The 72,089-nt window shown below is 32.1% G+C and overlaps 2 protein-coding genes and 1 long non-coding RNA gene across 7 annotated transcripts; 1 reads left to right on the forward strand and 2 right to left on the reverse strand.

The window, feature by feature from the left end:
- Positions 1-2,446: 2,446 nt before the first annotated feature.
- Positions 2,447-26,747, reverse strand: LOC129938430 (very long-chain-fatty-acid--CoA ligase bubblegum). Of its 3 annotated transcripts, none has more exons than XM_056045988.1 (9): positions 26,565-26,747; positions 5,696-5,953; positions 5,284-5,629; positions 4,420-4,521; positions 3,948-4,351; positions 3,576-3,876; positions 3,231-3,521; positions 2,918-3,167; positions 2,447-2,857 (listed from the first exon to the last, which is right to left on the reverse strand). In XM_056045988.1, exons 2-9 carry the CDS (start codon positions 5,920-5,922, stop codon positions 2,787-2,789), a joined length of 1,992 nt encoding a protein of 663 aa, XP_055901963.1. In that variant the 5' UTR covers positions 5,923-5,953; positions 26,565-26,747; the 3' UTR covers positions 2,447-2,786. The 3 variants fall into 3 exon arrangements, with proteins under 3 accessions (XP_055901963.1, XP_055901964.1, XP_055901961.1); XM_056045989.1 differs by lacking the exon at positions 26,565-26,747 and adding an exon at positions 6,109-6,246; XM_056045986.1 differs by lacking the exon at positions 26,565-26,747 and adding an exon at positions 6,090-6,229.
- Positions 12,763-43,403, forward strand: LOC129938432 (uncharacterized). 3 transcript variants are annotated; one of them, XR_008780461.1, is made up of 4 exons: positions 12,763-12,852; positions 42,440-42,966; positions 43,034-43,202; positions 43,264-43,403. It is a non-coding gene; the product is annotated as an uncharacterized LOC129938432 (long non-coding RNA). The 3 variants fall into 3 exon arrangements; XR_008780460.1 differs by lacking the exon at positions 12,763-12,852 and adding an exon at positions 38,641-38,870; XR_008780462.1 differs by lacking the exon at positions 12,763-12,852 and adding an exon at positions 40,902-40,965.
- LOC129938431 (leucine-rich repeat-containing protein let-4-like) lies at positions 43,392-55,061 on the reverse strand. Its single transcript, XM_056045990.1, is given in 4 exon segments — positions 43,392-43,737; positions 45,142-45,747; positions 54,184-54,677; positions 54,680-55,061. Coding segments are annotated over 4 exon segments (1,683 nt in total). The 5' UTR covers positions 55,014-55,061; the 3' UTR covers positions 43,392-43,488.
- Between the last annotated feature and the right edge of the window lie 17,028 nt (positions 55,062-72,089).

Raw genomic sequence — 72,089 nt, forward strand, 5'->3', positions numbered from 1 at the left:
TCATACTTATTTGTGTATATATAAAAGTTTATTGTATAAATTTAACTTTGGGTTCAAACCGATTCTGACACCATGTCATGAATAAGTCGAGAGTTAAGCAAGAACTAAAACATATTTATTATGCAAATGACTTCAGTGTCTAATATTAATACTAATACTAATGTGTAGTAACATATTGGTATACTTATACATACTTATAGTCTAGGTACATATACCTAGGACGCTTAGTTTCCGAGATAATCGACTTCAAAGTTTTGAAAAAAAAAAAAATGTCCACAAAATGTACATTTTGATATATCGTTGAAAAGGTACTGATCTCTAGATTACGAATTTGCTATTTTCAATGCTCTAGGACGCTTAGTTTCCGAGATAGTCGACTTCAAAGTTTTAAAAAAAAAAATGTCCACAAAATGTACATTTTGATATATCGTTGAAAAGGTACTGATCTCTAGATTACGAATTTGCTATTTTCAATGCTCTAGGACGCTTAGTTTCCGAGATAGTCGACTTCAAAGTTTTGAAAAATTTTTTTTTAACAAAATGTGCATTATGATATATCGTTGAAAAGGTACTGATCTCTAGATTACGAATTTGCTATTTTCAATGCTCTAGAACGCTTAGTTTCCGAGATAATCGACTTCAAAGTCTGAAAAAAAATTCCACAAAATGTACATTTTGATATATCGTTGAAAAGGTACTGATCTTTAGATTACAAATTTGCTATTTTCAATGCTTTAGGACGCTTTGTTTTGAAAAAAAAAATCCACAAAATGAACATTATGATTAATATGAATTTGCATCTTTCAAAATAGGGATTAAAAACAAAATATTCTTTAGATTTGTACTAACCTGGTTAATGAACACTCTTATTTTATTTTGGAGATTTGTAGGTATACCAATAATATTTAGTCAAAACTGTTCAGCCAAGCAGACCAAGAATTTCGTTTTTAAAATCAAGGTAATTGGTAAGTGTTTCCAGGCTTACGGACCTTCGGGCAGGTGGGATGTTGTCAGGCCTGATCCAAGACGTTTGGAATTTGGAATATAAAGGTCTTCCGCTAGCATTACATGTACAGATCCGAAGTTCGTTGTCCTTACTTCGTTTGCGTGAGTTGTTAACGGTAAATCCGACGGTATCCGAGGCTAGTTTGTGCTTTGTAACTAAGGTATTTTGTACGTGGTCAGGAAGTCACCCCAATGGCACAACCCCCAACATTTCAAGTACGGAGAGCCGGATAAACCACTCCTTATTTCGTAGAAGCCATATAAGGTGCTCACTTAGTAGTTCAAACTTACTGGAACTGTAGATGCCACCATTGATTCCATCTCGGGAATTCGTCCGCTGCCGTCTGCCTTTGGAGACGTACCTTATTGGAAACACCTCACGTTTGCTGCCCCCAACAACTTTCTTCTGGGTTTGGAACCAAATTTTCAGTTGAAGTACTAGGCAACCGATGTTCACCGCGGGGAGGTGAGAGTAGGAGAGGTACATTTTGAGAAAAACACTGAACAATTTTGTCGTCATTTATACATCTCAGACAACTTTTAGGGTATAAAAATCAATATAAAAAAATTTAAAAACTTACATCTCCATCGATCTTATCTCCAATTCCGAGATTCATACCTAATTTTAGATTAAATGATTGGACTATACAGCTTGTCCTGATCTTGTTTTATACTGTCGAAATATAGTAGAAATATGTGAAAATGTGTTACACCTGTCTAAAAAAGAACTGATGTTTTTAATCTCCTTTCATTGATACAAGTGTCTCACTTAAAAAAAAAAAGTTTAAACGGTTTTAGCCGATTAAAATTTGAAATTTTTTGCACCCAAAACTAAACTAATTTTTTAAAGCTGAGCATACGTATGTACATATACAGTTAGAAAATGTACTTTTGTTGTTCAGTAATAATCAGATTTGAGATCAGATAAAACTCAAATTGGAAAATGATTCAACAAGAAATAGTGTTTTATGGCCTTGGAAAAATGTATTTCAGTTAAAAAATGACGACTTTCATGTATAAAAATAAATCATTTAAGAAATAAATGTCATTAATTTTTTTAATTTTTCATTCCATAATCGTTTTCGATAAAATCAAAGATGTAGGTAATAGGCAATTAATTTAACATACAATCAAGTAAATAATTGTGCTTATATTATATAAACGATGTAAACATGATTTAATGTTTCTAAATCTTTAAACGTGCGAGGAATTGACAAATCCTTCAAGAGTAATTCTTGTCATGAAAAAGTGCTTTCTTAACTTAGCCGTTCGGATTCGGCCTAAAATTGTAGGTCCCTTCCAATCCTGACAATAGTACTCGCAAACAGGAATGGTTGAGAGTAGTAAGTCACTAGGCCCTGGTTCCCAACAGGCTGTTGCGCCACCCAATTTATTTATTTTTATTTCAATCCTTAAACGCTATGAAAAAATGAGTAACAAATTAAACTATGTCGATAAATTTTATTTTATCATTTTGTAAATAAATACAAGTAGAAGCAATACAGTACTGTTAAGTATCATTGGTTTGTTTTTGGTAAGTATTTTATACAAAAATAAGTATTCTAAGTACAAATTCTAGGGCAAACTAATATATCTTAGACTTAAGTTTGCGCTTTTTTAGTAAGATTAATTCTTTGTCTAAATTGTATTTATTTCTTAACTCTTAACGAATAAAGCAAAATAAAATAATATGTAAATTAATATAACAAAAAAATAGGAAATTGAATTTCAACAATAAAGGGCAAAGAATCAGCCTGCATTCCTTTTAATTTGGTGTCTATTCAGTACAAGGATTCAATAAGATTCTCATACAATTTATTGACTACATTTCGTTTAACCTTAAGTGTTGGGCCTAAAACAACAAAATGTAATAATCATCGAAGTATTTAACAAATATTAAAAAGAAACCTACCTAATTCTCCTGTTGGAATGGAGAAATCATGTGGTAAGATAGCAAATTTTTGTACTTTTTGTGCATTCGAAATTGCCAATTTGTTGGCCCTTTTAATACCATCTTCAATAGCTTTAAACACTATGGGACATGGACCAGCATTAAGAATATCCGAAAGGTTTTTGTGTTTAACTCCAAGGGTAGCCATCCATTGCAAAGTTTCGTGGCTCAGTTCGTCTAATGGTCCTCCTGTATTTTTATCCATTTCAGTCTAGAATGAGCAGTTAAACTCGTTGTTAATTTCGGAATCAGCTTTATTTCAGGAAAAACTTACCTTCAAGCTCACCAAAATTGTGAGATATTTTCTTTGTTCACCAACAAGGAAGGCATTGCTAAGTGCAGGAACTTCTTTCTTAACAATGTTTTCGATGTGAACGGGAGGGATGTTTTCACCACCAGCAGTGATTATGATTTCCTTTGATCGACCAGTAATGTATACGTAGCCCTTGTCGTCCACGTAACCTACATCTCCCGAATGCAGCCAACCTTCATCGTCAAGACTTTCTTCTGTTTTTTCAGTGTTATTGATGTATCCCATGAAGACATGTCGTCCTCGAATGCAAATCTGTGTAGAAAAATAAATAAGAAAAATTTGACATCTAGTATCCTTCGCACTTACCTCTCCATGACCTTTCTCGTCCTTATTGATGATTTTAGTCTCACAGCCACCCAAAGTCTTACCAATCGAATCCAGTTGAGAACTATCGGGCAGACAAATGGAGTGACAACCCGAGCACTCTGACATTCCGAAGGCATCGAGAATCTTCAAGTCCAAACTGAGGAAATATGTTTTGGTTTCCGGTGACATCGGGGCGGCTGCACTGACCAAAGATAAGCATCGATCGAATCCTAATGCAACCTTAACTTTTGACATAATCAGTGACTTAGCGATTTTATATCGAAGACCCCCGGACCTTTTTCTTAATGATTTCAAAATCTCACATAAGTTTTTGCCATTTAAATGATTTTTTTCTTCAAAAGTGATTCTTACCCCCCTTCCTTCTCTTCCATATAATGCCTTAAGGTTACACCCTTAGCCCAACTGGCAAGCATGTTTTTGAAACTGCCATTCGCAGCTCCAACAGCAACCATACGTTCTTGAAATTTTTCAAAAACCCGAGGAACTCCCATGAACCTAGTTGGACGAGCATCTTGCAGAGTCTTGACAAGTGTACCTTTAAGAGCATCTTTATCGGCAAAATAAATCGTACCAGCAACTGTTAACATAATGTAGATGTCGATAGTTTGAGCTGCCACATGACTAAGTGGCAGATAGGAAACTATTACTTCACCGGCCATGACAATATTATGAAGGGACTTGATGATTGCTCGACAATCGTAAGATACATTATCATGATTTAACATGACACCTTTGGGCATACCAACTGTTCCAGACTGAAAAACAGGTACGGAGACTACGTTTTGTAACTGCTTTGGAAAAGGAAATAACAATTTTGACTTACAGTGTAGACAAGGGAGCAACATTGATTGATACAAATATTTTCTAGGCGAAGTTTGTACTCTTCTTCAACATCATCAATGGCCATGTCTTCGATTTCTGACCACTGCAATAGTAAAAAAGAAACGTTATCAATTTGAAATAGGATAAGGTTGTTTAAAAATGTAAACACTTTATTTAAACTAAGAAAAGTTTTTAATGAATTTTTAATGATGGAGTCAATACTTCATGTTTTGCTACAAATGAACATATATTGTTAAATAATGAAACCATTTTTTTTTTATTTTGAGGTTGCCAACACTTTCCTTACAAAAATATAGGCAAATTGCAAACTCATTTTGAAAACCTTTTTCATTGCTTTTTTTTCAAAGCAAAAATTACAAAATACACGACTTTAATTGGGTCAATTGAGTCCAAACTTGAAAAGCACACATACATATATCAATTTCTTTTAATACAATTTCGTCCCTTACTTTTTGTATGCCCAAAGATATGCAACCATTGAAAAAAAACAGTTTGTAAAACTAAATAAATTACTCACAATTTGAACTCATTCAACTTTCCAATATGCTTGTTAAAAACCTTGAAGTGCATACAAATAGAATTAAAACTTAAAATGTTTAACCACCGCCAAGGCAAAGAGAAAAATAAAAAAAGGCTTTGTAAACCAATATATCAACTCGTTGAACGGCATACTATCAACAACATTATCAAGAATTTCCGCCACTGATGTTGAAAATCCGTAGAATTTTGTTTAAATCCTTTTTGCCCGTTTTGCCCTTTATACCATCACAACCTCGCCTCAATGCACAAATATACTCTTGAACATACATATGTACATATATAAATTATTGATGCTATAACTCACCCTATAATATCCATCTTCCTTTTTCATGAAGGGCAAATAAGGTTCCTGGATTTGTATGGCTGCCTTTAATTTCGGCAGCTTATCCTTAATCTGATGAATCTTTTCCATTTGCTTTGAATCATCTACCACAACAATGTTCGCCCCCGAATCACTCAATACGTGCATAACTGCATCAGCTGAATTTGTCGTATAAATTCCGGCAACAATACCTCCAGCATGAACTGCACCCAATGCCGAATAGAACCATTCGGCACAATTGAAGGCTAAAATTCCCACAGAGTTATGTGGTTCTAGGCCTAGTTTAACGAAGGATTTTGCCACTTTATGAACTTTTTCTTCATACTGTCTGTATAAGGGATTAAATTGTTACAAAAGTGGGAAGTCAAAAATAACACGTTTTTGCTATACTTACTTGAAAGTTACGGTGGCATATTCTTTCTTCTGAGGTGTTTTGTACCGGATGGCTGGATGGTTTGGGTAGTTGTTGGCAGCGCGTTTCAATAGACTTGGTATGGAAATAGGCTCTTCGGCTCCTAAACCGTCCTTGGCAATACGCAATTTTACCGGCTGCGCAGGATCTGTGGTCTTGTAAACCTCCGAGGGTTTAACCCAATTCGGTCCTACTGATTCCGATGACATTGTTTACCAAATAATTAAGCAGCAGCAACAACTGTAAAATAAAAAGACAAAACTTTCGCTAATACTTCCGGTTTAAAAGGTTTGAGTTGAATAAAAGGTTCCCTTCGTACGGACAGAGGTTATAATACAAAAAAAACTGTAATGTATAACAACTTTAAAGTACACACCTTTACTTGTCAAACTTACAAACTTGCGTGTAATGCCAGACAGAGTGATATGTTATTTCTACAACCTTCTGCGGCACTGGTTGTTGAACAAGTGTCGTTCGTTAATTAATTCTGGAACGTTTCAATGTCCAAGCTACGATATAGGACTTTAAACTATCAGCTTATTGTTAAGTGTTCAGCATTGATAAGTTATAATCTTGATAAAGCCAAAGAGAGAATAATATTTTGTATTATTTCACGCTTTCCGGTATTATGCCTGAAGATTAAGCAGACAGCGTAAGTTGTTAAAAAATTGGTCTAGTAACATAAGAAGACTGAACTTTTGAGGTAGTTAATTTATATTAGTTTGTTAGTAATATTAATTGAGTTTTCAATGCGATGAATAGTATCTTTTTTCTAAATTTCTGTATAATCTGATTATTATCTTTGTATTTAATTTTAAGACAATTTTTGATAAGGAATATTATATCTGATGGTTGGGTTTCCTGATTGCATAGGAAATTTTAGCACGATTACAGTTTTCGAAAAAATACAAAATTGAACAATTATATATTAAAAAAATAAATACAATTATAAACCATAGTTTTGTTGTTGATAAGGGTAGAGCTTATCGCATTTATTTTTTTGTTCCTCAGTTTTTTTCCCCTTGAAAAAGTTGATGAGATTTAAAATGTACGTTTTGTTTTCTTTAATAACAGGTAACCGTAGAAAAAAGCGATTAATTTTGTACATAGATTAGATGACATATAAATTATGTCTTAACATTTTTCACAAAATTTGACTATTTCAAAAAAAAAAGTTCGATAATTGTATGAAGATTGTCAAATTTTATCAAGTTTTAAATAATATTATTTTATTTCCGTACTAAGACTTAATTCACAAATGACCTCCATGAAAATAGTAATTGATATATACATATATATTGGTATTAAGCAGTTGTGCAATAAATATGTTTTCCCTAAAAAAATAAAAATGTTCGTCTTTTTAAAAATATCTTTGTGGTGTCGGTTTGCAGAGAAAAACTAAATAACGCCACATAAATAGCTATTTGGGATGATTTTATGAAACTTACAGAATATAAAAGTTTCTGAAATGTATAGGATCAGGTATGATTTTTAACACAGATATAATCTTCAAATACAACAATAATTATGTCGTAACAAACAACAATTTTTATGTAATAAATTCAAGAGACAATCGGTCTCTCGTAAATTACAATGTTGAGTGACCAAAAAGTAGTCAGTCTACATAAATATTAAAGATCAGCGCGTGAGGCAATTAGTATAAAGATAATATTTCGTCTGGCCTCACGCTACTAAGGGAGTTGGGTGGAATATGAGTTGTGCGAGAGGTATGGATAAAAAAAATAAAAGAAAAAATAGTATATGGAAAATGATAAAGGCATCATTTATTTATGTTAAATGTGTAATGATAATATATGGTTAGGTGTTTTTAATTAACATGCTCCCCCTCTGAGGGATCTAATCACTCCAAAATTCTGTGTCTATTTCGAAGCGAGAAGCGGTTCTTCTATGAAGAGGTAAAACATGATAAATCCGACTGTTGCAATGAAAAATATAAATCTTATGCCATAGTGATGATAATCATGTACATGGTCTTAAAAATTCTATCAACCCACTTCCACTTAGGGCTAAGCTCCTTTTAGTTCCCTCACATACAGGTAAACCAACCATCAAGAGCGAATATCCAACTATCGGAACCTCTGGACTTATCCATTGATAGTGAAGATGAAGAATAGATTTTGTTAAGAAACAATGATTTTTAGCACTGCTTGAATCGTTCAGTAATGGAACTGCAACACTTTTATCACTGTCTCGATGGATCATTGTTGGTAATTGTTAATTACAAATATAATTTTTAACCAAATGGCAGGCCAGTATTTGATTTTCTGTTAACCCAAAGTTTATATTACCAAAGTATATGGCCACCTCTTTGAAAGAGAATCCTAAAAAATGTTGGAATTTTGTAAACTCAAAGAAAAAATCAGATGGCTTTCCAGTAACTTCACTTACAAGAACCTTTCGTTAGATAAAACTTTTGATAGCTGTAACGCTTTCGCAACGAATTTCCGTGAGTCATTTGTTAATAGCCCTCAAGATGATGTTGATGAAGTATATTTTCATAATCTTCACACTTTTCCGCAAACTAGCTGTAGTCACATACCTATGCTACAGAGTACGGTCCTTGATCTTTTATCTGCGTTGAATGATGACTGCTCAGCCGGTCCTGATGGTATTCCCCAGATAGTACCAAAAAGTGTAGTAATGCTTTAGTTGAACCCCTTACGTTTTTATTCAAACTTTCTCTAAAAACAGGCAAATTTCCCAGTATATGGAAGAAGTCATTTCTAACACCAATTTTCAAGAAAGGTAACAAGTCGGATATATGCAACTACATGCCCATTGCAAAGCTTTCTTGTGTTCCTAAAGTATTTGAACAAGTTGTTTGTGAAAGCGTAGCATATTTTAGTAAAAATATCATTTGCGAACAGCAACATGGTTTTGTGAAAAAAAGATCAACCGTTACTAATCTCCTCACATTCTACTTTTTCAAAGGGGTCCAATCGAGTTAAGTAAAAATTTCGTTTTTGTTAGTTGGTAGCTTTCCAACATCCAGCAAAATAACAAAATATTGATATATGCTTAAGTCTTTTGATATTTTTATTTTTTATTTTAAATTTTCAAATAAAATGTCTCGTAACTTAATTTACTCAATCAGTTTGTTTATTTTTGACGTTTAAAAGATTTAGAAACAGCTTAAAATAGTTTCCGTCTTGTTTATTTTTAGACTCCACTAAGCTGACGTTTAATTTAGCAAAGACAAAATCAGAACTTATCAAGGAACTATGAATATGACCCTATGTCTTCGGTCTAAAGGTTTGGAACGCATTCAAAACCATTAATTCTGATATTTTCATGGTAAGTAAACTGTAAAAATAGAAACATCTCATTTTTTTAGTACGTTTACATAAAATAGTACCAAAAAAGAAAAAAATACACTTGATATTTAAAATAAAAAATAACTTAAAATACTGCCAATCACTAGGATGAGGCCACATATTTTTCAACCGATTTTCGGTCCGATACCTGTTGGAATTTGTTTAACCCGGAAAATTTTACTACCTGAGAGTAGGTACATATTTTCTTAAAACAAAGTGATAATTGTATAATAGGGTTAATTAGAAAAGACCATTGGAATTTCCCTACATTAATGAATGAGCTACCTAATAAGGATATAAAAAAGTGAGTCACTAGGATGAGGCCATTGCGAATATTTCGTTGTAGAAGTTCAGATACGCAATTTTTTTTTCAAAATTTGTGTTACAATATCTAAGAACGTTTAACAAATAACTATTTTTATTAAATTTCAACTACAAATGGGTTCCGAAAAGACGTTGACAGTAGCAGAAAGAGGACAAATCGAGGCTTTCAAGGAAATGGGACTCTCAAGCCGAGAAATAGCAAGGAAGCTGAACAGAAATAAGACAGTTGTAAACAACTATCTTGCTGATCCTCAAAACTATGGAAAAAACCAAAAAGGACGCACAGCCCAAGCAACAACATCCCGAGAAAAGCGGTTAATTTTACGTATTGCTTCAAATTCTACTCAATCAGCTACTAAAATAAGGTCCAAAAGCGGAGTATCAGCCAGTATTTTGACAGTCCGAAGGATAATAAGAAAAGATGGTACTATCCAGAGAAGAAAACTCAAAAAGAAACCTGTTCTAAAGCAAGTACACAAGGAGCTGCAAATGAACTTTGCAACAGAACATGTCTCTTGGAGCAGTCAATGGAAACGCGTCGTCTTTTCGGATGAAAAAAAGCTTAGCCTTGATGGCCCCGATGGTTACAACTTTTATTTTCATGATTTAAGAAAAGAGGAACTAATTTTGGGAAGACATCACAGCCGTACATCAGGTGTTATGGTGTGGGGCGCTATCACCTACTATGGCAAAATCGAATTGGAGTTTCTTTCTCTAACAATGAACGGAAACAGCTACAAATACTTGTTTGAACGCTCATTTCCGAAGATGAAAAATATTTTTGGACCTCTGCCTTAGATTTTCCAACAAGACAATGCCCCCATCCACACTTCCAGGGTTGTCAAAAGCTGGATTTTATTAGAAAACGTAGAGCTTTTGCCATGGCCACCCTATTCACCGGACTTGAACATAATCGAAAACGTATGGGCATGGCTATCTCGAAAATTTTATGAAGGCGGTAGACAATTTGAAGACAAGGACTCCTTAATTGAAGCTATCCGTGATGCCTGGGACGAGATTTCACTTGACTATTTAAAAAAAACTTTATGATTCCATTCCAAACCGTCTAATAGAGGTCATATCGAAAAATGGGGGGCATACTCATTATTAATTGAGAAAAACTTAATAAATAAATGTTTGAAAACCAAAAACTGTAAACATTTCTTTCATTTTTTTGATATTTTATAAGATTTTTCATGTGGCCTCATCCAAGTGACGCACTTTTTCATACTGTTTTTAAGTAGCTCCTTAATTAATGTGGGGAAATTCCAACAGTTTTTTCTATTTAACCCCTTAATTTTATTATTTTTTTTTTAAAGAAAATATCTACCTACTCAAATGTAGTAAATTTTTATTGGTACGAAATCTCCAGCAGGTATAAAGAACGAAAATCGGTTGAAAAATATGTGGCCTCATCCTAGTGATTGGCAGTATATATATTTTGAAACCCCCTCCGAAATCATTTTCTGCGTTCGCCCTGCCTAGACCCATTGACCAAGAAAGTATGCTCATCTATGTATACATTTTATACAAATTTGCAATCGATTTTGTGTTACTGTCATACTTACATATATGTATGTATATTATAATCAGATGTATTAACTTACAATGATTTTTTCGATACCGTAATAAAATAATTATTCGACCTTATTATTGTGACTATCCAAAATAATAATCTCTAATCTAATTAAAGCTCTATAACATCTGTAATTCTAATATATCGGAAAGTTAAAGTCCTAGAGAGTTTAAAAATAAATTATTCTTGTTGAACGGTATGTGAAACTTTAAGTTTTGTGAAAAAAAAACTTTAAAGTATAGCAGCAAAACGTAACTGATACCACAGAATTCCCATGGAAAGAAGTTGTGGTTTTTTTAAGTTAGGAACTCCAATTAAATTATTACACATTATGACGTAATACCAAATTGGTTTGAATTAAAAAAAAATCAAATAACGATTTATATTGCGAACAAGAAATAATATTACTTCCAAAATAATTTTTACGCATCAAAGAATAACGTTTTTGTCAGTTGGATCGGAACGGATCGGATTGACAATTTTTTTACAATAAGTAAAAACCATAAAAAATACTAATAAAAGTTGATTTTTTATTTGAATATTTCTCCAACAATTATAGATGTTGGCTTTAAACTAATTGTATTTTATAAAAAAAATATAATTTTGTAAATCTTTTAGATAAATTATGCAATTGATAGATATTTTTATAACAAGATACAAATCTGGAGAAAATACTACACCAAATTGATAGAAGCTCATTTTCGAATCGAATATCTCAAATATGAAAATAGATATCGTTATATCCATTTTGAATTTTAAATTAAATTTTTGTTTTGAACAGAGTTTAAGTGCTTCATTGTGCACACCCGAAAACTTGAAAAAGCTGTTTTTTAATCATCTTATGTATGATGCATAAAATTCACTTACATTTGTATGAACAACTTAGTGAGTAATCATTATCTATTTGAATGAGAAAGGATATTTCACAAATCAGGCTTTTCCTTCCACGGAAATGTAGTCCCCACAACCAGAACCTGCTTTAAAGAGATAACCAACTTTTCATGGAAATTTTGATATATTGAAGTAATATGAAGTAATTTTGAATTCTTTTTATTAAATTATTACTCATGTTATGTCACATTAAATTAAAATTAGAATTGATCAGTCAATATTACTTAAACTTCTTTGTTTTTGTAAGGTCTTTTGGAACAGCCATACTTTGCATATATTTACAAAGCACTTGGAAAATTAAAAAAAAAAAAATATTTCATACCATTTCACTACACTACCATAACGGAAGAAAAATGTTGTATAGTGAATCTCTTACTTAATCATACTAAAATTTTGTTCTTTAATAGAAATGTAAACTTTTGATGAATTCTCTTAAAAACGAAGAGTATTTTCTCTTATATCCATATCGTAGATGTTATTGATCGATTCTCCTAATCAAACATAATTACCCCGATACGAGTACAAGTAAACTGAAAGCAGACCTGAATTAATAAAAATAAAGAAAGTTGTATAAAGTAAATTTTATATTTAAACGATATCTTGAATTCATTTAAACATTATTACTTCATATAGGCCAATCTCCCTCATTACGCAGACAGTTTAAAAGAGTTCTCAATCATAAAAATGTTGTTCTTTTTATTTATAAAACAACCAGCAAAACAAAAATACATGTTTTAAAGGCGGCTAGTGGTGACCGACGCGTTGGCGTGTGGCGTTACTAATGTGTAATATAAACGTCTATATTACATTTAAAGACGTGCAGTTCAATTGATAAAAATACAAGCAGCTATACAGCGTGTGTGTGTCATTGTCTGTGAGTGACCTTGCGTTAATCAAGACAGAAAAGAAAAAAGTGCGATGATATTAATTACTGTCCAACGAATTTAAAGTTCGTTTTAATAATAATCGTGTCTAATTGTGAAATGTATACCCAGGTCCTACTTCCTAAAAAAGTAAATAAATTTTGTTTCCCTCTTTCTTAACGTTTCTCATGATCACTTTTGCTTCACATTAATTAAATTTGTTTTCAAAAATATTTTAAAGCTAAAATTATTTCGAAAATAACTCTTAGATCGGATTAAGAGATTCATTAAAATTAATGAAAGTTTAAAGGAGAACACATTGTAAATTATGTATGTATGTAGATAGATTACATATATTATGAGAAAAAGATATTTTTAATCTTTGTTTTAGAACTGTTCCAAACTAAAAGCTAGTTGCAGTTGAGAGCAAACCATACATTCAAAAATAAAATACACGACTGGGTCGCACAAACTTGCTCATGTATATTGAAAGATTCTGTTTAAAAACATTTTCTGTATTTTAGGATTAAGGACTGTAGCTGCAAAAAAAAGTTGTTTCAAAGATACCATTTGATTTTTCATAAAACCTTAATATTTAAACATTTTTATTTGAGTTAGAGCATTTTTTTATTTTTGAATTTGAGTTTTTCGACTTCTCTATCATCGTAATCTCATGTTTGATTAAAATCTTGACACAGACATGAAAATTATGAAAACAAGAAAAAATTTAATTCGCAGATAGATAGGACATCAAATAAAGGAGGCGTTATTAAAGCCGTCTACAGGAAACCATATCTGTATTCATAAATTCTTGATTTAAATTAGTTAAATAAGGAAAATATTAATCACATCAAAAGTTAAGGGGTGATTGTACATTTCCATGCTTTTGACTAAAAATCTGATACTCACAAATTAAACCCAGGTGTGCCACATCGTTTTTTGGTTCCTACACTCTTCCATATCTTTATAAATCGGGTTTAATTTTAATCTTGAGACCTATTTGATTGTTTTGCTTCAGCTTCTGTCTTCAGACAGTTTTGAATTGTTTTCAGATTCATATACCTACTTTTCATTTGTGTGTGGACTTCCAAAAGCAGTGTTTTACATAGATAGATTGTTAATTGTAGCTGGATTATTATACATCTTATCATTAAACATACAATTTACAGAGACTTGGTATTAAGCTACCTTAGTGCTGCAAAATTTATAAAAATGTTTTTAAATATCATTAGGTTAGGTTAGGTTATAGTGGCTGTCCAAGATGGAAACGGACAAACTTAGGCCAGTTTAATGGCCCATTGTGATACCACATGAATCTTGAGGCTTCCTCCTAAGCTCAATGGAACCAGCTTGAGTCCCTTACGAAACGTGAGAGGCTGATTATACCGATATGATTTAGATCGTTTAGATCGATAAAGAAAAATTCTCCTAGGTAATTCTTGCGTTTTCGAGCTAGAGCAGAGCATGTGCAGAGAAGATGAAGAACCGTTTCTTCCTCTTCCTCGTCCATACAGCTTCTGCAAAAGTCATTTGAGAATACGCCTAGTCCCGTGGCGTGCTTTCCTATTAGACAGTGTCCGGTTATGACACCTTTTATAGAGCTTATATGCGATCTGCTTAGAGAGAGCAAGCACCTTGAACGTTTTATATCCAGTGTTGGCCAGATGTTTTTTGTGGCTTGACACGTGGAGATGTTGTTCCACCTGGTGCCTGCCCTCCTCGCAGCGTCTTGCATTAGCAACAGTTTACAAGTAGCGATTGGTATGCCAGTACTTGCCAAACGTGGTAGGATGGGCTGTACTGTACAGTTCCTGTCGAGTTCATCTGCCTTGCAGTTACCTGGAATGTCTCTATGGCCCGGCATCCAGCAAAGGTGAATATAAAACTGTTGCGCCATCTCCATTAGAGATGATCGACAGTTATGGACTGTTATAGAGTTTGTAGAGACAGAGTCCAGAGATTTGATAGCAGCCTGGCTGTCAGAGAAAATACGGTTAGCAGATGTTGATATCACGTTTTCTTTGAGCCAGGACAAGACTTCCTTAATCGCCAAAAGTTCCGCCTGGAACTCGCTACAATGATTGGGAGGGCAGAATGAGAGACTTAATTTCAGTCATTCAGAGTACACACCTCCACCAACCCCTTCTTTGGTTTTTGAGCCATCTGTGTAAAAATGGATTGACTCATCCTCCAAGAATGTCCTATCCTCCCAAAAAGATCTGGTAGGTATAGAAATCTGGAAGTTTCTGTCGAATTGTAGTTGGGGGATGGTGTAGTCTGTGTGCTTTGGAATTGATTCTAAGTACCTTAGAATTACCGAGTGGCCAATGTTGTTGTTAGTCCACTGCGACGAAGCATTGAGGCGAATAGTAGAGCTTTTAGCTATTTGTTTGCTAAATATGTCAAGAGGTGTAAGGTAGAGCAAGGTGTCCAGTGCTGCAGACGGGGTCGTGCGAAGCGATCCGCTAATACATAGGCAGGTTGGACTTTATTATTCCTTATCCCTGTTTATACCTTTCTCTAAAGCATTCCACTATACTGCTACACCGTACGTTAAAATCGGTCTGATTACCGATGTGTATAGCCAATGCGTGATTCTGGGTTGTAAACCCCATTTATTACCAATAGCTTTTTTGCAAGAAAAAAAAAAAGAGAGCTACAGTAGCTTTTTTGACTCTTTCCTGTACGTTGCGTTTCCAATTTAGTTTTTTGTCTAAGACAAGACCTAGGTATTTAGCCTCGTCTGAGAATTTTAATTGGATTCCTTTAACATAAGGAGGGTTGACAAATGGAATTTTGTATCTCCTCGAAAACAAGACCAGATCGGTTTTGTGTGGGTTAACACACCGATCAGCCCAAAGTATTAGTCTGTCCAAGGCATTTTGTAAGAGTTCTTTTAGGATATTAAGATGCTTTCCTGAAACTGCTATAGCAACGTCGTCCGCATAGGCTATCACTCTGAAACCTTCCGCATCCAGACAAGTTAGGATTTCATTCACCACTAGGTTCCAGAGGAGAGGGGATAGAACACCACCTTGCGGTGTCCCTCTAACGAGTCGTCTGCTAGAAGAGTTGCCCAGTTTTGAGTTAATTATTCTGCTTGCAAGCATTAAATGAATTAACTCCCGAAGCGAACTCTACATTTAGAGATGTCAGTGCAGATGTGATTGCAGATGTGTCCACGTTGTTAAAGGCACCTTCGATGTCAAGGAAATCAACCATAGTGAACTCTTTATGATGGAGGGAATATTCAATGGTGCACACTAAAGTGTGTAACGCTGTTTCCACCGATTTACCTTTACAGTAGGCATGTTGAGACAAAGACAGAAGTCTTGTATAGATACGTGCCCTTAAATGGATATCAATCAATCTTTCCAAGGTCTTAAGAAGGAATGATGATAGACTTATAGGTCGTAGATCTTTAGGATTGACTTGGGAGCATTTACCTATTTAGGTATAAAAACAACTTTAACTTCTCTCCATGCCGTAGGAACATGGACCAGGTAAAGACAGCTGGTAAAAATTGCCTCAAGGATTGCACTGTGGTTCCACCGAAGGCCAAAATTATAAAAAAATTGCTGGAGCGATTATTACATTAAACGGTTAAAATGAGCTGAGAACATTCCAAGTAAAAACCGTTACATTTTTAACTTCAGGATAATCAAATTGCAAACACATGGCATTTGAGTTTTAGTGCTCTAAGAGTAATTGCGACTGCATTTGTTTAATTATTTTTTTTTTTATCTGTGCGTTATTTTTTTTTGTAATGGCTATATTGGTGGAAGGCAAGATATTTTTTATTTATTTTGTATGATTCATTTTTCGGCTAAGCATAAGAGTTAATAAATTGGGTCTAAATAAAATAGAAATAAAAATAAAAGACCTTAATATTGTTCGTTTTAAACTTTTAACAAATACGCTCCGTTACGCCCCCACAAAGTTGTATATTAGCAGAAAGGTAATTTCATGTACTTTTTAATTCACGTTGACTTAGCTGCGATTACTTGCGAATTCACGTTTAATTAAATTTTGAGCACCTAAAGCCTCATTTTTTGTATTTCAGGGCATTTAACTAAAGTCTCATTTACAAGAATGTTTGTGCTTCAGCATTGGTAAAATGCTAATCGAACCGAAAGAAATAAGTCCCATTCAATATTAGATATCATTTTCAAGTCCTTACATGACATTCCAAATGCAGATTATAAAGTATTGGAAACTTTCACCTGTATTTTCTAATATGATTTTATTCGGGAAATAGGGGTTTGAGAGCTTTTTAGAATAAAATTCCGATGATGACAGTAACATCCTTTCTAGAAAAATCCACGCCCTTCATCCACTCGATATTGTAGGCCGATTCGTTTCAGATTTGCAAAGAAAACTAAAGAGTTTTCTTTGCAAGAAGAATCTTATATTAAAAACCGAATTTCGAATTTAAATCCATTTATTTTTGAAGAAGAGAACATTCAGGTTAGAATAACATATTCCTTACTGCTCACTATGGTAGTTGGAAAAAATATTCTTGAGCGATGTCACACAATACTGATCACCTTATCTTCTGGATTCGATATTAACTGCGAACAATTTAAAATATTCGCATTGGAAACAGCCAGACTCATTATTCAAGAATATGGATGGTACAATCTCCCTAGTTCAGTTCACAAAGTCTTGATTCATGGATCGGACATAATCAATCATGCTCTTTTACTAGTAGGATAACTATCTGAAGAGGCTGCAAAGGCTACAAATAAAAACTTCAAACTTTTTCGTCGAGATCATACAAGAAAAATGTCAAGAAAAGTTTGCAATACAGATCTTTTTCATCAGCTTGTTTCGAATTCCGATCCTTTAATTACAAGTTTTCGGAAATTATGAAATAAACAAAATTATGCTTTTTCAGACCAAGTGATTTCTTTGCTTAAAATTTAAGACACATCCTGTTTATGCAAACTTCCTAACTTAAAAGTTAAAATATTGAAATGGCCGTAATTTTATAAATAATTTTTGAAAAATATTTACTTTTTGTATTATTATGTATACAAAAATCTTGTCGAATTAAAACTAATTTAAGAAAAAAAGTTAATTTGAATACTTGTACCTAAAGTTGTTTCTGCGTTTAACTAACAGGTTAAGGAAAACTTAATGCCATTCATGTACAAAATAACTCATGCATCCTATATTAAACCAATCTTCAGCCTTTTACCGAACGTATCTCAAAGTCATGACGAGATAGTTTAAAACTGATTGTAGATTCGAAATCAGGGAGCTCAAAACATTTTAGGACCAATAGTTTTTAGATTTTATCCAGTGTGTTAGTAATTATGGCCGCCTTTGTTGGGGAGTGGAACCACTGTGGATTGGTGCAATTATATCAGAGGTCTTTTGTAATTCGACTGGTATTATACCATCTGGTCCTGCAGCTTTAAATGGTTTGAAGCTGTTGAGAGCCCATTGTAGCTTATCCTTTGTGATCAGATCTTGTGGATATGTTGTATTTGAACTTGAACATATAAAACTGTTGCAAGTTTCGGTAAGAGAACTACCAGGAAAGTGTCTAATAGTAAGTTCAGCGATTCATTACTTGAATTGGTCCAGGAGCCGTCTGAACAATCAAAATTCACAATATATAAATGAATTATTAAACAATTAAATAAATAAATAGTTAAAAAGTTAAATAAATAAAGAAATAAATAAATAAATAAATATCAAGATAATAATAATTAAATAGAATATCACAGAAGAAATATAATAAATAAAATAAATAATAAAATAAATAAATAAAAATAAACAAGGAAAATATCACAGCAGAAAAAGTACATAAATAAATAAATGTATTTGTAATAAATAAATCACAGAAGAAAATAAATAAATAATTTAAAATGTAAATCAGTGTATTATAATCGCACTGAATTCTGACTTTGACAGCATTTTTCAAAAGGGAATCCTAAACCATAAGTAATGCTTTAAATATTCAATACTGTCTAAGTTTTCGGTTAAGCGTACAACACCCCCATTGTCCGTTTAAAACGGTGGTAGTCAGTGGAATGATCAAATATTTGACATCACCAAAAATGCTGCTAAGCGTTTTCTCCATCAATGCAAGTATTTCTTACCGCTTTTGATCTATCTATAATCCATGAAGCCTTAATTCATCGAGTATAGTTTTTATATTTAGACAATTGCCTCAAAAACCCACTTGAGTTGGACAGGACAGATTTAAAAAGAGTACTGTAAAAATGGTCACCGTTGTCAAACTAAAACATTTGCAAGCCTTAACACAGATGCAATGTTTTATGCCTCTCGTAAATTGATCGCTATTTTCAGCAATATGCTACAAAATAGCGAGTGGCATTTGTTCCCTTAAACAAAGATCCTTTTTTTAGCTGAACTACGCAAATTTAAAACACATTATCTACCATGCTTAATATTCAGCACTTATTGCACAGTATTCAGACATATAAAATCATTTTTCGACAACTTTTCTTATCAAATAAATGTGATTTTTTTTTAATTTGCTGCTAGTATCTCAGTCCCAGTACATCCCATAGTTTAGCCCGGTAAACCAACCAATATATTGATCTTTAAATAGACAAACTTATACTATGTAAAAACCTTGTTGGGGTTTCAGGAGTGATAAGGAGTTTTACCACAATTTGATAAGACGACAAAATATATATTAACATGATTTGTTGTTATTATTTTTTAGTGTAAATTACCTGCGCATAATATATTCCTGCTATCGTTATTGTTCGAACAATTTTCTGCGACATACAAATATTATTTTTTTTTTTACGGGGTTTATACAGTAGTAGTACAATATGTATGATTAAAGTTTATCTTAGATTAAATTTGTTTCCCTAATTTTAGCAAACCAGTGAAGTCATTGTGATTTAAGTTTTTGTTAATGACTTTTAAAAACACGTTATCATTGTCATTAATTTTTATATTATAACAACGATTAAAATGACCATTGTTTAGTATTTATTCAAGCTGTAATTATGAAATAATTTAAAGTCTAATCGGAAAATACGTATGTTTATATTGTTTTATTTTTATGTATGTACAACCAATCAAAATAACTAAATTATATCCTAAATAGAAGTGGAAAACATTAAATATCATTTAAATAAGTAGATTGTTTGAAGAGATTTTTGGGTCGATTAATCTTAAGTCTTGAAAAAGTCTTACTTATGTAATAAATATCTTACTTATGGGAAAATACAATTTTTTTATTGAAAGTGGCCAAATTAAAAAAATAAAAAACTATCTGTTCGTTTTTGAGAATTTCTTACCAATAAATTTTGTCTTAAAAAAAAAAAAAAAAAAAGCAATACTTGCCACATCGTTTCTATACGTCGTATACGATTTGTAAGACTTCAGCTTAGACATGGCTAATTTTACTTCGCCTAAGTCAGGAATACGGGATTGTTGGATTTCGTAGTCTATGTTGAATGAACCATCCTGTCTGAAAGCGGAATTCGGTTCGTCGTCGCCGTTATACAGTCTGCACAAGTGCACTTTCGTCTATGCAGACATGCGGAAACCGACCCACCCCAATTAAACAAATTTTTTGAAGATCTCTATTAATTTAAAATTATAGATACGCATGTAATTAAATATTCCTTTATGCAAGGTTTTTTTTTTATGAATGCATTAATTAGATGTTGCTATTAAAAAATAAGCCAAAACATACACCAAGTTCTGCATACTTCTCTAAAGCATTTGATATGAAACTGCTCGATTGTCATGGGTTTTTGTCGCACTTCGAACTTTGAATGCACATGGTTTGCTTGAGAGCGAAATGTTGTATTAAAAGATATTGTATGGTCAAAATTCTGTATGATAACGTATGGTCAAACAACTTTATGGTTAATACTGTATATTGAAAATACGGTATCTCAAAAATTCTCAAAAATTCTGAATTGGCAAAATACTGTATCTTATAATACTGGATAATACTGGAAGTTTTGACAAATCAATTAGTTTAGTGCAATTTTTGATTATGATAGGAACAATTCATGTAAAAATAGATACATTCAAACAATTAAAAAACAGACAATGATAAAGAGAAAATAAGAAGAAGATACTATTTATTTCATTGGAACATTATGGAAATGAAAAATTGTTATGATGTTTTCTCTAGAAAATGTGTTCTGTTTTTTAAAAATCTTTATTTCAAAATATTGGTGATAGGATGGAAAATAAAAATCGGAAATTTACCTTCAGCATTTTGAAATACAAAATTTTAAGATACAGTATTTTGAAGTACGATAACACAGGACAAGATATTTTTTAAGAACAGTTAAAAACAAGCATTTTTTATTGTAAGGGTGGGGGGTCTATCTCCCAATTCAAAAAAATTATTATTTAAAACTAAAAAAATAGTTCAAAAATAACGGTAATACTTACAATTATGTATTATATAATTATTAGCTAGGTTTTAAATTTAAAAAACAAAATTTTTAAACTCAAAAATTTAATTTGATTAAAAAAAAAAGTTAAAAAAAGGTTTGAGGTGTAATTTTTCAACACTTCTAAATTAACTACTATTATTTTTATTTTATAAATTATTGCTCTTATGTGTTTTTGATCAAAAACTGAAAATTAGATTATTTTCAGTTTTTGTGAAAATTAAAAATAACCACAACTACTATTTTAATTAAATTATATTTTTTTGCTCCAGTGGTCTTGTTTTGATAGTAATAATAGAAGGTGCGAGTTTGAGTGTATGCAACAGTGAGATGTGTAGCACCCCCCTGCTTGGGAACACTATAGGGTTTTTGGTTGGTGCAAAATGGAGTGGGTGCAAGGTGGGGAGGATGTAAGGTTGGGTGGGTTCAATATGGGGTGCTGGCAAAGTTTCTTTTGCATTTAAATAAGGTGGATTTAAGAAAAATTTATTTACTCAAGGAATAGCTTAATCCATATTCGATTATTACTATCAAAATAAGACTACGTAAATACTTAAGCAAGGAAAAAGTAAATTAATTAATTTTTTTGTAGGTAATTTTCAATTTTCTCAAGGACTAGAAGACATAAAATCATCTAGTTTTCAGTTTTTGATCAAAAACAATAAAGGACAATTTATTCTTAAAAACAATAGTAGATAATATTAAAGTTTTGAAAAACTATGCATAGTTTTGACTTGATTTAAAGACAAATGTGTTGGTTTTAAAATAATGTATTAAATGTGTAAAAGTTTTAAGTATTAAAAATATTTTAAATTATTTTTTTCCATTTAACGTACATGTTTTTTTAAGCTGCCCCTACTGCCTAAACGGGGGGGGGGGGGGGGGATAGATCCCCCTTCCCATAGTAAAAAATTTGTAACAATTCTAAACAAATCAGTCACTTTTTGGCCTGAGTTATCGTACTCTCCCCCAATATTTCAAAATACAATATTTTGAGTTACAGTATTTTAAACAGAGTATTATGATCCATACAGCATTTTGATCCCAAACCGGTTTTGTTTATGCATAATCGTGATTTGAGACAGTCTTATACAAATTTATCACATGGTGATAAATTCTGTGGTCGAGGGGGCAATTCCACATCTGCTCGCAATGTAATCAGACGCCCAGGAAATATCTGTTAAGAAACACATTGTTGTTCTTCATTTATGGAAAGTCATGGAGTATTCAAGTTGATACGTACGTCGCGTCGCCTTCTCAGTTCTTGCAAACAAAAAATCACGCAGTAACTGTTAGTAACGATTTGTGTAAATATTGGCATTTTCACGAAACAGTACGGACCAGTAATGCAGTTTCGACTTATGCAACACCAAACAGTGGGCTTGGAGAGGTCGTTCATGGAGCTCTTGTGAGTTTTAAGAGACCCAATAACGGAAGTTTTTCAACATTGCATTTGCAAACCAACATCATAGACAGCGATATGATTCGCACTATCATGAAGGAAGTTGATTTCGAAAAGCTACACCGTGAAATTAAGAGCTTGCAAAATAGTAATCAAATTCTGACAGAAAATGTCATGCCGCGGGGCCAACCTAATGCGGACTTCAGAGGGGAATCTAATATTTCACCTTGCAAAAAAAAATTATGGTGTAGAACCAAGAGCGCAAATACAAACCATTTTTCGTACGCATGGTAAGATTACATCTGCAGTGAGTGAAAATAACATCATTAAGATTCAATCGAATACTCTAGATAGCACTAATTTTTTTGGTAAATTAAAAGATAAAACATCTGCATTGAACATTCTTTGCGTATCAAAATCTCTTAAAAAAGGTGGTTTGGCCGACAGAAAAGATCGAAGCTTCTTGAGATCAGAAAATGAATAAAGATGAGAAATCCAAATATTGATGCTTTCCTATGAGAGGGAAAACATTTACGTGGAGCTTTAATTATGGATTGAAATGCGCAAAATGCGATGGAAATTTAGTGTTAGAAGAAAATAAGGGCGGTAAACAAAATGTAAACATTACAAAACAGCTGACTGTCATTGGAACAGGTGAAGTACAAGAAAACTACAATCACTCATGAGCGCCATTTGGACGTGTAAATTTGATAACAGCATCTAGCAATTGAAAGGACCATTTGCAAAATAGGAGAAACAGTGCTGCTATACAACAGCTTTAGGAAATTTGCGTCTGCCCAAGTTTAGCTTTAAGTAAGAATTTTGTAAAAAATACTAGCTACAGAATTTTAAGCTATAACATATGTGGTTAAAATAGTTAAGTATTAAATTTAATTTTTTTTTGAATATATAAATGAATTTGAATTTTTCTGTTTGTTTGGAGGTATCAAAATAGAGTTCCAGGAATAAATTGGTTTGAGCATCTTCAATATTCAAACCCACTTAGCTTCACGTTTCATTTTTCAAGTTCCAAGTTTTTCCTGTTTACTTAATCGGATCAGTGAGGCATCGATCTTCAAAGGCTAAAAGATGCTATAAAAATCTACAATATCAAACCAATATTCTTCTCACGGGTGGTTCTAATTCAAGGACTGCGCTCAGCAACCAATAGGGCAAAATCTCAATGAAGAACACAAACCCGAAGGTCTAAATATTTGGTTTTGGATAGAAAAGGATGTACACTATTAGATTTATATTAGATATATGCTTGTGGATGCCCAATAATTGTCCTAACTCTTAACGGAGGAGAATAGAACAATTGTATTATAAAATTTTGTGGTGGAATTGCAAAATTTCTCAGACCATTTACCAATTGTAACAACATTCAGCTAAGTTACGATAATTATCTGAGAAAAAATGGTAAAATGTTTATAATTGGTATAAATACTAGCGCAAAACAATTGGAACACCACTTAAAAAATATCTTGAACTCTCCCAACTCTATGTATCAGTCAAGTTTTCAGTATGCAGTTTCGGATACAATGTGCTATTTGTTGGATAGTCCCATAATGTCATAAGAACTAAAAGTTTGGTTAATTATGATCAAGGGCGAAAAAGCGCCGGGAACGGACGGAAGACCAATTGAATTCTTCAAATATGCAAATGAATACTTGGAGATATCCCAACGTGTATCACGGAAATTTGGAAGACTGCTTAAAAAGCTGTACGATACCATGTCATCAGCAGTTTGGGACGGAAAGCTACCTTCAAACTTCTTCGAAACTCATAGAGGTGTAAACCAGGGCTACACCTTTAGCCGTTTAGCATTTGTGATGTTCATCGACGATATCTCAGATTATCTTTGCGAAGGGTAAGGATCGGTGGTGTACGCAGATGATTTGGTGTTACTTGCAGATTTTCTAGAAATATTACAAACAATGATAAATCAATACTGCGAGGAGTGGAGGTTAAATGTCAACACAACGAAATCAAAAACAATGGTTTTCAAAAGAGGAGGAGGGAGATTTTCAAAAAACGAAAAATTGTATTTGATGGGCAACAAATAGAAACAGTTAAATCCTATTAATATTTGGGTATACATACGAATATATAGTAACATGAGCATGGAACTGCAGCTAAAAAAAGGCTTGCATCATCTAAGTTAATGATAAGCTTAGCGTGGATTAATTGTGTGGATAAGATAAAAATATATCCATGCGACTGAAGTCAATAATGTTGTATGGTGCCCAAATATGGGGCTATCAGCATTACGAAACGGTAGAAAAAATACTACACTTCTTTTTAAAAATCACATTTTAGAGATGAAAATATTGTTTTATTGGGAATGGAAATCCTTAGCAGAGTTCTGTGGATACAACTTAACAATAAGCACGAAAAACATAAGCAAATTGAAAGAATAAGCTTTTCTCAGAAAGAGAGAATATCTACCATTTCTTAGCAAGGTGTCCTGTACTAATATACTAGTGGAGTTCAGACTTCAATTCATTCATTCTGAATGTCAATGACTGCAATATAATACACATGTGCTTTCAAAATATAGAACATCGACAATTAAAGAATCTTTTTAAATACTTTAACTCGGGCAGACGGATTTTAGCCATTTTTTTTAATGTAATGCCTAAAACTGATTGTTAATTAATTTAAAAAGGATCAATAAATCTAATCTATTTATCTAAACTGAAAGCCAAAGAAATAACAACAGGAGTTTAAATGGCAAACTGTTTTTTTTTTTTTTTGTCAGCGTTTGATACAGACAAATTTTCCAAATTGTATGGTTTAAAGACACTAATTTTTGGGCAACATATGCCTTATATGAAACGTTTAAAAGTTCAACTTAAAAGGAAATATTTTGATTGACAAATCCCGATTTTTGTATCAAGGATTGTACACACAATTACAAATTGTAATTTAGAACATGCATTAAACTTTGCGCTTTGCAATTTGATAAATGCCACACAAAAAAACAAATAAATTATGACGGATTAACTTAAGTCGCAAAAACTGGTAAAAAGTTGGCTAACCACTCGTAAGTATGTATGCCAAAAAATTAAACTCTAATGATCTTATGTTAACTTTAAATAGAATTATCATAAAACATAAAACCATCGCAAGCAATCAAAGTAAAGTGAAAAAACAATCTTTTACAATGCACTTTACCACTTTTCCAATTCAAATTCCTAGCAAAATTAATGTCAATAACCTGTACTCTATAGACCAAGATTCTCTAATGCTTTATTCAAATATTTGTATTCATATATGACTTAATACATTCGACACGCCTAATGTGGCAGTACATTTTTTCTTTTTGGATGAAAATTTTTTGTAAATATTTTGGTAACATGTATCATGTTATTGTCTAACTTCTTATCATTGAAGGTATACGCATGTACTACTCCATTATAAATATAACCTAGATAAATATGTATATAATTATTGCACTTCTTCTTGTAGTGTTAAAAAAAGGAAAAAATTTCTCTTCTTTATGAACCCTCCTACCTGTTAATTGTTTGTACAATTATTTTAAAACAAACTCAAATAAGAATACAAAAAACCCGAAGAGAATGTTTTAAAATTTTGTATTATAAAAATTATGATCTATCACATTAAACACCCCCTGAATTTTGCGAATTCAACAATATTTGTCTTTTTTAAGAGGTTCAACACGAGAAATGTAACATCAATTGTTCGATTCGGTGAGAGGGTAAAAGGTGGATAATACAACTTAACACTCAAATAGCAAACACCGTGTTTTTCTCGCGGTTTTTTTAGTTGTTGTTTCTGTAGTATTTTTTTTTTTTAAAGAAAATATGAAATAAAACTAACAATACAGCCAACCAACGAACATCAAGCGATCGTATGATCTTTTGAAAAATGCTCTCACAAAACACACGTCAGAGATTTTTCGATTGCATGGCCAAAAAAGGGGTGTTTGAGTAAGAATGGGGAAAGGGGTATATGTTGAGATCGGTACGTTATGAGGTAGCACATGGAAGCCACTGCGGAGGTGACAGTTCTTTAATTTTTGTAATTACCTTTAATTTTTAAAAGGCCTTGCAAATCGCTTGAGTATCTTCTCACTCAAAATTTAAGAAGTATCAGTTAATATTATTTATTATTAAAAAAAACATGGATTATGTATATTTAGGAAAATATTTGTTTTGTTGAATAAGATCAACCCACACAAACTTTTTGTACCGGACCGGATAGCACTGAAGTCTATTTATGACTACCGAAACGGCTTTCTTTTTTAACTACTAGAGAGTGTATAGAAACAAGCACTCAAGTAGTTTGAGTGTATTGGTCATAAATTCTCTTCAGGTTTTTGTTTGAAAATTATTAAAACTCTCTTAGGAGTTTGCTTTCTCTAATATTCTTCTTCTCTTTCGCAAAAAAAAAAATATGAGGTCAATGTTTTATCAGTTGAATAGGGTTGCATATTAAAAAAATGTGTCTGCCTGCGCTCGATCGATCAAGATTTAAAAATATGTAACTTTGTTTGAGTGAGTTTTTCCTGTTAATACGATGTGAAAAATAACGAGTGAGTTTATTTTTTGTTTTGCTAGCCGGTATGAGGAAGATATTGCAATTTATTTGAAGGAAACAGAACATCCTATTTTGTCAAGCCTTTTTTTTTGGGATAGTATAGACAGAGAAAACAAAACGCATAAAGCCGTTTCAGTTGCAAAGGAAGCGAAACGATTTCGGAAATAAAATTACACCTGAAACCCACAATCTATAATTAATTGTCGTTACAATTCAATAAAACTTTGTTAAGAAGAGTTATGTACATTTCTAATATTTTGTCTGTAAATACATATGGTATACACGTTCCAAGGCAATACAATAGTCTTCTGTATTCCAGTCTTACATGATGACTTTGCCGAAAAAGAATCCAAGTGTTTTGTACCTTTAGATAACAGAATTCAGATTACCGAATAACTGTGATTTATTTCTCATATAGACTTTCTTATACGGTTCAGAAGATCTTCTATTTGAGATGTTGTACATTCTTCAGAACAACCCTCGGCTCTAAGGAAAAATGGCGCCACCTAACTCCTATAGATTTATATTAAAATTCGACGAATGGACGTACGAACGTAAGAACCATAAATTTTAATTTTGGGGACCTTGAGACTAAGAAAGATATCAAATCTTTTAGCAGGATAAATCGGATCGAATACAATGATTTCCAATTAAAAAAAAAAAAAAAAACAATTGTTCTTCAAAACTCATAAGCCGCCCAAATATTTTAAACCAGTTACAAAATGTTAATAGAACGAACACAAAGTACATCTACTTCTAGTTCAATGACAGCTTGTCAAAGTTTCATAAAGCCAAAAGGGGTCCCAGTGTGATCTAATAATTTAATTAAATTGAAACTGTAAGTTTTCAACATCAGTTAAATAATTTACAGGGTTATTCATTTGTGGTTTCAAAAGTAAAGTTGAATAAAACACATACAAAATATTTTTTTTTTCATGGTATTTCTTTTTTACTTGCGACACATAGGAATTATATGGCAAGTTTTGCATTCGTGCAAAATTTCAAACTCGAGATTTTAATCAAACATGATATAACGTTGGTAGACAAGTCGAAAAAAGTGGGTCCCGCGATTCCGTCCGGTCTGTTTTGTATAACTGCCCACGCTCCTACAACGTAAGCCATTAGGTCGATTGAGTTCAAATTTGGAAGTTAAGGTTTTGAGCAAATTCGCGTTAGGCGTTTTTTAATTTTTTTAGATCAAAACTACCAGCGACCCATACAATTATTCTGGTCAAAAAACTATGTTTCGAATTTTCTCAAAACCGAACCGATAGATTTTTTTTTATTTTATCTAAAATTTTATTTTTTGACTTGGCTTCTTTTAATAAGAAATACATATTTTTGTATTGCACAGGAAAGGTACCGTTCATAGAACCGTTATTTTGTTTCTTAATTTTTTCAGGAACTTATGAACTGATTTCAATAATTTATTTTGAATAAGCTCTTATATTGCCTTAACAATACTTGATTATCAAAAGTGCCAGTTTTTTATTTTTTGGATTTTTAAATACTCGTAAATATTGATTTTTTTTTTCAAAATTCAACATTTTTTTTCCGAAATTCAAATATTGAGCGTATATTTACAAACACCAACATACATAAATCTGCTGGTCCGGATGGTATCCCCGCTATTGTTCTGAAGAGGTGTTCGTCATAGCTGGCAAAACCACAGCGTAAGCTTTTTCATCTGTCCTACTCCTCGGGCCTCGTTCCGAGCGGATGGAAAACCGCATTTGTCCAGCTTATTCCCAAAAATGCTAATCTTCCTCACAGTCTAATTACCGACCGATTGCACTTACATCCCTTCTTTCCAGTGACGTCAATAAGACGTTTTAGACAGTGTCTACCCTTCAGATTTGAAACAATACTTTACTCTCTACAGTACCTAAATACATAACTTTAAAAATAATATGCATGGAAAAAAACAAAAATTTGTACATACCTAATTATACTAATTCCTATTTTGATTTCATTAAGAATAATATTTCCTATCCCATAGTACCTACTTCTTGTCATTTTTTGTCTAACCCATTTATATGTGTATCTACAATCTACATTCACACCTATTTCTACTTTTATTTATCACTACCTCACATATACCAACATCATGCTATGCTATGATGGATAGCTTGGCTCTACATATTATATGACTGACTTCTATTAACGAACCTCCCGAACGAACACCGAATACCGAAAGTACGAATGGCACGACACGAGTAAAGACGAAGACAGTGTCTTTGTTTCCCTTTAAAGTTATATGAAGGGAAAAGGGTTAGCTTATCATTCCCAAAAACTGATTTTGTATGGAAGCTAGTAGACATAAGTGAATCTGTCTAATCGCTTGTTTGTTTTGAAAGTAAATTCTTAATTCGAGTTTTTCATGAAGAGAACGAGTGTCAGTCAGTAGGAGTAGCACAGTGAATGTGATCAACGCAGCACGCAGCGGCATGCAGCGGCAGCAGGCAAGTGTTACCACTTCTCAAAAAAAAGTGGAAGTAGATTTTAGGAAAAAAGTGAAGTAGATTGAGAAAAATAGAAGTAGATTTCAAAAATTAACTTTTTCTTAATTATTCTACATATTTTTAAATTATATTATTTCAATAAAAAATAGAAAAAAAAAATAATTATTTAAGGCTTCATATCATATACTTCAAGATGTTAATGTAACATTTCTTAAATTAAATCTTGCTTGTTAGCAACGAAAATCAAAGATTGGGATAGTGTTGGTAATATCAAATGACTTTAGGATTTTTTTTATTGCAAAGGACGAGTTCTTCAAGAAATAGTTATTGGAATTGTAATACAATTTAGTACATCAACAAACCTTTTATCTTTGTTTTTAGACAACTTGAAAATATCTTTTGATATTGAAATTAAAATGTACCTGCAAAAAAATTTGTTTTCAAAAATGTAAATGCCATTTGATTTCTCAAGAAAAAATACAATTTTTTTAAACTTGCGTTTGAAAATAGTTATTGAATTTTAGTTTAAAAATATTTTTGGAATATAATTTTGAACTTATTATTAGACGACTGGCATTTCAATTTTGTAAAAAATGATAACCCATTTTCAAGAAATCAAATTTCTAAAAAAATAATATTTGTTTTTTAAATTAAAAATAAAAACCAATGATATTTTTGGCAGAAAAAAAAAGTTTAGTTCTTGAGAAAACTTAAAAACAAAATAACGGTTTTAGCTGGGATGGGATAGCCTTTATATATGTTTATATTGAAAGAAGCTAAACTAAGAACACAAATTTTAGCAAGAATTTAAAAAAATCTATCGGTTTGTTTTTGAAAAAAAATCGAATTATCGATATTGAGCTCTGTCGGAAGACGTTGCGTCTTACATGTGAATTAAATTATTTTCATTTCATTTTGATATTGAACTCTGACAGGACAAGTTAAGGTTGTAAATTTTTGAGATTGCCAACCTGTATTGCGTAAATCAATACATATTTGTAAAATGGATTTTTCAGGAAATGATGATATTTTTGAGTATTTCTCAAATGATACAAATGTAAAGTTTTCAATGCTACCTATAGAAGATAAGATAACTATTAATTCATTATTACAATGCGAAATAATGAATCAAAATTTGTGTCTACCCAGTCAAATGGACTGCCGCACGTCACTGCTTCTTTCCAAGGTCATGGAAACGCTGATTAATTATAAGCTCAAGAAATATCTCGAAGATCGAAAGCTTTTTTAATGACGCGCGACCCAGTCGTGCGTTTTAGTATTATAAAGTTTGAACGTTGACATTATGTGTGAAATACTACATTATTTACGACTGTAAAGTTAGCTCCACATAATTCGAAATCGCATGATCTTGGTGGGCATAGTTGATATCGCCACGACTAGAAATTATGTGGCCAAGAAAAGTCTTTTGAAATAATTCCACATTTGCTCGAGTTATGTGACATGTGGCACCGTCTTGTTGAAACCACATATTCTCTAAGTCGGTTATTATATGACCATAACGCTCTGAATGGATGGTGACAGTCTTTTTATCGTTTTTTTTTCGAAAAAGTAAAGTCCAATCACACCTCCGCACCACCGAACCAACAGCGCACCAAAACAGTGACTTTGTGTGGCTGTAATGGCATCTCTTCAATTACTTGAGAAGGATTCGAGTGAAAAATGTGCTTCGTCGCTGTAGAAAATTTTGTTTGAAAAATCGCCGTCCACCACCTGTTGTTCAAGCATGCCAGTTGAATGGTCAGCTGGCTTCAGTTGTTGTGTGAGCTGCAATTTATATGGATGTAGGTGTAAATCCAAACGGAAAATACGCAATAATATACCGTAAGACAGTCCTTATTCCTAAAAAAACGATGATGCACAGGCCTTTTAGTATCTGTAACCAATCCAGTCTCAACTTCTTCACAATTTTGCCAATTGCTTGCGTGGTTGCACAATTATATAAACCATAATCTCTTCTTTGAACTGAAAAAATTGGTTCAACAGTTTAGGTTGAATAACAAATTAAATGATATTTCAATTTAAATATTTTTTTTTTTTCAGCTCTAATCATGACCTCTGAGCTACTTATAGCATCGATATAATCAAATAAACATTATATAAGGTCATTGCGAAAGCTAAACGCATGGGGAACTAAAATGGCTTTAAATCTTGAGCTCTTTCACAATCAATCTCGTTTTTTTTGCATAATTGGGGTTGATTAACCCTAGAAAGGTCTATGAAATATGTTTACCTTCCTAGGGTTAATGTTATGCAACATGATGATGTCGAAACAATTTTTAGTTGTAAATTCTGACCAGGTAATCTAGGTAAGTTCAGCGAATTTAGAAATTCCGTAAGATAGTCTTAATGACCTTGATTGATAACAGTATCGACAATTTTGAAATGAAGTGAAGAGGTCATCGCTGCGCTGTGTAAGGAAAAAACGCAGAATAAGTCCCTCATTCGATTCCTCAAACTGACAAAAATCGTTATCAATTCAGTCAAGATGTTAGCAATGCTTTTACCATTGGAACCAACTTGCATTCACGACCGCTCTTTTTCACTCGAAAAAGAAAACCCTGTTCCTACCAAGAAACAGTCTCATTATTAACGGTTATTTTATTATTTTTTATTTATTGGTCCTAAAAGTTACACACTCTATTTAGACTAATAATTATACATAACATAAAAATTAAATACATAATTTACTTATAGCATTAACAAAAATTTTATAATTAATGTTTCAAAACATTGCTATTAATATTAAAATCAATTACAAAATCATATTCATTAAAATCCATACAAGCTCCTGTGATAGGATTATACTTAGCATAGCTAGTACTGTGGTAAGGAACACGAGGGCGCAAGTTTATAGAAGGCGCATAATTAGAAAACATAGATAACAAAACTGGACAGTCAAATTAAAATTCAAAACATCGAAAGCAAAAAGTATTGAGTTTAATTTTCTTATCTAAGCAAGAGGTTTTAGATCAATTAAAATACACCTCGTAGCATAAGATGGAACTTTGAATAACGAAATATTTTTCGTAAGGCAAACTTTGTGAACCTTTTTTGAACTTTTTCTATACGACAAATGCTAGACGCGGTAAAGCGGCTCCATATTACAGTACAATATTCTAAATATGGTCAGACGAGACTAGAATAAAGAGCTTTTAATGTATAGGGGTCTTCAAAATCTTTTGAATTTCGAAAAACAAACCATTGAGTTTGCTTTGAGATCGCTATGTGTCTATGTGAATTCGTTTTAGAATCGAAGAATACCCCTAGATCCTAATGGATATCATTGTACAATGCTGTTTAGGTCGGAATTTAATGTCGTTGCAGTTCCACATCCGAAGAAGAGGGGTGTGAATCTGAAAACGAATATGAAACGCTAAGAGCACTACAGTTAACAAAACAATGTATTGGATTAGAAGTTGCAGACAGGAGATCCTTAATAAAAATATGAAAGAGTGTTGGAGATAAAACAGAGCCCTGGGGCACACCAGTATTTATTTTGTGGTTTCCAGACTTGAATCCATCCAATACAACTTGTATTGAACAATTCGAAAGGTGATTACTAATCCAATGGAGGAGGGATTCATGAAAACCGAAAGCACGCATTTTCGATAAGAGAGCCTGATGCCAAACCTTATCAAATGCTTTTGAAATATCAAGTGCAATAATTTTACTTTCTCCAAAAATATGTAAAGATTTGTTCCACTTTTCGGTGAGATGAACCATGAGATCAACAGTGGACATATTGCTACGAAAGCCGTATTGTCAGTCATGAACATTAAGAAGCTTTCGATCTTTGAGATATTTCTTGAGCTTATAATTAATCAGCGTTTCCATGACCTTGGAAAGAAGGGATGTAAGTGCAATCGGTCGGTAATTAGACTGTGAGGAATATTCGCATTTTTGGGAATAGGCTGGACAGATGAAAAAGATTACGCAGTGGTTTTGCCAGCGATGACGAACACCTCTTCAGAACAATAGCGAGGATACCATCCGGACCAGCAGATTTATGTATGTTAGGATCTTTTAGTATTCTCGTTACAGTACGTGTACGAAAAAAGATTTGCCCCCTAGCGTTCAATTGGCGGCTTTCTCTAAAGAGCTAACAAATGGAGTGTCATTCACAACGAGCGTAGGAACCGAGGAAGGGAAAGACTTCCTCATATTTTTTACAAATGACCAACAATTTGTTCTGCCTTTGGTACATTGCAGTATTTTTCGCTGTAATTTTTGGTCATGTAAAAATTTGGTCCGTGGAAAATGGGCTTTGCAGGCCTTCCTGGCTTGCTTGAACTTATTCCGGTTTTCCTCAGTTGGATTGGCCTTACAACAACGGAAACTTAGATGTGCCTAGAGGAGATAGAGAACTAGTAGTGTACTTACCAGGGTCAGAGGTAAGAAACAAGTCAAGAGTGTTTTCTGCTCGACCTACCACATCCGATATTCGAGTGGGCTCGTTGACCAGCTCACACACTCTTCTGGTGTTGTCTGGCCCGAATGTTGAAGCTATCAAGAATTGTGTACAATAAAATCGCCCGTAACAACGATTTTAGTGCGATCGCAATCCTCGCCCACTTGGGTTTCACTTAGTGCCAATACAGCTGGCCTGTTTAAAGCAGATGCGAGCACACAGAAAGAAAATTCGCTCTTAGTCCACGAATATTACAATAATCTTCCCTGAAATTTCCAGCCATTGCAAATAAAAGAATAACAAAAACCAAAACAGACGAAGACTATAAGAAAAATATTGCTGAGTTGAACCACAGAATGCTATTCGATACGCGCCACTACTAGTGTTATGCCTTAGTAGTGACAAGAATCGAGTCCGGCCCTGTTAATGCAAAACAGTAAAATTTTTGTTGTCAACAATCTGTTATCAACGATGACGTAGTCAGTGTATCAATTGCATTAGTTATTAAACACAACGCAATTTGATACACATGCTAAGCCATGCGATGGTGCATGGCATGTGTACTATGTTGAGTTCGCTTGTCATGATACATTAGTTTTTTTGTTGGTTGTTTGTTGTTTTTGTTTTATTGTAGTTGATTCGGTGTGGCGTGGTTTATTGTTTTTTAATCACTGTTGATATTTTGTTTGCTATTTTTTTGTTTCGCTTTGTTATTGATTATTTGTTTTTTTGTATGTAAACATTTAAAATTTACGTGAAACAAATACCACGATAAGGCACAAGACTCAAACAAGACGCGCCTGGGCAACGGACGATCGACGCACAAAACAGAGGCGACCTTCCCCAACGAAAGTTCACTACTGACACTAAGAACGCATTTTCATCTGTGATAGACAAAAACTTGAAAATATACATACAATTAGTTTTTTACTACAGCTTCGATAACCTTAGGCATTAACTGCAGTTTTGCAATTGGTCTGTAATTTTCAATCGAACTTTTTGTACCTGATTTGAAGCCAAGGCATCTTTAACTGTCATCGGAATTAGACTGTTCTGGCCTAGATATTTTAATTGGCTAAATACTACGTTCGGTTTAACTTTTTTAGACCGCAAAACCCTCCACTTGCTCGATGATGTTTCTGGATAGTCAACTTCTCCTTCTGCTTCTGAATCTTGATAGGATTCTTCATCAAATGATTCGCTCTCGTATGTAAGATCGAGAATTTCAAGCTCATCGCCACGTTAGCCTCACTTTTGTATATGAAAACTATAGTACTCTCATGAGCAAACTATTTCATCATATGCAAAATATTGTTGGTAATTTTAATTTTTTTAAGAATAGTTCAACTAATAACTTTTTTAACAAAACACGAAAAGCTACAAGCATTTTTATAAGAAATCAAATGGCATTATTATTTTTGAAAACAACATTTTAAAACAGGTGCAGGTGGTTCAAAATGACCAAGGTGCAGAATTGGCTTTGCTAGCAATTTAATGCCTTAAATCTTGACTTAATTTAAAAAAAAAATGAAATAAATAGTAAAACTAACCTATTTTTTGTGTGTCCATCAAACAATATAATTATTAATATAGTGAATTTCAAATGTAATTTAATATGTAAATATACACGCATAGAAAATCATTTCGGGAACGCGCCTTAATTTACAATCTTTAACAACAAGTCCGAAATATAATTGAAAAATTTGAGATATTCATTACTCAATACACCGTATATATTTTCTGTGCGCTGCCTGTCAAAGTTTATTAATATACAAAATTTTAAAAAAGTATAAGGTAAAAGCCATCATTGTAGCTTCCAATTTTTTTTTTGTCACAAAACCAATTTTGAAATTTAGAACCTAGGTGATTTTTAGCCAGGTATTTTTTTTTAATCCTAAAATTTAGTAAATATTTTTAAATAGACTAGGCATAGGATTTTTTTTCAATCTAAATCATTACTTTTAAAATTGCCTTTACTTACTGCATGAAAAGAAATAAAACCCCGTATCGAAATCTTGGCGGCCAAGCTATTATACTCTCCCATTCTGTTTACAACCTTTGACACCTAAAGCTTAAAACATGATATCATAAGAACTTATGTAAAACTGTCTCCAAATTTGACCATGAAACACTTTTTTGACCGGAAGTTATTACTACCTAGGTACTTTATAAACTCAATTATTTGTATTAATTTTTAAAACAGTTCCTCATCCCATTTAAAAAATTCACAACCATTAAAAAACGTCCAAGCTAAAATTTCCTTCAATTATGCGATAATCTATCTTTTTAAATGTGTACAAAATTTAACATGCATCAAAATATTTTATTTCACTATAAGTTGTCAATAATTGTGTAACCAGCTTTTGAATTGCGTTTAGTTTCAACCAACCAAATTAATTATTAAAAAAAAACATCGTTCTAAGACTTTGAAGATTTAAAATTCTTTATGCTCGATTTGAAAACAAACTGTAAGAAAAGTTAAGGCGATCAAATTAAAAAAAAATATTTATTATGTGTTATTTCATAACAATACAATACCTACATATTTACTTGCCTATAATAGTTCAAATTATAATTTCCTAATACAATCCTCAAATCATCAAAAATATAAAATCTCAACCAAGAATATAAAATTTCTACACGAAATCGCAATTCGCCTGCTTTTCTCTTATCATCTTTGTATAGAAAGTCTACCGTTTTGCGTATGTAAAAATACAACCAAACCAAAATACAAACACAAAGAAACAAATGTGTATTCCCCTCGCACTCAGACTTTCGTTAATTCACTATAGTCTTTCTCTATTGTAAATTATAACATTTATAAGTCTCCCGACTGCAATCGATTTCTCCATTAAAGTCTTCGCTAGACGTTCCACAAAAAATATGTAGATGCCGCCCTATTGACTTCCACCATGAGAGTACTATAGTTTTCATATACAAAGGTATAACTCAAAGGATGAGGAGCCGGATAAACCGCTCCTTATAGGCCTGGGCTCCGAAAATGTCGTAGAAGCCCTATAAGGTGTTCACTAAGTAGTTCAACCTTAGTGAAACTGTAGACGCCACCGTTGATTCCATCCATGCCGTCTAGATAAGGAGAGGTGCCTTAGTGGAAACACCTCTCTCCCCCTCTCTCGTTTGCTGACCCCAACAAGTTTCCACTGGGGTTTAAACCCAATATCCAGTTGAGGTACCAGGCATCCGATGTTCACCGCAGGGAGGTGAGAGTAGGAATTAATAGATAGAAGTGGGTTTTGAGATAAAACCTGCGGACGATTGTGTCCTCTTGAATACACATTTCTACCATTTGAACATCAGAATTTAACCAATTAATTTTATTATCAATGAGGCAAGTTCTATGCTTGGTTTTAAAAAACGCTGAACAATGGAGTTCAATGATCACTATGTAACTATTTCTTTGTACACTTGCCATGTTCGTCATAATCTTAAATATGCTTCGCAAGTATGGACTTCCTATTAACAAATTCATAGAAAACGTATTGAACGAATTCAACATAATTTCATTTGCTTGGCCCTATCGGCCCTTCCTTGGGATGATCCTTATGATATCGCTCCCTATGAACATCATATTCATAATAAATGGTAAAAATGATACACCTTATTTGCTATCTTGTTAACTTCCCATAGGAAGTTATTGTAATCGGTCAGATTTGTCGAATAGAAAATGTTGACATTTCTTGAAGTTACAAGGTCCCTAGAGTCTAAATATAAGATATTTAAAGAAAGGACTTTAAAAAAACTAAATGAATAGTTTTTTTTAACCATAGCAATTTAAAACACAAAATATCTCACGAACAAGTAATTTAAGCGACTCGAATACATTTTTGTATATGATACGAAACTAATAACATTTTGAGAAAAATTGAAATAACGTTGTTTTTAATCAGAAAAACTGAAAACAAAATTGAAAATGAATGTTCGATTCTCGACACCTCGTGAATAAATGAAGGTATTGCCTTTAAATTATTAAGCTCAAACGACAGGCGGGTTGGGCAGTTTTCAGTGTGGGTGGCATCCCAGTCTCTTTTATAAATATGAAATTAAAAGGAACTTATGAAGATAAGGAATATAAAATCAGTTTTTGGCGCTCTAGTAGTCGTATTATTGATAGCAAAAGCTAAATTCTTTTAGATTACTTATTTTAAAGTGAGTACAATAACTCAGGCGACAAAGTTTAATGACAGATTTGTGTAGAACTGTTAAAAACAAGCATTTCTTACTATGGAAGCGGGGGTATATTTCCCCCCGTTTAATCGAAAAGAAATAATTAAAAAATAATGGTATTACTTACAACTAAGTTATATACATTTTTTTAAATCTAACACTTCTGTCAAACTACGCACAATTTTACACATCTTTGTCTTTTTATCCCTTCATTTAAAATCCTTTCTTCATTATATAACGCCCTTATAGAAGTGTTTACTGTACAGTTTAAAAACCTAAAATGTTGACAGATGTAATTTAAAAAAAAAAACGTATTTTTAAACCAGAAATACTCAAGTAGCTTTTTGTGAAGTGTAGTAAAATGCAGTGGCAACAGTACCATAGGTTAATAATGCAAACCAATCTAAAAATAAAAATCTCCATTGATAAGCATGTCCCGCTAAATAGCGTGATGATGTTTTTGTTTCTATTTTAGTCAGTTTGGTTCGCTTTAAGAAACGTGGGTAAATTTAAGTCAAAGCTGATAAGTCGGATCACGCGTTATTTTATTTATAAAATAAGTCCTCTATGAACTCTCAGCAGTCAGTAACAACATTTTTCTCCCAACAATTTAACGCAAATTATTATCTTATCAAATGTCCCAACAAAATACAATAACAAATATTAAAATGTTCTCTATTAATTGCAATTTGATGTATGTAAATGTTGTATCTTCTGAGGTAAGCACACTTTTTGTTTTGATTGTTGTTTCTTAAAATTCTTTCTATTACAAGGAAAGTGAAAATAAAACTGTTCACTTAATTAAGTTTTCTTTTTTATGAGACATAATAGAAAAAAACACTTTTCAAAGTATTTGTTGCTCTGCAAAAAATCCCATCTTAAAATTCGGTGTATTAAATGTTTTTAAAAACCTTGTTTACACAACGAATTCATTATGCATGTAGGAACACTAGAAGAAAAAACATACAAATTTTATACATTACGATAACTTAGGCGCCAAAAATTGATAATGATATTTTGTAAAAGAGTGAAAAAGAAAGATTTTTTTTCAATTCGTTTTTTATACAAATTTATTTTAAATGTAAACAAATTATTTAAAAACAACGGCAACACTTGCAGTTATAAATTATACCCTTTTCAAAGTAAGCATGTAAAGTTATATCTGATTTCAAAGAACCTGGATTAAGAAAATGATTGATATTGTAAAACGTATGTACATTGTACATATGTATTTCTTGTTCATTTCAATATCTTTTTTTTAATATGCAGTTGGGTACTTGGCCAAAAGAACACTTACCCTATCTGTACCGACAGCGCACAACAGTACATAGGTTTTGGAAAAAATATCCTCCAATTCTACGAGTCATGAAGCAACAACCCACAGCTAAGGTGAATATAGTGACAAAACCGATACGTCTTAAGTAAGTAAGATTCGCCGGCACATCAACTTCCCCAATGATCGTGTGTGTAATCCGTGAAATTAAGCTATTTGGAATAAATATGATCTTGTCTTCTGACTTGTTGATCGGAATTTTATAAAGCTTGGCAACTGTTAAGCCAGTTTTCTTGCAATTTTGGCGACTATTCTGCTAACCGTTGATTGCGAAACACCATTAAGATCAGCTTAAAACAAATAAGGCATTTTTATATTTAGATTTTTCCTTACCTATATCACTCTGGTGGACATTTCTACCGAAAAATCTTAATGCTGCTAAAACTTGGAGACTGCCAGAAACGGGTAATTCTCTTTTATTTGGCAATTCTCAAATATTAAGTTAATTCATAATAAATGTGACTGTTTCCTTATATCCAAACGATATCTTTCGTAGAAATCCTAGACGCTTAATTCAAATGGATTGAACATAGTTTTGTATATTTTTCTTTTGCTTACATGCATATTTTATAGATCATCAAATAGCTCCTCTAAGATATCCATATCTTCTTCCACTGCGGTATCAATCGTCATTTTTCTAGACAACAAGTTTACGTAACATTAATTTTTTGTATTTACTTTTTCAGCTATTCAAAAATCAAATATGACATTTGGCTGTGATAATGTTTAAAGTTAAACCACAGGAGGCGTAGCTTTAAACTTAGGTTTAAATTTATCTTATATATAAGGTCTGCAGCCCTTACATATTAGACGCAAGAAAGCTGATATATTATTTGCTCACTAATTTTTAATGGGCAATAAAGATTCGCCGGTACTCCTGAGTGATATTCATCTTGACTCCAACCCTCGAAATCTGCGATCTGTCTCCATTTTCTATATTTCTCATTACCGCACTAATTACGGGCACTTTGAACCAACGTTCAGAATTCTTCGTCACTGCAACGCTGCTATGCTAGCCTTCGACCTTTTAATTTTCCCCTTTATGAGTCCGAATTCCTTGTCCCTTTTAATTTTAAGTCAAATAAAATCAAAATTGTTAGTTCTTGTGAATTAATGTGGAAAACTGATAACAAGAACTTAAAAAAAAATTGTTTAGTTAGTGTTAAGTTATGTTATGTTAAGTTATAGCTTGTATTAAGCTGAATAAATAAATAAACAAATAACCTAGACTTTGCGCTTGCTTAGTAACAACTAAGCAAGAGTTTAGCATCTATGAACATGAATCAATATGTTTATTTATAATTAAAAAAACATAAGTAATTTAATGTTCTTGTCTATGGTTCGTAAGATTTGGATATGTAACTTTAAATGTTGGTAATTTAAAAATTAATGATGCATTTTTATCTTTTATTTTTTGGGTTCAATCAAAAACAAATTAAACTTTGGGCAGATTGTGATACCTAACTGTGGTGCAAAAAATTGTAAGACAGATAAAATAATATTAAATCTCAAAGCATGTATTGAAATTTTTTACCTTAAAAATATGTTTTGTATGTTTTTTCTCGAATTTTGAGTTTGAAACTAATTTTTTTTCAAAAACTATCCAAAAGGTATAATACTAAATTGTCGCTATTTTTAATTTATAACACTTTTATTTCCATTTTAAGTAGTTTGGCCCCTCCCGCCAAATGGTGGGAGGTAGACCACCCCTGCCATAGTAGAATGCTCAAGTATTGAGGTGTTCTTCAAAAAAGCCTTATCAATCCTTGGAGCCAGAGTTATCTTTCCTAAATTTTGTATCTGTTTTAAAGTTTCAAATAAACTTCAAATTAGCTCAGTTCCATTCCTATCAAAGTACTTCTCTCTTTGACCTATTTAAACCTTAAATCAGAGATGAAATTTTAACGGAACATTGAAACTGACCTGCTTTAATGTCTTATGATTCGAATTAGATCGACCTCACACAAACCTATTAGGTATTGGAATACTTAACGGATGTGACCAAATAAGATCAAATTCATTGCCTAACTTGAAATCGATTAGACGTCAACTGACGGAGTTGAAGTTGGTCAAATAGCTTCTTTGGAGATTTTCTAGACTCTGAAGAAGTATAAAATAGTTGGTCTCATGTGAAGAAAATTGGAGAAGAAGTCCCAAATTTAGAACAAGAGCTCGAGAAGAAGTTGGAGTCGGTTGAAGCCAATGATTACAGTAGGTCTACTTGCTATTTGTTTCAATTTATGTCCATATTATTTATTTTCCTGCATTGATTCTAGTCAGAAACAGTTTGAGTGCCAAAGGGAGTCATGCTTAATAATTATACTCAGGATAACAAGTGTAAATGATTATGATATGGTCAAGATTAATCCTGGCCATGAAGTACTATTTAGTTATCATCTTCATATGAATCATGTTGGTAAAGAGGTAATGGACTTCTTATCAAAGTCTTCTTGCGTAAATTTCAACAATAGTAATGCTCTTAAGGGCAGTCTTTTTAGGACACTTAGAATGATTTTTGGAGTGGCTAGGATGCGAACCTCACTGGTAATTCCCCAACCCGTATGTCGATTTGTATTTCCTAATACTTAACAAACTATTTATAACAATATTTTGTGTGAGATAAATAATTTGAAGTCAATATCTTTCTTTGTTCTCCTAATACTTTTTTTTATACAGATGGTTTAAAAACAAAAAAAGGGTTTGGTAGAGGTGTGTACTCTGAACGACAAAAATTGCTATCTCTAAGCAGATCGCATATAAGCTCGATAATAGGTGCCATAACCGGACACTGCCTAATAGGCTAGGCGTATTCTCAAATGACTTTTTTTGAATACTTTTAGGCGCTAGACATACGAGTCAATTTGAACAGTTCTTAAGTCTTATTTCGAGTTTTGAACTTTATGACCTAAAAAAGAAACAAAATCTTTAAAAAAAAATTCCTTATTCCCTTTTCAGATTTGTATCGTTAGTTGAATGGAATAACTGTAGAAACCTTCTCTAAAGATGGATAGATGAATACAGGAGACATTGGGTTATTTGATTCAAAGCAAAGTCTCCCCATCAGCGTCCCAGGGAGCTGATTGTCAATTACACTAACGTACAGTGTGATGTTTTGTTTCTTGTAGACTGATATTGACCCGAAAAGTGGAAAACTAGGTGATAATTTACAACCCAAATGAATTGAATGGGAAAAGGCTCTCGTCTTAATATGTGTTAAACTTTCCCAAATACTCAAAGCTTGACCATGTCCAAAAGTGCTGCATTCAATTCAATTGGGCATCGATCGGCAAATGCAAAAACTACTCGAAAGCACAAAGAATACAGAAATTTAAAATATCACCGCACAATTTTTCGATTCTAACTAAGGATCTGGGTGATTTTATTTTTGTTGTTGTCGTTATTTTTTCTGTGGAGATGGAGTATCGACAATAGTTTCGGAAGCAACATACTCCGGAAGAATTTGATACAGAAGTTCTGTGAATGTAAGTGGAATATTGTTATGGATATGGTAGATGGTGGCGATTTAAGTTAAGTTTTTGCTATTTAAAGGAATTTGTAGAGATTTATTGAATCCTTTTATACGTAAATCAGGTCATTGCCATACAAGCAATTTGATCTTATGAAAAGTGATGTACGCATGGATGGAGTTCGACCTTTCTTAAGCCTTTCACCCTAATGGACTGCATCACTTCGATAGCTTCAAACGATAAAAACTACTGTAGTTTAATATTATGTTGTTGTCTTTCATTTTCAAAAATAACTCTATTTTTGTATTTCAGGACCGATCCTCAATTTTGACGAAATGTAGTTCTCAATAAACATGCAGCTTTTATCGACGACTTTTAGAGATAAAAAATAAAAAAATATAAAATAAAAAAGTCATAAAAAATGTGTACACAAATTTCCTTTTAAGGCAACAAGTAATTTATTAATAACTAAATTGGATGTTTTGTAGTATAAAATAAATTAATTATGTATTTATGTTTTTTGGATTTTTACTTCTACTACTTCTTATCGATATTTGAATCAGTTGATATTGCTGTATCCCCACAGGACATCATTTCGATTTCTTCGAGATCTTTTTCCCTATTTGATGATTGTTTGATTCTTCTTTTTGATTTGCAAGTAAATTGTAGTAGAATTGCTAAAAATGCAAGTATGACTAATAGCAGAAAACAAATAACAATATCCCTATTATCGAATTCATGATTTGAAAGAATGTTTGACCAGAAAAGCAAAGAACTAATTGAATTCTGGAACGAAAAAAAAGGTAAAATAGAGAAATTTTACAAAAAGATTATAATATTTTCATTTAGGGAAAATTTAAAAGTAAGCAAGTTTTCTTAAGTTATATCCTTCTTAATTGCAATCGCTTTTTATTCTTTAATTTTTATTTATAGAATAATGTAAATAGCACTCAGACAGCTATTTACAGTAGGAATGCAAAAGAGTGATCGGGTTTATAAAAATGCAAAGATTTCGTCTGCTTGTTACATTATAACATCCCTAATTTGTTATCGAAAATCGATTTTTGTTTAGGTTTTTAGATCATTAAAGCGACTTCCTATAGGGACTTCTGAGTTTTTCAACACACAAAATATGAGATCCAAGAGATCCAATACGTTTCTAAAAATTCACTTGGGGTATGGGGTTTAAATTGGCGGTCATCGGTCAGTGTTGGCCTGTCCAATAACGTCAATGGCAACCATGGGTGATGTTAGTCGATGAATGCCAACTTCTGTTCTCCTGAATTGGATGACATGGACACCAAAGACATACTTTTTCCACATGTTACCTACATCTCACTCCACTTCAAGAAAGTCTTGGCAACTTGATTCAATTACATCTAAATTTGAAGAACGAAATTAAAAATTTTCTGTAAATTCTAACAAAAATATTAACGGAACTTCCAAATAATTAATTCATGAAATTTTGTAGTTGGCATCGACTTGACGAAGGATTTTATTTTAAGCAACACATCAAAAGTCACCCAATATCCCCTATTTTCTTTTTGTAAAATGGCATTTTAAAGAGGGTAGATGGTGGGAGGTGAAGATACAACAAATTGATATATCCACGTTAACACAATCAAAAAATATGATCTGTAATTTAAGAGTAGTTCTTAGCCCAACCTAATATAACTAAAACCAACAGAATTCAACTATCCTTTAAAAAGTTATGGTTTAAAATATTTTGTTTAAAGAACAATAGGTAAAATATTGTGGAAACCACATTTAAAATAATGGCATCCTAAAGAAATTTAGGGCACATGTATTATTTGGTATAAGCATTAATAATTAACGGAGTCCACCAACATATTGGAGGACAAAGCTGTTTTTTTAGGGTGAGCGGTGTGTGCAGCGTATTTGCTATAACGTTTTTCAATCATTTTAAAGAAACATAAAATTTGCTTGAACGGTTTCAGTTTTCATGGAACCCAACAACCAAAAGTTTCGATTAAAATAACTACATTTAAAGCGGTTTCGGGCAATAAAAAGTCATTTTACAGAAAGGCAATACGGGAATTTTAGGGCCCCCCTAACGGGTCTTTGACCATATCTTTCTCAGACTTGAATTCAATTCGAAAAAATCCAAAAATTGTACTTAAAAATCGCAATGATTCTTATTTTTTTAATTATGAAATGAATAATACTAACCTCACCATCTTTTGAACCCATCAAATTCCAATCATAAATCAGAATAATACTTCGTTTGGTCTTTTCATCATAACAATCCACACCGGCCACAGACCAAAGATCTGCTTCTGTATCCTTCATTATATAATTTCTACCAAAGCGTATTGTATCCGGGCCATGAATCATTTCCCGGATCAGCCAATTGCAGTCCCATAAATTACCCGACAAATCTACTCTTTCGAATTCATACAGCATGGACAAGTTGAGGACACTGTACTCGTTATAGCTCAGATTCAACAAATGGAGTGCATGCATCTGAGGCTTCCGCTGCTGATGGTGGTGTCGACAGTGAGAAAATAGTCCTTCGATGAAATTATCACGATGTAGATGGTTGATGGAGAGATCCAGTAGCTGAAGCTGGGACATTTCATAAAAATGATTAGATTCTAGGTGCTCCAGTGCATTGTCGGACATATTAATGTATTTTAGGCGGTGTGTTGAGTTGAATATATCCAAAGGTAAGTTGGTTAAATTATTCGCAGAGATATCAAGATGAGTTAGGCTAGTTAGCTCAAGGAAACTTTTCGAGGCTATGGTGTGGATACGGTTATGGCTGGCATTTAGCATCTTTAAATGTAGAGGAATTATGAAAGAGGAGAAGTAAAAATCAAAAATGTATCAACCATGGTTGTTGAAGATTATTTGTATAAGAATGAGTATAGTGAGATATTAAAATTTATCGTTAGGTAAGTTTATTAAAAAAATTCAATGGTCTCACTTCTATACGGTATATGCGAATAATGGTGGAACAGGAGATTGCTGTAAATTAATAACACATATTTGAAAACAAGAATAAAAACCCAAAAACCATATAAGACTGTTGACATGAAACAAACAAAAAATGTTCTATTAGAAAGGTTAAGTTATATACTTATACTCGTATACTCACTGAAGGTGGCGCTACAGTCCTGTGTGAACTAGAGCCTCTCCCTACAAACTTCTGAATCTAGCTCGATCCCTAACTTGATGTCTCCAGTTTCGCACTCCAAATTGGTTGAGGTCACTTTCCACTTGTCTTCCTCTTTTTCGTTGTCCTATATGGGTGTGGATTTGAAGACTTTCCGGTGAGGAGCATTTGTCTACATACGCTCTTCGTGAACCAGCTATCTTAGTCATTGGACTTTACCCTTCTGGCCAAGTCTACATCGCTGTACAGCCCGTACCAGGGTTGCCATGTTTTGAACTTGTTTCATAGCCCAATTTAAAAATTTTTGTAGCCCAAAATCGGAGCCGAAAAAGAACATTTCTTATACTTCAATCACAATTCATTTTTATTAAAAAAAATATTATAATACTTTTTTATATAAAAAAAAAAACAACGAAAAAAGAAACATAAGTCTATAAAAAAAAGAAGAGTTAATATATTATCACATTTAACATATTAGGGTAACTGCTGCTAATCAGTCTAGAAAAGCGATATCTTATAAGAGTTATAGTCATCGTCACTGTCATCGTCACGGGCATTTTTATCACACTGTTACATTAATTGATTAAATATACTTATCATTTCATTCGAGGGTACAACATCTTTACAAAAAATTTTTTAACTGGAGCATCAATACGTAAGCGCATAATTGCATCGAGCGATGCTGTAGTTAATCGATTTCTTGGTTTTGTTTTTACACAATTCATGCAAGAAAATGTTATTTCTACTACAGCGTTGCTCACATGTAAAGTTAACAATTGTATTACGAAATACGCCAAATCCCCAAAAACTAATTCACCCGGAATGTTTTTTACATTCAGAGCCAACTCTGTCCAAAATTCTTCCAATTTCGTTGGAAATTTAGAGGAAAAAAACGGACTCCAATCGAATAAAGGGAGCTTATCCATTGTTCTTCCAAAATTTGAATATTCTGTACTGTTTTCTTGCTTTTTGGTATTATCTCCAAGGGTAGATCCTTAAAATGCATTAAGGGTATGTTTAGAGGCAGAAAAGTGATTTATATATAAATCATTGATGTGTACGGAAAATAAAATCGTCAAAGATTAGATTTGGGCTATTTATAGCCCAATTATGATTGGGCTGTCATACTAAAATTGCTGTCGGCAATTTTGGAAAAAGATAGCCCAATTGCCGATAAATAGCAAAATCTGGCAAGCCTGATATGGAACCGTAGATCACACAAAGAACTTTTCTCTCGAAACGACCCAAGGTGCTTTTATCCGCTTTTGTTATACAGTTAATTTAATTTTGCGTGGAGGACGAGTTGTAGAGAAAAATAAAACTCAGTGTTTGTTTTCTTTTTAAAAATATAGCGGGCGCCGCTTTTATTATTGTTAAAGAAAATTACTGCTACTAAATTGCTTAGATAACAATTGTTTAATACTAAGGATTGCAGAGGCTGAAGTATTCAGCCGAAGAGCTCAATGCAAGAACCACAACCAATTGTGTCGATTGTTGGCTTTTGGGCCTTCTTTTATATTACTCGAGAGCTTTTGTTTACAATGTTTATTTTTTTGTTTATTCTTTTATACAAAAGCTTTTTTGTAAAGCTTACGGCTTAAGGCTTACATGGACAAATACAAATTTTGTATAACAGTAGAAGTTAGATTTATAAGACAGAAGAATAAGTTAAGATTTATAGGAAAATATAAGTTAAGATTTAAGAAAAATAATTAAGTATTATGGAGCTAAATTTAAGAAAAATAAGTAAGTGTTATAAAACGATTTATAATTGAATGCCTTTCATAGCGGACGATCGTATCAGATCTTATAAACATAAAAATGCATATCAGCACTTTTTGCCTAAGCAACTTTTGTAGAAGTATCCAATGGATACCAAAGATATTTCATCATATTATGAATCAGTTTTCATCCGCAGAAGATTTCCCCCCACCAGTGGTAAGGGATCTGAAGCTTTTAACTTTACTCAAATAAAGATTATTCGTTTAAAATTAAAATACATTGTTTTACACAAATTCAATTTTTTTTAATAAATTAAATAAACGTTAATAAAATGTATATATCATATTTATAAGCTAGAATGTTAGTACTTTCACCGAAAATGCTCGACAAAAATTTAATACAAATTTTGCAACCAATGAAAGCATACAAAATATTAGATTTGGATCTTACAACATACACTGTCCGGAGAACAAGATCATAGTTTCTGATTTTTTAGGCACGAATATTTTTACTTTACGATATATTTTTACTATTAGAAAAATATCTTTCTGAGGAAAAAACAAATCAATTCAAAATAATTACGCGAAACAGTAATTTGGATGGAATTGGTGGTATGTTATATGAAATCAATGGCTTTGATAGAAGATATGTTGATGTTGTTCATTAGTTTCGATGCGACCTTAAGCGATGGTTTAATTCTGAGAAACTTAATTTCCGATAGTTTTTTACTTCGTTACTCCATTTTTAATTAAATTTCCTTAAAATTTATTTACCGTTTAATTTTTTTAACTTCTCATAGGAAGTTATTATAATCGGTCCGATTTGTCAAATTGAAAATTTTGACATTTCTCGACGTTTAAAGGTCCCTAGAGTCGAAATAAAAGATTTTTGGAGAGATATCTGTATGTGCGTGTGTACGTTCGCACGTCCGTACGTTCGCCATGTTTTTTTCGTCGTTTCTTCAAGAACCAGTTAAGATATCGACTACAAATAAATTTTGTTTTACAGATAAAAATGCAGAAAGATGCAGAAAGCTCTCTTAAGAAAATTTAGTGAGGGGTTTTTTACCATATCAATTTAAAAAAGGGTAACGTTTTGGTTAACCCTAAACTAAAAACTTGAATTAAATTTTATATTATATATTGTATCGTGATATCAAACAAATATACATATTTTTGAAAAAAAAATCCAATTAACGGTGTTTTTTATAAATACAAAAAAACTGAAAACAAAATTTTTGTCACCTGGAACATTTTACGCTTAGTGGCGCTCCCCTTGGTACCCCCGATCGCTCCCCCTGCCTTAAGATTTTAAGCCTATATTATTATAATCATTTATTTTCAAGGAAAATTGTAAGATCCCAGCCTAAAGCCATAGAGCTAGTGCTGTTAGCTTTTAAGATTAATCTGTACATTTATGTTTCTGGATTAATAAATAATAATAATAATAATAATAATCTCCAAAATAATAATAATAAAAAAAACCGTTTTAATATCTGGTAAAATTTTGAGAAAAATCGAATTGACAGTAAAAAAAAAACCTTCACAAAAAATAACCAAAGGTGTTAAAAATTGATTTTCGACTCAAATATCTTTTTAAAAATTTGAGATATTGGCTTTGAACTTATTTTATCTCACAGAATATATTGTTTTCGACATTCAGTAAATTTGTTATAAAAATGCAACTTTGAGCTTTTTTCATACAAAATTAAAATCTATAAAAAATAGTACGCAAATGCTACTATAATTTTTAAAAATTGGTTAATGACTTAAAATCTCGGTAACAAAAATAGATTTTGAAATCAAACTATTTCATCATATGCAAAATATTGTTGGTAGTTTTAAATTTTTTAGAATAATTCAAATGATAACTTTTTTAACAAAACACGAAGACCTACAAAATTTTAAGCAAGACAAATCGACAGATGGGATGGGCAGTTATCAGTATGGGTAGCATCCCAGCCTCTTTCAGTATTTTTTATTTTATAAACAATGTATTTAATGGAAAAAGTCTCGTTAATAAGTTTGATGACCTCAAAGATGGAACTTAACTCTCGTTACACCACTTAGGAATTACAATATGGCAGATGCATTCTTACGATGTGGAGTTATTTTTTTTACTAAGGAGTGGTTCCTATACCTTGTCTCAAATGTAAAAAAAAACTACAAGACATTATAGGTTATCGATGCGCAGACGGTAAGATGCCAATCAAATATGGATACTTCAATAAAATACTCAAATAAAGACTCAAAACATACGAATAAAAAACCAAAGTAATAGTTTCGAGGTTAGAACAATACCTTATGGAGCGGCAATTGCGGATCCAAGGGGGGGGGGGGTCGTAGGGGTCATGACCCCCCCTTAGGAGATAATTTGTTTGCTTTTTCGTATGAATTCCCTTCAATTCAAAACTAATCGTATTGCGTTAATGAATATGACCCCCATTATACTTTGAATTATTTATTTTTTGTATATGAAAACAACATTTGTATTTACTTCTTGAAACTTTGTTGCTAAAAGTACTACTTTTGACTGAATATTGGACCAAAAACATAATATGAATCAAATATTCACCCCTATTCTAAAAACACAGGAAAAATTCATCAACTTTTGACCAATTGACGATCCAGGGGGGGGTCATATGAGCCAAAAAGCTTATACACTTAAGTTGTCTAAGTAAAGATTTCATTTAAAGATTTATTAGTAATTTAACGACATTTACCAAAAAGTGATTTGCTGTCAAAAACAATTCAAATTTTGATTTTCGCTCAATTTAGAACTTGAAAAACTTTGGTCATGCTTTAAATTATTTTGATAAAAATTGTTTCTAAGCAAAAGAGCGAATATTCAGGTTCTTAAGAAGAAACCTTGAATAAGAGATCATCAATTTTATATTAAGTTGCCTATAAATTCCTTAAACTAGCCATCAATTTTATTATTAAACTTTTTTGACACAAATAGATAGTGAGCATTGAAGTGATTTTTTCTTGCGGCATATAGGAACTATATGGCAAGTTTTGCATAAGTAATGAATTTCAAAGTAGAGCTTTTAATCAAATATGACATTACAGCGGTAGAGAAGTCGAAAAAAGTGTGTACCTCGATTCCTTCCGTCTGTCTGTCTTACCTGGCCGCTGCAGTCCAAACATTTGTGTTGATTGAAATTAAGATTTTCAGCTGATTAGTGTAAGGTTATCATTTTATTAATACGAAAAATAAGAGCAGTCCCCACACAAATTGTTTGGTGCAAACATGTAATTTTTCTAAAACTTTCTCTAAATGTTGTGTTCTTAATTTGGCTTCTTTCTACAAGAAAAACATATTTTCGTATTGCTCCAGAAGGGTACCCCTCAATTTAGTTTTTAAGTTTTCTCAAGAACTAATGGAACGATTTCAAAATTCTTCCCTTTCTGTGCAAGCTCTTGTCAATGATCAAATTAATGATGATTTTTTATGATCAAAAATGTATTTTTTTTATTTATAATAAAATACTTATTTTCTTTACAAAACTCGATATCTCGGAAAGGGGACAACATTTTTTTACGAAATTTAAATGTAAAATGTTTATATGTTTATAAGCACTTTATTTAGTGCTTATCTAGATTTTTTGACAGATAAAATGGCATTTAAATTTTGAGAAAAATTTATTTTTGAGGTACATTTTTAGATCTTAAAATATAGGCAATATTTTTAAACAGACTTTTTGGAATAAATTATAAAGTTCTTGCGACCCAGTCGTGCATTTCATTTCTTTCAAAACTGGTTTTCTGTTGAATACAAAAGACCTTACAAAGTTAAATAAATCTACTTTTGAAGTGAATTTGATTTGGATTATCTAGAACTGAGATTCAAACACGAATTTCAATGAGACAAATGTCCCAAAAAATCAAGTGACACTGTTGTGTTGTTAAACTAATGACTAAGTGAAAAACATAGTAAACGTTTTATATCTATTGATATAAAAGCTTTGAAACGTGTAATTTGTGAGTACTACTAAACTCTATCTTCTTTTAAAGAAATTCTGTGCTTAAATGCAACTATTGCCATAAATTAAAGAACCAAACCTTTTTGTCTCAACAATTTTTAAGTTTTGTTGACGACTTTATAAGATCCAAATGCGGGTAAGCAGATTAATAACGATAGTAATAAGAGACTCAAGGAAATTGAGTTCGAAAAACCTACGTCAAAAAAAAGCCCGACATTTTTACATTTTAGATCCTCTCCCATTTTCTGGATTTTTAAATTTTTACAGCGTTCTTCGCTGTAATGAAAACAAGAAAAGTGTGCTTTGTTTTTGGTAAAACGTTCACGAAATGCACCAAAAACCCTCTAAGCTATTGTATTTTAGCTCTTAAACAAATGTTCGAATCTTAGAATGCTTTCATATGAGTCATCCAAATTAAATAGTAAGACCATAATTTGCTGGACAACAGTGTTCTAAATAATTTGATAACTAAAGTTGTCATTTTAGCAATTATTAAATTTTGTTAGCATCCTTTACAAAACATTAAAGAACATTTTTAAGCGGTGAGTAAAAATTCATCTTAGTGTGTGACCCCTCCTTATGAAAAGTCTGAATCCGCCCTTGTGGAGCGGGCTGCTCAGTCTCTCGAGCTAAATCTAATAGATAATCTGTAATAGTGGATAGATATTAAACCAATAATATAATGTATAAGTAATCAGTCGTTGTTGAAAAATCATGGAAACAAATTCATTAAAAACGATACCAATGACTTGACGACGGAATGCAACTCTATCGTGCTGCCGTCAAAACACTAAAAGATTCACAACTAAATATTAATAACCTACTAACTTTAAGTTGTTTTCCATTTTTTGTTTTTAACATTTTTTTCTTTGAAACCAATGGAAACTACAATTTTTTTTGCTTCCTTAGTTGAGATAATATTTTACCATTTCTCATTATTACTAAATTAAAATAAAAGTATTAATATATATGTATGTTACGAAATATAATCTCTTACAAAATGTTTATTAAATAAAAATAAAACAGATTAAAATACACAAGATACTTTAATTAAAATTGAATATACTTGAAAAATCACTACTGTTTCTATTTCTATTACTATTTCGCAGCTATATTGCACCAAAAACTATTCTCGCATAATTTGTTTACCAAAACCTATTAGGTATTTATTTACATATAGTAACTTCTGCTCTGACCTCTAGGCAACCTTACTTTCAATTAGCACTTTGCTATTTAACTCAAAGTTAAACAAAACTACTCTCAAATATTTATACATTATTGGCGTTACAGAAACAATGCTAATTATCATTCTGTTATACACCGAGAGCTTTTATGAACTTCCAAGAAGTTACTGCAATCGAATTTGTTTTCGAATTGAAAATGTTAACATTTCTTGACGTTTGAAGTTAACTAGAATATAAATCAAAGTATTTTAGGAGATGACTGTGTGTGCATATGCCTGAAAGGGTTTTTTTAAAAAAAATGTTTTTTGTATTGTATAAATTATAAAAAGTAAAAAAATATCTCTCAAATCAATAACGCTACCGACTTCAATCAAGTTTTGTATTAAATATTGTGACGTGTATCCAAATCTTGATTAACGGTTTTTGAATATCTTACGAACAAAAAAAATTTAATTCCATCCAACATTTTAAACATCTGGTAATATGTTTAGAAAAATCAAAACAACAGCTTTTTCAGAACAAATACATTGAAATATCTCGATAACAAATTAAGTATTACCTTCAAAATTATTTCTTTCAATGCAAAATGTTGTTAACAAGGAAATAAAAACTTGCAAAAAAAAGATTGGTAAAAAATAGTTTTGACGAAAAATGTGGGAACCAAAAACAGATATTGAAATCGAACTTATTGTAGGTATCATATGCATAATATTGTTGCTAACTTTTAGTTACTTTTTTAGAAAAATTCAATTGACAACCTTATTTTACAAAAACTGGTTTTGACCCAAGTATTATGAGAACAAAGAAAGGTAAATATAGAACCCAAAATGATTTACACAGATTTGAAATGTAAATTGGGAGTAAATACATAAATACAATAAATTAGGTTTCACCTGGAGAGAACTAGACACTAATGAGAAATCTTAACTAATTGTTTTCATGACGAAAACAACTTTTGTAGGATAACTTTAGCATGACAGTGCTACAGTCTTACCATCACGTCACGTCTACTAAGTAATAAATACATATCTATTAAAAATAAATAATGAAAAGCATTTTAAGGGTATTGTACCCCACTGTATATGACCGACAGATGATGTTTACACACACATGTATGTTTGCTGATAATATCTTATTTACTTTTATATGGATATCTACATGTCGCAGTTGATACCGTATGTACTTACGTAAAATCAAATATTTACCTCGAGTGATTCTAATCCTAATAGTGTGTCTTCATAAATCTCCCCAATAAGATTATAACTCACGTCGAGGCTCTTTAACTCTGTGTCTTTTGTAAAGGCCATTCGCTTAAGGCTATTAATTGCGTTATTGCTCAAGTTCAAATGCACCAACCGGGCCAGATTCATTTGAGCCATAAATTTCAAATCCACAATGGCGTTCGCCTCCAATCGCAACGATCTCAAATGATTGTTTGTATCAAAAGCTTGTGGATTAATCTCATAGATTTGATTATAATGTAAGGCAAGGTGTGACAGCTTGTGTAGTCCCCGGAAAGTGCTTAAGTCAATTTGTTTAAGGTGGTTCTTGCCAATGTTTATGTACTTCAATAGTGGCAAACTGCGCAACATCCCATCGGGTATGATTTCGATAAGATTGACAGCCAAATTGAGTTTCTGAAGATAAGGAAATCGTCGAAAACTATCTATCTCCAGCTTTTTGATGGAGTTACGTTGATTAAATCTTCATCTGACCACGACTTGATCTGAGAGATATTGTTTCGCGTTAGATCGAGGGATGTTAAACTCATCAATCCATTGAGGGAATAATCTTCTAGTTTTGATAGTTTGGAATCGGAAATGCACAATGTTTCGAGTTTGTTGTGCCTCAGAAATACAGCGTTCTGAAGAGTTGGTATATTGCAATGTAAAACATAGAGATCTTTGGCATCTCGAAGATATTCTTTTTTCAAACTATCCATGTTGCAGGCGATTAAGGTGACATTGCTTAAATTTGCAGCTGATATTACGAAACCATACCAATTAAAAAGCACAAGGAACGGAAAACTTTTCATGATATTCAATCTGAATGAGCTTAAATATAAATTATTAAATTAATTGTATCGAATGAATATTTTTGTTTTAGCTGTTTTATCAGTTTTTTCTTTAACTTATTTTTCACCCTTTTTTAGTATTTTTAAGAACACAGATACCGAAGACAAAAATATAAATAACGAAATCAAAATAATTTTGTTTTCAGGAAAAGAGAACGAGAAACATAATAGTGATCTTATTGGAGCGAGCTCAGAAGAACAACTGTGAATAAAGATTCGTATTCTTAATAATTATTGTTCTATCCTATGTTTACATAAATAATAAAGACAATACCTACCGACACGATACCAATTTAGATCAGAAGTTAGCGAGTAGCTTAATGGTGTAAATCAATGGAATAATACAAAAACGAAGTTGGCGAAAGGATAGCACATAGTGCAGATGCAGTGTTAGGGCCCCCGCAGACTGCACACTTTTTATCGGTCGATAGTTTAGTCGGGTTGGGCTGAAAGTGCGCACACCGAGCCAACTAAACAGTTTGGTTGGTGAACAGGGCGTAGTCTATCCAATAGCCGGCCGGCTATTCTCGAACTAGTCTGTAACTGACTGTTGAAGCGGTCGCACAGTGAAAATATTGTCCAAAAAAATTGTTCCTCTCATCATCAAAGGAGGAAAATCAACAAGAGATTCCGAGAGTATTGGGTATCAGTGATAGATTAGTTAGTGGAAAATTTTACACTATGCATTCCAAATTATTTGATTACCCGAAAAAAATGTTGCCTATTATCGAATGAGCATTACCAGCTTCAATGAATAAAGGAGGATACAAATTTAAGACTTTCTATACCTGTGGAGGAGATATTGAACGTTGCGATAAGGTACGATAAACCACAAATACTTTTCAACTATTTTTATTAGAACTAATATTACAAAATTCGGCGTTTTGAGAAATTAAGTTATTTACAAGCCATATATTTGAGATTCATCTGAAAAATTTGATTAAGACTGGGTTGAAATGTTTTGAATGGTTGTCGGTTGCGAAATTGGAAAAGAGTACAAGGGTTGCTGTACTCTGTTGTACGTACATGTTGGCTTAGAAGTAGACTGAACGTACCTAGCTACGTAATCTTATGAGATGCTATTCCATTCTCTTTCGTAGGGGATGAAGCAATCATATAAAGGGTGTCCCAAAATTAACGCAAGATTTGAATTTGCCGCCATTTGTGCAGTGAAGTGTTGGCAACCCTAACTAGCTAACAGTATGGGGTTATTAAAAATGGAGCGTTACACGATAGAACAACGTGTCTTCATTATTAAAGAATATTTCAAAAATAGTGAAAGCTTTCGAGCAAAATCATCCTAAGCGATGAAGCACATTTTCATCTTGATGGCTTTGTCAATCGGCATTTAGGGTTCGGAGAACCCACATGTGATTGTCGAAAAACAAATGCATCCACAACGCGTGACTGTATGGTGTGGATTTTGGTCTGGAGGCATAGTCAATAAAAATATAACTATCAAAAGACTAAAAACGGCGTTTTCTATTTATTTCAAATCTTGCGTTAATTTTGGGACACCCTTTACTTGGCAATCATATACTACGTTCTTATGCAAAAAGAAATTAAACTACACCGAACGAATTTTCAACTATAGACATACATACAAGAGCTCGAAGAATGGTTGAATGTACTTTTGGGTTTCTTGCTAACAAATGGCGTTTATTTCACCGACCAATGGATATCAATATCAATTTTAGTGTCAAAATAATTAAAGCTTGCTGTGTCCTGCATAATCAGATATGTGAGAATCAAAGATGGTATACATTTCACAGAAACGCTACAATTGTCCCATGAAACTATAAATAAAGACAACCGAGGAAGAAATAATATGAATAACGTGCGATAGTAGGTACATGTCATACTTTATTTCTCCCGGAGGCGGGATTCCGTGTCAAAATAACAAAGTGTATTAATCTTCACATTCGCGTCGAAGTACTTTTTTTATAAAGCGCAGGTCTTTTCTCGACTTCTTCAATAAACTTTTTGGCGGAACTTTCTTAAGAAATTTGTATGTTTGGAGCAGAAGAGACAAAAGTATTCGGTAGCTATTTACATACGTACAAATGTGTATGTATATGAGTCAAATAAGGGGTTAATTTTAATAATTATTAACTGATATTCAAAAGTATTGCTTATAAGTTATAAATATACATATTTAACATTTTACCCTTCGGAACCTTGTTAAAAAAATTATTGTTTGCTATATGTTCGTCCCCTATCTTCAGTTTTTTTTTAGAGAAATTTTTAATAACAAATTAACGTCACCAGATGCAAAAAAAAAACCTTGAAACGCAGATTTTGTTTGCTACCTTCAAACTTATTTAAAGTCAAAATTCAATTACCCCTCACACGTTTTAGCAATAAAGTTCCCGGCGAAGCAATGGGCGTTATTATAATATCGCAACTGTCAAGCACTACCCTTTTCGAAATTAAGAAAACTTAATATGCACTTATGGCGATTAATTTGTATTTATAAGAATACGATGTACGCCACAAGTTTTGCATAGAAAGTCTAAGTATGTATGTTTGTATGTGCATATTAATTCGAACATAACATAAAATACAAAATATGACAAAAAACATACATGCTTCGAATCAAAAGTAAAAATAACCTTGTTATCAAAACATGTACACGAAAATAATGCTGAAATAATTACGGATCACATATTATATCCAAAACTTACTTAACAAATGCTTTAAACTTCAGAAAATGTCATTTCGAGTCGTACCATTTTATAGTTATGCTGTTGCGTTTTTTATGTAATCAGCTGTTTGCAAACGTCTTGAAGACTAGGCGAGACTCTAAATAAAACTTCATTGGTCTTCTTCTGCTTGTTATTTTCCCAGCCAACGACTATAATATGACCAAAGTATTTATTATAAACAAAAACCAACACATATGGAAAAAACTTCTCCCTCCGCCATTTGTTATCATTAAAATTTAGTTAAATCTAAATTGTTGTAGAATTATTATTGTTCTTTGCTTAGTTTTAGTTTTTTTGGTTGAGAACTCAAATTCAATCATACAATTTTATGGAAAAATCAAATGAGTTTTCTAAGTGGCCCTCGTACTTATTAAGTTATTGCAGTTTTGTCCACACGATGCGTAAATCACGTTGTATAATTACAATAATTCCTTTTATAGGCACAAACAGAATAATTTTATAATTATAACAATGTGTTTCTTCACATCAAATTTAATTTATTGTAAATAATATTTCTTGAACTGCAATGACCATGAGTATGTGCAGTGTTCGAAGTTTAGTAAAACATAATCTAATATGAAATTCTCCTGTCACAGTGCCAATGTTAGTTGCCTTACTCCTCCGAAACGGCTTAAGCAATTTCAATGAAATTTTGCATATGGTTAGTGCGTTGGGCTGTCATGCCAGATGTCTTGGGTTCGATTCCTGCCTATGCCATCGAAAGTCTTTTTACGGGTACTGCCTTTTGCGAGGAATTGAAAAATTCTCTAAGAGTATCTCTTGTCATGAAAAAGTGCTTTCTCAAATTAGCCGTTCGGATTCGGCATATAAACTGTAGGTCCCCCCATTCCGGACAACATAACTCGCACACAGGAATGGTAGAGAGTTGGAAGTCACTAAGCCCTAGTTCCCAACGGACCGTTGCGCCACCCAATTTATTTATTTATTCGTTATATTTTTCATATTCCTAAGTGCTATGGTTTAATTGCATCAACATCGCACACTGTGAAACGATCTTAGGATAGTATTCAGTGAGACTATGTATAATGGAGCATTGATTGCTATTGAGGATCTTTGCATTATCGTTGCCAGCTTACCACTCAGTTATTTCGGTATGCATTCGAAATACATCTCATTTAATAGACACTGAATTAAATCGTAAAATACAATATAATATTGTAGAAATGTCAGCGATTATTGCCCGAAACTCCCAATTATGAAGTAAGAACAAAGAACCAATGTTGACCACATCATTGTCACAGTTTCGGCAGGATAAGATGGATTCTTTTTCGATTCTTGCTAAAAAACGATCAAAGAATAATGGTATCGCATTATCTGTTGCATCTTTTGAGATTGCTGCAACTTTATTGGATTAAAGGCAGAACAGCTCATTCAGTAATTAAACTGCCACTAAATATTCAAATAACCCAGGAGCGGTGTGCAATATGAAAAAAAAAACAATCATCTTTGGCACAGTGCGGAAACAGTGAAAAATTATCATCTGGAATGAACGCACTATCACACACAAACATGAGGCGTTGAACAGGACATTGAAAGATATAAAAACAACGACAGACTATTTGGCGGCACTCTGTTACTCCTTCAGGTGATATTGAAAAAGTATGAAAATTACTTCGAGATCTATTCGCTGAAATATTCTCATAAAAACAGATGAAACTGGATGCTTAAAATTACCGGTCGATTTCTGCACGTTTATTGATTCACAGGATGCCTTTATCAACCAGATTTTTCCCGATGTACACAGAAAATATACTAATCATGAGTGACCGGCACAAAGAGCAATTTTTGAAACAAAAATGTGGATGTCAACCAGGGGCGAACGCAGGGGGGGGGGGTTTTGGGGGTTAAAACCCCCTCCGAAATATCAGAATATGTGCAGTAAACAAATATCCATTATTGTTCAACAGAAATGATACAAAATTAATTTCTCAAACTATGTTAAACGAAAAATTTGAATAAATTTGCTACAATTTCAAAATTCAATCAAGCAATCTACGGGAAATTTGAAAATGCGAAAACAAAAAAAAGAGAACTGTGAAAATAGAAAAAAAATATACATGCATAATGCATATGAAAATTAAGTTTTAGCTTTGAAGTCAAAGTCAAACTGTTTTGTGAATCGTGAAAGCAAGTAATTTTTTAGCATTTTTTGATATTTGGATCTGATTTATATTTAGTTTTTGAAAACTTAGAGTAAAATGAGGAAAAATAATATTCTGAAGTTTTTTAAACCGACAGTAAACACAAATGCTACAAGTGCAACAGTTACGAATGCTGACGAAAAAAGTCCCCCTACAAAAAAGCAAAAACTAGAGGTGTCACAGAACAGTGAAAACCGAAATGTAAGTTATTATATTGCAGTATACAGCTGCTGTAAAAACAATAGCACCAAAAACATATTTTCTTGTCTTTTAAGAATAAAGTTAAATCAATATCTATGGAAAAATAAACAACTGACTTCTAAAAAAAATTAAATTTTAATCATACATATAATTTATTCGAAAACTTTTTTTTCAAAACCTACTCTAAAAATAGCCGGTGAAAAAATAGCACCACTACTACATTTCTTAACAAAAAATTATTACTTTAAAAAACATGAAAAAACAATCAACAAAATTGTATTCTAAATAGTGTGTTGAAATAAAATTAATACTTCGTGACAAAGTTTTTGTTGGCTATTACCAACTCACATCACCTGGTCATCGATCCATATCCTGGAATGTTCTATAGCGAAATATTTTTCCAGGAGACCTTTATTACGTCCCACAGTGCTTCGTTGCTAGTTGGTTTTATTTCTGGAACTGCTTTGTATAAGTCAGCCCACCACATTCTCAATTGGATTGAGATCAGGCGACTGGACTGGCCACTTTTTCACATTTATTGTATGGAGTTGAAACCAAACAAATAGCCTTCTTGCTCATATTTTTGGGTCTTTAACCTCTTGGAAGACCGACAAAAGCGGAATTTCTTGATCTTCATAGGATAGCATAATGTTTTTGAAAATGTCAATATAAACGTGTTGATCATTGGTTCAAAGTCATAATAGGAGAAGCAAGCCCAAACCATTATGCTTTATCCTCCATGACCTACCATTTTGAGAGTGAAATTTGAGTTGTTCTCCGCGTGATAATTTTCCTCCAAGCAAAACAATTTTGCTTTCGTCCGTCCTTAAAAATTACGCCATGTTTCTTATGGTGAAAAATGTATTAGTGGTACTATTTTTGTTACCGGCACTGTACTTACACTCTGACTGTATTTAAGACACACAATATTGAGTTTGTATTTAAAGTAGGACAAGTACTGAGCAAAAGCTATATTTGTTTGTAAGATATTATACTGGTATACAGTGATAACAAAAAAAAAACAAAGCGACATCAATTTGAAAGATAGAAAAAAAGTTGATTAGTTTTGTTAAACAGACTTTTAGCAGAAAACAAATTTTTACCAATTTAAGTAGCATTTTTAAAAATTTTACAAGTTGGATGAATAAAATTGATTTGAGAGATATCAAGAACCGAACATCAATTTTTACCAAATTTGCGTACTATTTCTTGTAGATTTTATTTTTTTATGAAAAACGGACTGTTGGATTTTTATACAAAAAACTACTGAATATCGAAAACAATATTTTCTGTGAAATACAAAAAGTTTGAAGACAATATTTTTAATTTTTGAAAAGCTATTTCAGTCGAAAGTAAATTAGTATTTAGTATAGTTTTTATTGTTTTTTGTTAGGTTTTTAGTTTTTGTAAAAAAAACTGAAAGTACTCATACGCCGTAGTGTGTGTGTCATCATCATCATAATCATCAATTAAATTCAAATAAATCAGATTGCAATTTGACAAAATCTGTGTTACATTATTATTTTGTAGTAGGAAATATCAAAGAGGTTGTTAATTTGTTCAGAATTTCAAACAAAGCAGCAACAATTTTAAAAGACCGCTTCCTGTCCAAAAGCAAAACAAACACGGCTTTTAAAATTTTGCGAAACGCGTTGGGTTGAGCATTTAAACTCCTTTAGTTTGTTTTATGACGTTTATGAGCATATCTACTGTTCGTTAGAGATCCTGGATGAACAAAATTTGAAAAGTGATAGAGTCAAACCTCAAACTTTACTAACAGCAATACAAAATGCTCAATTTATTGTTTCCTTAACAGTGATAAAGCCAATTTTTAGCCTTTTTAAGAATCTTAGTGAGTTTCTCCAAAAAAAAGAAAAGATTGCGATCTCAGCAGCTGCGTAGAATATGCCATCCGTCCTTACGAAGAAATTGTCGAAATGCGACATAATTCCGAAACAAGATTTGGTAGCATATTTACAGAAGCTAAGGAATTGGCTGACAAAATGGGCTTACAATTGGTAGTCCCACGAATTATTGCCAAATAGACAAAACGAGACAATTTGCGGGTGGTCCGGAAGAATATTTTAGTCGGTCTGTCTATGTTCCTTTTTTGGACCATTTGTTGGTTCAGTTAAAATGTCGGTTCCTCGACCATCGTGAATCAATTTCCAAAATTCAAAATATTTTACCAGAAAAATGTTGCAAACTTCATGAAGAAGACATGAAAAGAACTGTTGAAGTATCTACTCATGAATGACCATCTACAAAGAAATAGACATCGATTATGAGGATGTACTAAACATTATGGCAAAAGTACCAAGGCGCTTGGATTTCACTTTGTAAATATTCTGTATATTTCTAACCAAAAATGTATGATATGTAGATAACTACATACGAGTATGTATGTGTATATATTAAATTTTTATTCAAACATGTTTATTAGTACCTACATATATAAAATAGTGCCAAAAAGGAAAAAAAAACACTTGAAATTTAAAATAAAAAAAATAATGTAACATATATTTATTGAAACCCCCCCCGAAATTTTTTTCTGCGTTCGCCCCTGATGTCAACGAATCACAAGATGCAACATTTGTTACCAGGAGACTTGGTGTCATACAAATCTATTGATACAGGTTGTGATGCTACCGAAGCTGTAAATTATCCAACTGAGTTTTTGAACTCATTACATTTACTAGGAATGCCATCACCGCATAATTTACAAGTGAAGGTTGGATCTCTGGTAATTTTTTTTCGAAATTTGAACCCACCATGGTTGTGCAACGGCACGCGATTAGTAATTAAAATATTAATGAAAAATGTTATCGAAGCCATAATTCTAAATTGCAAATTCCGAGGTGAAAATCTATTCTTACCGCTAATCCCTATTTTACCCACACATGTGCCAATCCAATTTAAACGTCTTAAATTTCCACTCATATTTGCATTTGCAATGAGTATCAGTAAAGACGGGACACTTCATAGAAAGAAAAAGAAACCAATTTTAGATTGCCTCCACCGAGATTGCCTCCACAGCATACATGTTTTGTTCGAAGAGCGATAATTTGTTTGTTGTTATGATTAAAAGTTGCAAGTTGCAATGAATGATCGAAGTTGCAAAATAAAAAGAACACAGCGCAGACGCAGATACGTACATTTATTCACTTTCACAGTTTGATGCGTCAACTTCACAACAACAAAAAAAACACACAACGAGCTCTGTTTTCTGTATCTATTTCATTGTGCTACCACAGCGCAGACGCAGATACAGACATATTCACAGAGTGATGTAGGTATCAACTTCACAAAAAAAACACACAGTTTTAATTTTTGTTGTGTCTTTTTTTCAAGATTGCGATATGCCTTTTTATTTGTTTTATTATTAATTAGAAATTCGTTTTCAATTAATACAAAATAACTTATTAGAAAACGAATTTGGGAATTTTGAAATCCATTCGTTAGCTGTAAAGGTTCTATTCAAAATAATAAAAAATGGGCACGACTGGATGGCACAAACTTGCTCTCGTAGCTAACAACTTTAACGCAGCTAGAATTTGATGATGTAGAAGTACATATTAATTTGTTCATAAATATTGTGACAAACTAAAAAAACACGTGGGCATATTAGACAAACAACACTATACACCAAGTTTGAAGAAAATCCCTTCAGCCATTTAGGCTGTACGGGTGGAGACAGACAGACAGACATAATTGCGAGAGACCCACTTTTTTTCAACTGGGGATACCATTTTTTAATTAATTCAAATTTTTATGTTATTTTAATAATATTTTTTTTCCGTTTTTTTTCAATTTTTTAAAGATTTTTTAAAATTCTTTTTAATAGTGTTAGTGTTTGAGTTTTTGATGACTTATAATTACTTAAACTATTGTTTTTTATCCGATAAATGGAGAAAGTTAAAGGAAATCTTACGCTTGTAATATTTTTAGCTTCCGGTGTTGCTTTAACTCCTTTTTAGACGTTGTTGGCTTTGCACTCTCCCAAACACAAAACTTTTTAAGCATAATAAGAATTATATAATCTAGAATTACAATGTGGTGAGAACTGCAAACGTTAGTCTATGGTAGTTCTTATTTGAAAGCGATGATAGCGATGAATCACTCTTGTCGAATTTGTCCTCAGAATAAAATAACATTTTTTTTTGGAAATTGTGAATACGTTTTGCGACGCAGATTTTAAAAACCACTTTCGGCTTCATAGGTCAACTGCCCACATTTTGAAAGGCCAGATTTTTCTTGGCCTAAAAATAAAATAAAATTTGATGGATGTAATACGAGATAGGTATATTTTTAACTTGCCATAGGAAGTTATTGTAATGGGTCCGATTTGTAAAATTAAAAATTTTGACATTTCTCGTCCTAGAGTCGAAATAACAGATTTTTAGAAAGATGTTTGTGCGTGCGTGTGTACGTACGCTCGTACGTCCGTTGGTTCGCGACGTTTTTTTCGTCCTCCATAGCTCAAGAACCAGAAGAGATATCAACTTCAAATAAATTTTGTTATACAGATAATAGGGCAGAAAGATGCAGAAAGGGCTCTCAAGAAAATTGAGTGGGTGGTTTTTTTTACCATAGCGGTTTGAAAAAAGGTGAACATTTTGGTTAACCCTAAATATCTTACGAACCAAAAACGCTATAGACTTGAATTGAATTTTATATAATATATTGTAACGTGATACCAAACAGGTATATTTTTTGAAAAAAATCAATATAACGGTTTTTTTATAAATCAATAAAACTGAAAAAAAAATTGTCACCTCCAAAATTTTATGACTGAAATATGATTTCATCTCTAAAACAATTTTGTGCAACGAAGAATAATGTTTTTGACATCTGAAAATATTTTGAGAAAAATCTAATTGACAGTTTTTTTTATAAAAAATAAAAATCTAAAAAAACATTATTCAAAGTTCGTAAAAATTGAATATCGATTCAAATATCTTTTCAAAAACTTGAAATTTAGGCTTTAAGCTTATTTTATCGTATACGAAATATTGTTTTCAACGTTTTGAAAAATGTTGAGAAAAATCGAATTGACATATTTTTTACAAAAAAAAAATGTATAAAAGTTGGTAAAAATTGATTTTTGACTCAAATATCTTTTCAAAACTTTGAGATATTGGCTTTAATTTACTTTTATTTGATAAAATTTTGAAAAAAAACGAATGGACAGGTTTTTTACAAAAAATAAAAACCTAAAAAAAATGTTTAAAAGTTGGTAAAAATTGATTTTCGACTCAAATATCTCTTCCAAAATTTTTTAATATTGGCTTCAAACTAATTTTATCTTATAAGAAATATTGTTTTCAACATTTGGTAAAATTTTAAAAAAATTCGAATTGACGGTTTTTTTACAAAAAATTAAAACTCTAAAAAAAAAACAGTACTAAAACTTGGTCAAAATTTACTTTCGGCTCAAATAGCTTTTCAAAAATTAAAAATATTGGTTTTAAACTTATTTTATTTCACAGAAAATATTGTTTTCAATATTCAGTAATTTTTATATAAAAATCCAACAGTCCGTTTTTTCATAAAAAAATAAAATCTACAATAAATAGTACGCAAATTTGGTAAAAATTGATACGAGTAAATATAGACAAACTTTTAAGCTAGATAAATCGACGGACGGGATTGTTGTTTTTTGTATATAAAAAGTAAATAAAAATGAAATTGCTTACTTTTTATTTAAAATATTTTTTTTCCAGTCGGATGGAAATGTAACTATGACAATATGGGTTATATTTTAAATAGTTGGTAGTGATACCAACATTAACATGTTATACTACAAATTGCATTCCTCTCTGTGCGAAATAGAGAAATAAATTTTGGATTTCAAATTAAGATCCAAACACAAAGCTGGATCTTGATTTGTTGTTGTAATGCTTGTAAATCTATGATCTGGATTAGATCATAGTGATAATAAAACGCGGCTAATGATTTAGTGGCAGAAAATTCCCTATCACCAGCACTCTTATTAAACGAAGTAGCCGCACTTACATTGGCAACACTTTAATTAAAAACAGCATTCATATCAGCAGCACGATCAACGTCAACAAGAGCAGCACCACCATCATCAATATATAACTCATTAATGCTAGCGGCATCAGTGCAAATATTAGAAGAAACGTCATCACCTACAGCCAACAACATCACCCACAGCAGCAGCGGTAGCATCATCGACACAACCCGAAACAACAACCTCTTTTTTAGTAGCATCACCAACAACAAATCGTCCTTCATAGCAGGAACATACTTTTTTTTATTTGTGTGACTAAAATCAGTTGTGCTGGCGCTAGGTAACAAGTAACCAGAGAGAAAAAACTAGTTTTTTCTGTCAATATCAGCAGACAGAGAGGTTGGAGTAACAGGTAGCACACCAGCAGCTGTCGTTACAAACCCTTTGGAGATCATTGATTCATAGCTTACGCACTGAGAGCAGCATTAGCAAAATCACCACTCTGTAAAGAAAAGTTTGGCTTACCCGTTGCCTTTGTTGATTCGACGTTGGAATCGATTTTTTATTTTTTATAGGATTTTTGTTATTACTACTTTTAAGCGCAGGAGATTAAGCGGAGGAAGTTTTAGCATAGGTGAGTAAAGAGACCGAATATAAAAAGGAATGTTTTTTCCTGCAAACAGCTGTAATTGTTTATTGTTGTTGTAAGGTTCAACAGCCGTCGTCGTCGGTTTGCACTGAGAGCGAGTTAAACGTGGGGGTTTCATAAGATTATCGGACTCAGATTTATTCTCAACAAAGAATCTATGAAGTTCTTTAATTTTGGGAATGCAAATGCAACTTTAGAAAGAAATGTTTGTGCAGGTACCATACTTCCAAACAAATATTCACTAATTTTTGTACATTTAAAATGAAAACCGGAAAGACAAACACCGCAAAGAATCAAATCACTTTTAGAAGTTATGAAGTTACATTCGGAGTATTGGATTTCCATAATGAAAGAATTAAAAAACAATAGAGAAAGAAAAGTATAAAACTGTCTTTGAAGAGAACAAGAACTGAACTTAAGTTTAAATTTCGTCATCATCAATATTTTCGTAATAATTGAATTACCAGAAGTGTCGGTAAACATTTGTTTGGTAGTGTTATTTGAAATTGAGTTAGTTTGTTGAGATGTTGAATTAGTGTTGAGAGTTGAGTTGGAGTGAACAGAATAAGCAGCAGATGTATGAGATGTGGATGACGTGGGTGGTTGAGTAAGATTTTGGCGGAAAAGAGTGGGATTGTTGAGTGAACAGAGGTTATGTGAGTTTTTTTGTGTGGGAGGAATCGAGTTTGTGGAATCTGTTGAGAGGGGTTTGAAAGAGAGTGATTTATTGTTGTTTTACTAGCATTTTGGCTATGGTTATTAGATGAATTAGAAATAGATTGAGATGAGGTATGTTGTGAACATGGAAAGTTATTGTTAGAGTTTGATGCGGGGGTTGAAAAGGAGAGCCGAGGGTTACCTTTAACTGCGTAAGAGTAAGCAAAAGAAGAGAATGGGATAGGATTTTGATCGTTGTAGATTTGTTTAGCTCCTGCTAAAGTGCATTTTTTAATAATGTTAATTTGTATGATTTCTTTGTCTTGCATAAAGCGTTCACAGTGTTTGATAGAATCGGCATGCTCTCCAGAACAGTTTGCACAGGAGGTGCGAGTGCAATTAGAATCAGGGTGAGGAGGTGAATTGCAGTTTACGCAAGTTTAGTTTCGATTACAAGTTTTGGCAGTACAACCGAGGAGGTTATACCATCCTATATTCTTCGTTTAGATTTTTTTGAAATGTGTAAACTTGCGTTACACCTTGCCTTGCATCTCAGACAAAATTTCTTTTTCTGAAACTTTGATTAAGCGTAAACCGTACCGTTGGATGAATAAAGAGTAGAGTGCAACGTGAATGGAATTGGACAAATGTTACAAAGTCTTTTTTTAGAAAGAAATAAATCGGAAATTTTTTGCGATTTGTCGAGAATCAGAAGATTGCCGCCACAGAGTTGTATTGATAAGAAAAACGCTGAATGAGGATAAGGGTTTATTGCGATCTAAAGAGGAAAGTAGGATAAATTTGGGATCTTTGTTGCATGAGTTGATTGGGATAGCAGTACTTTGGTCGATACGAGATAATGAAGGTTAATTTTCTTTTCGTTAAGTGGAACAGAAGGTTGGTCTAGTACTAAACCTGTTGCCCGAAGGCAAATAGAGCCTGAAGACACTATATTTTAATACACGCACAAGATTCATAATTCACTTGCACGACGGAAAAAATTAAATTGAATGTAAATTTAAATGGAAGTTAGAAAGAGAAGGAAAAGGAAAACTTTGAGAGAGCAGAAAGAATAACGATCGGAAGACGATGTTGCCGGCTCAAAAAATAGTAAGTGATTAGGTAAATGGGTCAGGCCAAAAAAGTCGCGCACTTTTTAGATTTTGTGATTAAGTTTTTTTACTGCAGTAGTGTGTGTGTGAATAGACAGGTAAACAACGACTTATTTTTGGAAAAGAAGATATGTATGTATATATAGTGATTATAAAAAAGTTGGGTAACTCGATGTCATCAACCAATATATACTACAAAGTCTTTTTATATTTTATTGAGATTACGATTTATTTTAAAACAATGAAAAGAAGTTTATTTAGTCACTCAATTTTAGGTCTCATTGTGAATAAAAGTTATTTAACAACACAATTAGTTCTTAAAACGACAGTCCTTTGGCATGTCACAACCCCGAAAACAAATAATTAAGTGATTGCCTATTAAACATTTTTACTCTTCAGAATTTCAGAAAGTACTAAGCTTATAGCAAGCGTCAAACTACGATCAGAGGCTCATCATAAGTGCATGTGTTAGTTGTTGGTAAAAAATAATATAATTATACCCTAACCCACGCACAAAAGACAAAACATAATTAATATTTAAAATGAGTTCATACAGAACAACAAATTATAAAACAGTGACGTTTGCGATTGTGGAGCACTGGTTCTAAACAATGATTTTAATCCCACCTTATTTAAATTTAAATCTATCGATGAACAGTTTAAGTTATATAAAATGCTTATTCGACTTAAAGCTTCATTCTTCCCATAGTTAGTTCTATGGAAGTCAATATTTATAAAATCAAATGTGCAAAGGTGATGAATTCCACCTCGGTAATTCAAATGTACACAAGAAAGCAAATAAGGTGCATCAATTTCACCATTACACGCCTTTGATGGATAGATTGCATTTGAAGAAGTAGAATACGATGTTCATAGGGAGGCAGGTCATAAGGATCTCCCCAAGGAAGACCTTTTAGGGCAAAGCGAATGTAATTATGTTGAATTGATTTAATACGTTTTCTATGAATTGCGTAATAGGAAGTCCATACCTGCGAAGCAAATTCAAGATCAGCACGAACATGGCAATAAAAACAAAAAAAGAGTAACATAGGGATCATTGAACTCCTTTGGCCAGCGTTTTATAAAACCAAGCATAGAACTTGCCTTATTAACAATTAAATTAATGTGATGTGTAAACTCTAAGTTGGAACAGAAATGTACACCTAAATCTTTAAATGTGGAGACACGACAGAGTTTGTGCTGTCAAATAGTTTTAGTAAAAGTTATAGTCTGGCATTTTAAAGGGTTGAGTAAAATGCTATTTTTCCCACACCAAAATGTGAAACTATCAATGTCGGCTTGTAAAAGAATACGATCATGGTTGGACTTTATTATTTTGAAAATCTTTGTATCGTCAGCAAAAATGAGAAGTTCACTTGAGCGTAGACATGACGATACATCGTTAATAGAAAGGATGAACAGAAAAGGGCCAAGGTGGCTTCCCTGGGGAACACCAGATTGAGCAACAAAAGTTTCAGAATGACAATTTCTAAATTTTACCTCGTAGGATCTGTTTTCAAGGTATGACTTAATTCAAGCTAAGAAAAATGGTGGAAAACCAAGAGCCTTAAGTTTAAATAGAATAATTCCGTGCTAAGTTGGTCAAAAACTTTAGAAAAGTCAGTGTATACACAGTCAACTTCATAACCTTGTTCTAAAGCATTTGAGCATATGTTTAAGAATGTGATCATTGATCTGAAAAAACTTTTTTAATTTAATGCAATGTGTGATGAATATAGTTTAATATATAAGACAAGTTTCATAATGCAGTGTTCTCCACTTTATTTTAAAAATATAAGACATTTTGTGTTCAGTTTCATTCGTCAGTCTGTTCTGTGTTATTTGCATTTTAAATTCAAGCGAAATATCGCCGACTCAACTTCAACGTCCGACTTTGAATTTTAATGTTGGTAGTAAAGTTAGTTGCGGGTCGCACAATTTGACGGCCACCATAACTGTACTAGAGTTTGGGTAATGTTTGTTGTCAATACACGTGCTAAGCCAGTCAACATGTCAGTCCTAGTTAATCTAAAGTTTATTTTCATTTATTCATATTAGACTTCGATTTGTTAAAATGTAGTTTATTGATATTCGAAATTACAAAAAAAACATTAGTAATAATTATAAACTTTCAAAACTGTGTGTACCTAATATGTATTAGTACTGTGTTACCTCGTCAGTCGAATTCTGAAATTTTTAAATATATGTTATGTTATGTTATGTTATGTTATGTTATGTTATGTTATGTTATGTTATGTTATGTTATGTTATGTTATGTTATGTTATGTTATGTTATGTTATGTTATGTTATGTTATGTTATGTTATGTTATGTTATGTTATGTTATGTTATGTTATGTTATGTTATGTTATGTTATGTTATGTTATGTTATGTTATGTTATGTTATGTTATGTTATGTTATGTTATGTTATGTTATGTTATGTTATGTTATGTTATGTTATGTTATGTTATGTTATGTTATGTTATGTTATGTTATGTTATGTTATGTTATGTTATGTTATGTTATGTTATGTTATGTTATGTTATGTTATGTTATGTTATGTTATGTTATGTTATGTTATGTTATGTTATGTTATGTTATGTTATGTTATGTTATGTTATGTTATGTTATGTTATGTTATGTTATGTTATGTTATGTTATGTTATGTTATGTTATGTTATGTTATGTTATGTTATGTTATGTTATGTTATGTTATGTTATGTTATGTTATGTTATGTTATGTTATGTTATGTTATGTTATGTTATGTTATGTTATGTTATGTTATGTTATGTTATGTTATGTTATGTTATGTTATGTTATGTTATGTTATGTTATGTTATGTTATGTTATGTTATGTTATGTTATGTTATGTTATGTTATGTTATGTTATGTTATGTTATGTTATGTTATGTTATGTTATGTTATGTTATGTTATGTTATGTTATGTTATGTTATGTTATGTTATGTTATGTTATGTTATGTTATGTTATGTTATGTTATGTTATGTTATGTTATGTTATGTTATGTTATGTTATGTTATGTTATGTTATGTTATGTTATGTTATGTTATGTTATGTTATGTTATGTTATGTTATGTTATGTTATGTTATGTTATGTTATGTTATGTTATGTTATGTTATGTTATGTTATGTTATGTTATGTTATGTTATGTTATGTTATGTTATGTTATGTTATGTTATGTTATGTTATGTTATGTTATGTTATGTTATGTTATGTTATGTTATGTTATGTTATGTTATGTTATGTTATGTTATGTTATGTTATGTTATGTTATGTTATGTTATGTTATGTTATGTTATGTTATGTTATGTTATGTTATGTTATGTTATGTTATGTTATGTTATGTTATGTTATGTTATGTTATGTTATGTTATGTTATGTTATGTTATGTTATGTTATGTTATGTTATGTTATGTTATGTTATGTTATGTTATGTTATGTTATGTTATGTTATGTTATGTTATGTTATGTTATGTTATGTTATGTTATGTTATGTTATGTTATGTTATGTTATGTTATGTTATGTTATGTTATGTTATGTTATGTTATGTTATG

The sequence above is a fragment of the Eupeodes corollae genome, chromosome 1, assembly GCF_945859685.1.
Source record: "Eupeodes corollae chromosome 1, idEupCoro1.1, whole genome shotgun sequence".
NCBI classification, from domain to species: Eukaryota; Metazoa; Arthropoda; class Insecta; order Diptera; family Syrphidae; genus Eupeodes; species Eupeodes corollae.

Bases quoted from the DNA above. Each gene is read 5' to 3' on its own strand.
- LOC129938430 (XM_056045988.1), bottom strand. From the start codon at position 5,922: ATGTCATCGGAATCAGTAGGACCGAATTGGGTTAAACCCTCGGAGGTT. The intron at 4,352-4,419 runs GTAAGTCAAAAT...CCTGTTTTTCAG, and splicing joins GTTGCTCCCTTGTCTACACT to TCTGGAACAGTTGGTATGCC. The intron at 3,168-3,230 runs GTAAGTTTTTCC...TGCTCATTCTAG, and splicing joins CAATTTTGGTGAGCTTGAAG to ACTGAAATGGATAAAAATAC.